The 68,454-nt window shown below is 38.6% G+C and overlaps 2 protein-coding genes across 2 annotated transcripts; both read left to right on the top strand.

Annotated features, from left to right (window-relative positions):
• Nucleotides 1-7,744: 7,744 nt before the first annotated feature.
• Nucleotides 7,745-23,051, top strand: LOC118807537 (granzyme A-like). The gene is made up of 5 exons (XM_036569559.1): nucleotides 7,745-7,820; nucleotides 12,212-12,389; nucleotides 21,435-21,673; nucleotides 21,940-22,109; nucleotides 22,850-23,051. The coding sequence occupies exons 1-5, from the start codon at nucleotides 7,772-7,774 to the stop codon at nucleotides 22,994-22,996; spliced, it is 783 nt and encodes a 260-aa protein (XP_036425452.1). The 5' UTR covers nucleotides 7,745-7,771; the 3' UTR covers nucleotides 22,997-23,051.
• Nucleotides 23,052-36,583: 13,532 nt separating this feature from the next.
• On the top strand, nucleotides 36,584-37,375 carry LOC118807455 (G-protein coupled receptor 4-like). The gene has a single exon (XM_036569466.1). The coding sequence runs from the start codon at nucleotides 36,584-36,586 to the stop codon at nucleotides 37,373-37,375; it is 792 nt and encodes a 263-aa protein (XP_036425359.1).
• The last annotated feature ends 31,079 nt before the right edge of the window (nucleotides 37,376-68,454 follow it).

Below are 68,454 nucleotides of genomic sequence, written 5' to 3'. Positions count from 1 at the left end.
CTCCCCTTCTCCACCTCTTTAGCCACGCTTGCGCATGATCTCCAATGTACAGAGTACTGTTCTCGTTTCCTGTCCTGGTTTGGCGCCGGCCTCTCAGCATCATGCTCCCCTGCCGACCTCCCAGCGACCCCCTCCTATGCCAACCTTTCAGCATCCAGTGACGGCCTCCCAGCGTCCTGCTCCAGTGCCGTCCTTCCAATGTCCTGCTTTTCCAACGTTTCCCCAGCTCCCTGTTCAGGTACCATTCTCACCTTTCCAGTTCCCTGCTCAGTCGGCCACCCAGTCTCTTCATCTACATGAACATCTTAATTCTGTGTTTTCCCCCAAGTCTGTCCAGTCTCCAGTCCACAGTTTTGTTTTTGTCCCTGCAACCATGTATATATCTGTACCCATCTCTGCGTTCCTGTTTCTGTGTTTGGTCTTATTGTACCCATTCCTGTTTCTGTGTTTGGTCTTCTTGTACCCGTTCCTGTCCATGTTTCTGCCCCTGTCCCAGTAACCATGTCTGTTCCTGTCCCCGTATCTATGTTAATTCCATCTCCTGTTCTGCAGTCTTTCCAGCCTCCTGCGCAGTCTTTTGTCCAGCCCACTGTCTGTTCCTCTGTCCAGCCTTCCCTCCTGTATCTCCGCTCCAGTCTCCTGTTCTATCTCCACTTTTGTCTTCAGTATCATCTCCTGTCTTGTCTCCTGTCTGGTCTCATGTTCCGTCTCATGTCCTGCCTCCTGCTGTCTCATGTGTCTCATCCTTTGTCCCATCTCCTGTCCAATCCCATTTAGCCATGTCCTGTCTCTTGACAAGTTTCCTGTTTGTTCCTATGTATTTTCTCGGTCCCTCCTCCTACCCGGCTCCCACTTTGGATGGCTTTTGTTTTTCATGCCTTGGGAGCTGCGCGTTAGGAGTGGGGTTCTGTCACAGATTCTCCTTTTGTCCCTCAGAGTGTCTGTTTTCTTCCCCTCTGTTGTAGCCATGTGCCTTTTTGTTTTCTTGTACCATGTGCTTTTGTTGTTGTTCTGTATCTCCTCCCTGGTCCTGCCCCCTTGTTATGTGTTCCACCTGTCTGTGCTCTGCCCCTCATTACTCCCAGGTGTTTCTCGTTTCCCCTCTGTGTATTTATACCCCAGTGTTTGTTCAGTCTCTGGCTTGCATTGTGGATGTACTTGTTGATGTTACCTTTTCTCGTTTTCTTTCATCTTATAGTTTGGTTTTGTTTTTGTCATGGACTTGTCATTTCTTCAAACCTCTGTTACTCCAGACTCTAATTTCGATAAAAGCAACTCGCATTTGCATCCTGTCTCCACCGTTACAAAAGCAAATCTGACATCTGTGTCTCTCTCTATCTCTCCAGCTGGTTACATTGTAAAATATTAAATTTTCTAAACTCTTCAGGGTTATATTAAAATGCTGTAGTGTATACTGTAATAACACTGACAGAATGAAACTTCATTATTTATTCCAAAGTAAAGACAACAAAAATCAACAGTGCAAATTGAGTACATTTATTAGACAAAAAACATTTAAAACATTTTAAAATGACAGTTTACAAGACTTACAATAAACGTATGAACCTGAATATTATGAGTTTACAAGTGTGCTATTGAATACAGTTGAATATATGATATGGCGAAAAGTATGTGGACACCTGAACATCACACCTATATGAGTTTGCTGGACATCCTATTCTAAAACCATGAGCATTGATATAGAGTTTATGTACCTGATCGATATCTGTAGTAAAAGCATACTGTAATGATATGAGGTGCACTTTGTCAAAATAGAATTGTTCTTAAAAAAGCACTGTATCTTGCTGTATCTGTCGAAGGCAGCTCGCTGTTCCAGGCTTGCAAAGTTATCACATTAAGGCCCAATCCCATTTCACCCCTTGCCCCTACCACTTGGCCCTTAGCCCTCTGTTTTGCGTGTTCACGTCTAGGGTTAGGGTGTCCCAATTCTTGTTGAGATAGAGGGGTAGGGCAAAGTGTTAGGGCTACATGGCCCTCCAAACGGAGATTTTTCAGAGCCACACTCCAAACAGAGTGTTATGAGAAAAAAAGAAAAAACGGCAAGATGGCTGCGCGAGCGACCAAAGAAACCCACAAATATAATATAACAAGCATAAAAAATCGCTAATAGCATGCTAATGTTTCAGTAGCTGTCTAACTAACTTTCCCATTCCACCTTAAATAGTCTAGCAGTACTGACACCTGAAGCGCCAGAATGTAACTGCTGCACCATTTAAGGTGGAACAGGAAAATCTGAACAAGAAGCTGGAGACTTCAGCTTCATATCACTAAAGAATTAGCGGTGCAGACTGGCAGGGTCGCCAACAGAGCAGCGCTAGTATCTGTTAATGAAGCAATGTTGTTTTTTTTTTTATTTATTTGAGGGTTGTCCCATTTCGTAGGGCAAGATTTCAACCACTTAGGGTGACACTCGATAAACAAGGGGTAGGGGTAAAAAGAAGAAATGGGATTCAGCCTAAGTTTACTTCCCACCCGCTGGATGGGTTTTACAAGCTGATTAGTTCTTCGTCATACTCAGCAGTCATGTTTAATCCAACAGAGTAAAAACTAAAACCTTCACAATCTAAAAATCAGTGTGAGCACCATGTTGCATGGCTGGCAAAATGGAATGTCTTTGTGATGCTTCATGCACGTGGGGTGTGGCCAACAATACACTCACTTTGTGCACACATGGCCTGATTAACCTAGGAGTGACTGCAAGTGGCACTTGTTTTGTCTAAAATACCGTTTTGTTGAGTTTATAGGAGTTATTTAAGCTGTTTTGTTGAGTTTATAGGAGTTATTTAAGCTGTTACGTTCTGTGGAATTCAAGTGTGAAGTTGTCATTGTTATTGTTAAGCAAGGTACTAAACATGGTGGCAGTCATGACAAAACAATGTGACCGCGAGGCATGAATAGCTGAGGAAAGTTCCATCAGTGTGTTTATGGTAGAGAAATGAATTAAAATGAATTAAAAGTAGTGACCACAAGCCACTTGAGAGTGTGCACCTCAGGGTTAAAGGAACAATCCTAAAGTTAAGTATAAGCCAGGCAAAGAAATGCACTTCAATGCACTGGGCCATGCATACTCAGTGAACAGACTGAAGACCTATATGGTGAAAAGCTAGAAGTCACCTGAGTCACACCTCGGCTGCCCATATCTCAAATGCAAATGCTGGCCATTGTCAAATGCAAAGAAAGGGCAAGAGATATTTTATATTGCCCGGGCATGTCAGCTGAGATCAAGAACTGTGTTACGATGCAAAAGGAACAAAAAGAGCAATCCAAAAGAACCCTCACTACCACATCTACTGAAATGCTCAAAAATCAGAATGGATCCATTCTATCACAGTGGATACTTTCTGTGTATAGATTATTACTACATTTCCTGAGAACTGCCATTTTTCAGGCATCACCACTCACAGCAACATTACTGCTTTAAAACTCAGCAGCAAAATGGCGCAGAGGACCAAGCACAGCCGGGAACTGCAAGTAGGAGCCGTGTAGTGAAGATGGGCGGCTATCGAGACATCACAACTAGAATTGCCAGTAGAGCGCCGGAGGATGGTGGCGGGCCGAGAGAACCCTGCCGCCAAAAGACGATTGGATGGCAACCAGTGAGAGGAAGCCTGATGGCAATGCCAGCAATGCAAGACTGGAGGCCAGAACCAGCACAATGAGGCTTGACGGTGAGGCTGTTGTGGCTGGATGTTGCACGATGGTGGAGAGGTTGGTCAAGGCAGAGCACCAGCGCTCCAGCATACACAAACTGCAGTCTCACTTGTGTCTACAGCCAAGTCATCACAATAGAAATCACTTAACTAACTCTAAAACAAAGGCTTTTATTTCACTTATACCCTTTATTATTGTCAGTCTCATATTATTGTATCCGCAAGGGTTAAAGGCATAGATACTTCATTCTTTAAATGAAAGGGCAATCAGGAAAATTCTTATTTCATCTCTTCTGAAAGAGATGTACTTCTGAAAGTACAAGAATATCTCAATAAACTTGCTCATGTATAATAATCTTGTTAATAATCCTGTAGTTCAGGGTTTCTCAACCACTGGGCCAAGGACCACAACTGGGCTGCAAAGCACTCCTTGGTCCCCTTGTCCACTCGCACCAATATTCTGCTGATATTTCCTGTTTCAGTGATACTCATCACATTGCAAGTGTAGACCCCCCCCCACCCACATATCACCATGTTGAAAAATTTCCCGAAAATGACATTTTGAAGCATAAAACATTGAGTTTTGGTTTCTTGTGGGCCTTCATGCTTTCTAGTGATAAAAAGTTGGACCTTGAGGTAGAAAAGGTTGAGAAGCCCTGCTGTAGTCGATGCTGCACCGTTTAAGGTGGAACAAAAAAAATTCAAACAAGAAGCTGGTCAATAAGAAGCCAATATCAGTCTTGCTGTTAATCAAAATTTCAAGCTACCTGTCAACAGATAAGCTGCTGTATTTAGCTAACCAATCTTAAGATTTTGTAATTGTAAGTTTCAATAAAATAATCTGTAAAATAATAAAAAGTGATTCTCCGTAAGACGTCTGATTGGGCCACGTCTTGCTAGAGTCTAACACTTTAGCTTTAGCCTTTAGAAATGGAAACTAGATTTTCTTTGGTGTCTTTATTTAACCCCTTAAAATTCTAGGTTTATTACACACCAGGTCTTGTTATTTGGTAACTTCAGGGTCTTTCATGCAAACTAGCTGAGCTGAGGCTATAGAAGTGTGTGACAAAACTTGGGGCCCCCCTGGTGGGCCCTGACCATTTAAAGGGTTAAATATTAACTACATGACTGTCCTGTACAACATGACAGTATGTCCTTTCCATGAACACTCTTTTTGCTTACATTAAAAGCAGGGCATTATTTGTTTTCCATACAGCATCCATACAGCAGTCTCTCAACTTCCTTACACAGCATACATCTTTCTTCAGTTCTCTATTCCTCCTGCCGTTACTCTCTCTCCCTCTCTCTCTCTCTCTCTCTCTCTCACTCTTTCACTCACACACACACACACACACACACACACACACTACTATGGTTTATATCCATGTTGTCCTTTTTCTTTTATGTCAGTTAGATAGTTGGCATTGCCTCTCAGTGGCCTTGTTCCCTGTATACATACATACATACATACATACATACATACATACATACATACATGAACGAACGAATGAATGAATGAAACAACATTGATGTAATACCACTGAATCTGCTGACTTCCAAACATAGTCCACGTTTTAGTGTTAGTTACACACTAGGTGGTATTTAAAGTATGTGGTTGCTTGATAATCAGTAACTACACACTTCTGCTGTGTACTTTATCAGACACAGCAGGGAAGAAGCTCTCATTACTGCTGAATTGGGCTTTGCATGAATGTTGGAGACACTGATAAGCTCAGGAGAGTTAAAGATTACAGAAGACCATAATCATGACCATAAAGATCAGCTCTCCTCCTTATTTCCTTTTGAAAAATCCTTTACAAATGTACAACAGCACATTTTAGTTACAATGCAAGAGAGATTTATATATGACCAAAAGCATAAAGGTACAGTGCTGAATAAGGTAACTTAGGAACACACCTGTTTTAAAACACTTGTCTTGAAACCCTCCCAAGAACAATGCCCACTTACAGTAAAGTTAAACCACATCAGTGCATGAGTTTTGCATGAACAGGACGTGCACACAGTTAGCATACAACTTTGAAACCTGGGGAGCATAAAGGCAAATACAGGCATATACACTACCAGAGGTACGAAGCCCCCCTAGATGAATCTTGCATTAGTGCTTATAAACAGAACGTATAATTAAGGTCAAATCATTTGTCAAAAAACGTCATTAATCAAAGTATATAATTAAATGTAGTGTTAACACTTTACAATATCAGTATATTCATTTACAGTACTTAAGGGCATAGTACAGTTCCCTGCTCCACTGTGTATGGTACAGTTTTGACCTGCATTTGTGGATGCAGTGATGAAATGTGTTTATTGACATTGTTTTTTCCAAGTATTTCCAAGCCCATGTGGTGATATCCATCACAGAAACATGCTGGCTATTAATGTCCTGCCATCTGAGGGATCAAATGTTTTTGTCATCTATGCCCTTTATTGACAGAGATTTCTCCAGATTTCCTGAAACATTTGTTAATGTTCTGCACTGTAGATGGTGAAGTTCGTAACACCCTTGTAATCTCAGGCCGAGGAATGACATTGTTAAACTGTTGGAATTTTTCCTAAAGCATTTTTGCGAGTCTCGACTCATCCTCACTCATTAAGGACTTGGCTATTCTTGGATACTTCTTTTGCCCAAGCACAATTGTTAATTTTTTGAACAATTTACAATGTTTCTAGTCCTAAATTGCCCGTCACAACTTTTTTGGAATGTTCTGCAAGCATCAATCTCAGAATGGTTTCAAATTAAAAAAAGACAATGAAGTTGAGAAGATAAAACATGAAATATCTTTTGAATTTTTTTCATTTAAATGCAGGTCTCAGTAGATTTATAAATCACTGTTTTCTGTTTTTACTTGCGTTTTACCTACTCTCCCAGCTTTTTTGGAATTGGGTCTATACTAACTCACATCCAGACTTATATACAGATTCACCAGCACTCATGTTTCAACTTGTAATGGTTACCTCGTACGGAAGCGCATTTTCAGAAAATAAACCAAGGTGGATGCCACCTTTTGTGACTGTTTTTACTGAATTTCACAAATAAATCATAATGGTATCAAACATCAGTAACATCCCCTCTCCCAAAACAGTCCATATACAGCCGTATTACAACCCTTTCAGTATTTCAAAGTACACTTATAACTGTGCAAAACAAGGGCTAATTGGATGTGTTTTACAGTAATGATAATTTTCAATGGTGTTACAAAGTCCATGTAGTAGCCAATAAGTCCTGTGTTGAGTCCTGGCTTTGGAAAAAGTTTCAAGAGTCATTTCCTGCTGCTGACGTAGAATTTCAACCCAGCAATGAATCAACCTCTGTTTTCATGTGTGTGTTATTCAAAGATGGATAACTTTGAAGAATGGAACACGTACTGACAGCTTTATCATTCATTGATGAAAGATTAGACACTAATGATTGAGATTTATTTATTATTATTATTATTCTATAATTAAAAAAAAATAGATCAACTGAACTCAAAACTTTGCTGGGGGGATAAATCACAGAAATGTGGTGACCCAGATGAAATTTCATAATCAGTTAAATAAATGTGTCGAAATTAGATTTGGCCCCATTAAAGTGGGTGGGGACATCTCACCCTGGGGGGCTTCTTCTCCCAAGTTACCCTACTTTTGGTTTATGTATTCCCTCCATCCTTTTCCTTTCATTACAGGTAAATGTAAGGGTAAGTAGGGCCCTAGAGGTAGAGTAAAGTAAATGAGAGCTTAGCCTCAGTGGGCATGTCCCTGTGTAAATGTATGTAAATGTAGTTAATGAACTACAAGATGTTAGCGTACTGTATCTGCTCGCAGCTGACAGAGTCTGCAACTTTATTGCCCTGGTGACATGATGCGGTTAAATGATGCGGTTTACCGATGTGCAGGAACTGTTGACTTTTCTTGTATTTCTAGTGTGCTTCTAATGTGCTGCGTTTTAGAACTTCAGTTAAGAAGCTCTCATTATGAGCAACAGCTCAAGTGCAGGTTTTTGCATAAGCGATGGAGGCACTAATAAAGTGAGTTTAAAAATGAAGCTGCTTGCCATCACCGTAGCGTCTCAGTATCAGACTGGTTGTCTCTGACGGAGGATCATGATGAGCTGTTCAGGTCTTTCGGGCCTTCTTCTCCTAATGCTGACAGGTGAGTTACACTTTTTTCTAATTATGATAATTGTCTTTTGACCTCTTGTATTACTTTATTTCTAAGAGACGGTTTTGAGTGCAACATTAAGTATTTACTGTAACTGTACATTATAAAATGTAATATAAGCAGGAAAGTGTAGTATTCACATAAGTCAGGAACAAAATAGACCAGATCCACAAAACTCAGTGGTAACAGGTCTACGCCATGCAAAATGTTCAACGTGGTAATGAAGTCCTATTCAGAAAGTCATCATGTCACCGCTGTGTTTTTACCACAGCAGTATTTTTGGCCTTGGTAAAAGCCATTCACATGTGACCAAACGTGTCTGAAGACATTATAGAAAAGATCATTAAATCCATATTAGTTCCTCACCAGGAAATTTACTGTCAGACTAGTTCATGCAGTGTTTTTGAATTGCTAATGGCACATCAGAAAAGGGCATATGCGTACTTAAATAAGATGATTTTATTTAGAACCATGTGTTTCATAGAACCATTTGCATGTTTAAAGGGTTCTCTGCATGGTGAAATGGTTCTTCAGACTGATGGAGAATGTATTGTTTTTGAATGTGTTGTATATGGTTCTATGTAGAACCTTTTTGGAAATGGTGCCATATAGCACCAAAAAGGGTTCGGCTATTGTGACAATGTCAAGCTTGTAGCAATAGCAGAGCCCTTTTTGGTGCCATGAAGAGGCATTTTCAAAAAGGCTCTATATAGAACCATATGCAACACATTCTGAAGAACCATTTCACCATGCAAAAAATCCAGTTAAGCATACAAAAGGATTTATATAGAACTCATGATCTAAATAGAACTACTCCCTTTACTAAAGAACCCTTGAAGAATCATCTTTTTTAAGTGTGTACCACACAGTAAAACACACCGGTACTCCTTGTTTATGAATAAGAGAATGTGTTACTGTGAAATTGGTCTTAACGTCATGGTAAATCTGGCTGTGTGTTTAATGAATTTGGCTGCTGGTGTTTTGAACACTTTGCTTTTACGTTATTTGTATCACTTAAAAACAAACACTTTAGCATTTTGCCTATATTTTAAGGGTTAATGTTACAGGTGTTTATTCAGTGGAGGAAACAAGACTGAATGAGAGATTATCACGTTTTTTTCTCCACATTTCAAAGTAAAACAATAATCCCATTAAACTACAAGTCTACCATTTATAATAATCACACAATGAATTCATCCCATTGCTCATAATAAAGAGGACCGGTCATGTCAGATAATCTTTATCAACTGTGCAGCCTGCAAAACAAATGTCACGACATCTTGCTGTACAGTAACTTTGATAAAGCACACTATTAGACGTTCTGAGAAACATTTGCGTATTTAAACATTTCAAGATTTCAAGAAGGTCTTAAAATTCAGACTTTTTTCATAGGCCTGTCATGATCATCAAACTTTAGCTGAAGATATATAAATACGAAAAACTTCATTGCCATTTTTTGTTCTTTGTAAGCCACCGCTAAGGTCCAGATGTAAAGAGGCTGACTTGGCAGATTATGTAATTGGCTTACTAGCTGTCAATACTTAGTAGCTGTTAACTAACAACTGATACAGGTTAAGCTCAAATAAACCAATATTACTCACCACCAGATGTAGATGCATTCTATTCCCTTCTGTTTGTTGTGAGGTAAATATACGATTGTGAAAGGTAACCACTGTGGGAAAATAACTGCGGTCAGCTCAAAATAACTGTGTTCAGGTGATAACGTACTAACTGTGACAGGCCTGTTAGGACATCTGTAACAGCTCTAGCACTGCTTCACATTACAAAATGTTTGTCTCAGCAAAGCTGCTTAAATGTACTGGGGTAAATTCAGTACATTTTGCGTTCATAAATGACCTCAAATACTGTATTTTCCATACATAAAGCTCAGTGTGTGTGTGAGTCTTTTTCTCTGTTCTATCACTTCCAACAACTTCAGTTACAATTGTTTTAACAATCACATATTCACCTCTACCAAATGTATCACTAGACTCAGCCTCGGAACTGTATTCCCAGTTTGTTAAGCTGCTTAGTTTGAGTCAACTGAAGCTGAAGTATCAATACTTCTGAGTGTGATATTTTATTTTAAGAACAGTTCCTTACATTAAATATCAACAATAAGCAGCAGTGGATCTAGAACATTTACCAGAGGAGGCAAAGGGGTGGCAGGTAGTTTTGGCAAGGTGGCATATTTTTGTGGGTACATATAACACAGATTTAACGCAGATTTAAATAGTGAACTATCCAAAGAACCCCCTGAAAACTAAGCAAACTTTAAAAACATGCAAAACAGCAGCAACCAACATTGATAATTTGCCATGGACAATAACAGCTTTGTACTTCATTTGCACCAAAGGTATCACTGGGTCATATTCCCCAGTGTGTCTAATGAGGCAGAAAAATATACACAATTTATTTTACAGATTACAACCAAAAGCCATTTTATACTCTAGCCCAGTGGCTCAGACAGAAACAACTTTTGAGGAGGCCTGTGAAAAAGTGGCCACATTGGAGGATACATTTTCTACATATATGGTAGCTGTTGGCTAGCTAGCCAACTGCACATTAGGCTATTCAGCTTAAATAAAGTTGTTTGGTTTATTTCAACATTGTCTTGATCAGTATTTGAATTTCTAAGCTGCACCCTGAAAGCTGCAGAAACGATGACTGATGGCTTTGAAAAACTGACTTTGGTGATAAGTCAATATTTGTCATCTTGTTCAGGGCCAAAAACAGCCAACAGTGCTGCTAGCAGTACAGACGTTGGACATAATGAGGGGGAGCTAACAACAGAGGAGGCTAATATAAGCTTTGAGAATTTTTAAAGCAGTTTTCTAACTGATATGGTTATTAATTAAGGAATTACAAAAATGTAGACATTATACTGAATATACTGAAAGAATGGAAGATGACAGAGCAAGCTGAGATATTGGAATTTTGCTAAATAGCTCCTGATTAGCTATTTTGTGTAACGCGACAGAATGATGCAGATAAAAGGTGAATGAGAGGCTTTACTAGTATAAACAGAATCCACAATCGTAGTCAGGTCACAGGCAATGGTCAAATCCAGAAAAGACAATATAGACAAAAACACAAACATAACCAGGCAAAAGAGTCCAAAAGGGATCAGGCAGGTCAAAAACAAGGCAAAATGGGTCAGAACAGGAATAAACAGTCAGAAATAACACTCAGTAGTTCTATGAAAAGAAGCAAAACCTCGCAACGAATCTATCTACAAGCCCGGACTTTAAACTAAACTAATCAAGGAAGAACAGGTGTTACTGATTAGTACTCTGGGAAACTGGAGCGTGAGAGTGAGGCTGGAGTCACGTGATCTCCCAGGGGATTCTGGGAGATTGAGTCCAAAGAGAGTTCAGAGCCGAGGGAAGTCGTGACATTTTGACACTAGCTGCTAATAAAGCAGATTGATAGTACAGTATTTATACAAAACTGTACTGAAGCTTTTTAACTCTCCATTGTCTTACTGAGTTCTCGTCCTTTATGCTGTTCATTGCTGTGGGCCAGGTTAATATGTGTCAGGGAGCCAATCAGAAAATAAAGAGAAAAATTTAGCTGTGACTGGTTGAGAGAAAATAGCACAAAGAACATTAAGGAAACAAAAAATACAGAGCTCATAATTAGCAAAAATTAGGGAATACAGCACCCTCTCCAGCCCCTATTTACCGGCAGCGTTGCATATGATTGGCTTGTTGTGTGAATGAATAGCATAATACTTCAATAATAGACTTATTAAACTTATTAGATGTGTGATGAGTCAATGTCGTCTTGTTTCACTTTTTATTCAAGTTGCAAACAGACGCCGTTAGCAGAGGCACTAACTTAGCTCTACACTCTAACTAGCTTCACTCTCCGTTTGTTTACTTCCTGGCGTCATCTGGCCTATCCAATAAGAATGCACATAATGTGTATGCCTGGCAGAAAGCTAGTTTTCACTCAAACCTTAAAATTGCATGACAGTAAGACAGATAAAAGTATCAGTATTGGTGCTGATATTGGGATATTAGCCTTCGCATTATATTTCAGTCTGCACTGTGGTATCAGATCAAAAAGAAATTTGGGGCATCACATATCCCTAACCGCTGCAGTTTCTATTGTGTGAGTTTGAAGAAGATGGGCTAGTGGATAAAAGTGGAAAGTCCACAACTTCTGACGTTAGAAATAGCCAAATGTGACCATAATAACTGCCCTGCTATGGACAACTTTGTAACTATGAAAGTGCTGTGTTATGTTTTCTTTATTATTGTTGTTATTTTTTGTTACTCCTGTTCTTGTTTGTTAAACCTGTTCAATTTAAACACAGTTAATTAAACTAATCAGAGATCTTTGTAAATTTGCAGCACATTGTTTCTCTTCACTGCTAGGTGTCACAGTGGCTGAAGTTCAGAAAAGAGTCATCAATGGATGGACCTGTGGGAAAAATGAAGGCCCCCACCACGTGATCCTGGGTCTTCAAGACAACCAAAATTCTTTCCGTCCTATCTGTGGAGGGTCTCTCATTAGTGATCAGTGGGTTCTGACTGCTGCTCACTGTATTATGTCGTAAGTATGAAAGTAGTGCTGTCTCTTATAATGAACTCACAATAAATTCTTGATCCTAGGGGTTCAATTCTGGGTTGTTGAATTTAAGCTTGGTTTTAGTGGGAAGCAAAAGTTTTCATTCCACACTGACCACCCAAGGGCTACAAATTACACTATATGGACAAAAGTATTTGGAGCTTTTTATGAATCCCATTCTAAATCCGTAGGCATTAATACGGAGTTGGTCCCCCTTTGCAGCTATAACAGCTTCTACTCTTCTGGGAAGCTTTCTACAAGATTTTGGAGTGTGTCCGTGAGAATTTTTACCCATTTATCCAGAAGAGCTCTATTCTAATTCATCCCATTCATCGATGGGGTTTAGGTCAGTGCTCTGTGAGCGTCAGTCAAGTTCTTCCACATCCAGAGCCACATGTGGCCCTTTTACTGCCCTGTTGCAGCTCTAAAGCAGAATTAGATTTTTAGGTAAAAATAAAATAATCATCGTTTGCAGTAACAAAAAGCTTTGCTGTGCCTTCTAACATACAGTTCCAACAATTAATGCTCTTAAACACTAACAAGCTAACAAAAAAGGCAAATAAGAGAAAGATTTAAGACAAACATTGACAATTTGGAGACAAATGGACTTTGCATTTAAAAGCACTCTTGCTGGTTTTCCAATATGTTTAATCTGCAATGAGAAACTGTCAACTGCTATAAAGTCATGAAGCTGAAGTCAGCTTCTTAGTCACCAGCTTCTTGTTCGAATTTAACCCTTCCACCTTAAATCGTGCAGCGGTTACATTCTTGCGCCTCAGGCACCATTTAAGGTGGAGGAGGAAAATTCGAGCAAGAAGCTGGAGAATGAGAAGCTGACCTTAGCCTCATGAAAACTTGAACGCTGAGTGACGTTTTACAAGAAACTGTTCACTTTTGCAGAAAAGATTCCTGCCGGAGATGTGAGAAAAGCAGCTATAGATCAGCTAAAGCTTAAAGCGGAGCAAAGCAAGTCTATATTTTTGTTTATATTTTTTAGCCTATACTAGTACATTAGCACATACTGATACATATTTGCAGCCAAGATAGTAAAATGTTACTTCAATAAAATGTATATAAAAATGCTGTAGCTAGCAAGGTGAATTTATTTTTGTTGAAAGGACACAATGACTCTTCTTAACATTTGGGTTGCGTCACTCCACAGAATACGTTTCCACTGCTCCAGAGTCTAGTGGCTGCGTGCTTTACACCACTCAATCCGACGCTTAGCATTGTGCTTGGTGATGTATAGCTTGCATGCAGCTGCGCAGCCATGGAAGATCCCAGTGCAGTTTTTGTGCTGATGTTGAAGTCAAAGGAGGTTTGAACTCTGCAGTTATTGAGTCAGCAGAGCGTTGGTGACTTTTATGCACTATGCTCCTCAGCACTCGGCAACCCGCTCTGTAACTTTACCTGGTTTGACACTTTGTGTCTCAGTTGCTGTGGTTCCTAAACATTTCTACCTTAATAACACACACATCATCTAAACCGCTTATCCTACTGGGTCACGGTGGGGTGCTGGAGCCTATCCCAGCTGTCATTGGGCGGAAGGCAGGATACACCCTGGACAGGTCGCCAGTCCATCGCAGGGCAATGTGGTTCCTAAACATTTCTACCTTAATAACACCACTCACAATTGATCGTGGAATATCTAGGAGGGAAGAAATTTCACAAACTGACTTGTTGCAACAGTATCCCACTAAGGTACCACACTCAAATTCAGTGAGCTCTTTAAAATGACCCCTTCTTTCACTAATGGTTGTGACTGCATGACTAAGTGTTTGATTTTATACATCTGTGGCAAAAAGACTGAATGAAACATCTGAGTCCTGGTTTTCTTGCGCAAATGACCTCAGGCTTAGCGCTGATGCACAAAATCCTTCTGTTTTCGTCTTATTAGACCTTAGTGCAGCTTTTGATATCGTTGATCACAAGATTCTAATCCACCGTCTTAAATGCTGGGTAGGCCTCTCAGGCACATTGTTTAAAATAGTTTAAATCATATTTAATGAACAGGCAGATCTTAGTTTCACTGTGAAATCATTAAAACTTTTAAAACTTCATTTTTATTTGTAATACATTCATGATTGAGGACATAAGCATGACCAAACATTTACATTTGCAGCATTTAGCAGATGCTCTTATCCAGAGCAACTTACAAAAAGATCTTTGTCGTCTACCTAGAGAAGGTATCTTTGCTAGTTACAAATAGGTTAGAGAGAAAGCCAGTCCTGAGCGCAGATACTGCCAGAAACAAAAGCCCATATTGATACCTAGAGAAAAGAAACAGAATTAAACACAGCACAATACACACTAAACTCAGTTCTGACTCAAGTGCTGTAAAAAAGTCTGCGTTTGAAGACCGCAAGAGACTCTGCTGTTCGGACAGTCAGTGGGAGTTCGTTCCACCACCTGGGTGCCAGGACAGAGAAAAGTCTTGATGCTTGTCTTCCATGCATTTTGAAGGATGGGGGGTCAAGCCGAGCTGTAGCCTCAAAGGGCTTGAGCTCCAATTGAAGTTTTGACCATTGCCATTAAGTTGGGAGGAGCCGGTCTGTTTTTGTCTTTGTAGGCAAATATCAGGGTTTTAAATCTGATGTGTGCAGCTACAGGAAGCTAGTAAAGGGAGCACAGCAGTGGAGTGACGTAACTGAACTTGAAGACAAGCTGTGCTGCATTCTGGATGAGTTGCAGGGGCTTGATGGCCTGCATAGGACGACCATTCAAGAGCGAGTTGCAGTAGCCAAGCCTTAAGATGACAAGAGACTGAATCCACTATGTGGATGATTTCATATTGTATTAGCTGTAGATTAGTACTTGTAATCACATATATATTATTTTTGCATATTACCAGAAACTGGCACTGGGAGGGATGAATAGATCTTCTTTCCATTGTATAGTCTGTAAAGTTAGTTTTGCATCTGATTCAGAAACTATTTTGTATATTTTTGATAGAAGTGTGTTTGGAGACGTTTCATCAAAAAATTTTACATTTCTTATGGAGTCCCACAAGGTTCAGTTTTAGGGTCCTTGCTTTTCTCTTTGTACATGTTACCTCTAGGTGATGTCATTAGGAAACATGATATTAATTTTCATAGCTATGCTGATGACACAAAATTATACATTTCACTTCCTTCTGAAAATCAAGACTGCACACAGGCTGACAGCTGTGTGTCATATTTCTCAGTGGATGTCACAAAATTTTCTACAACTAAATACTAAACTGAAATACTGATTGTTGGTACTAAAACTCAGAGAAACCTGCTTTAAAGAATCTTGGCTCTTTAGCTTCAAAGCTGCAGTAGGGAACCTGGGTGTGATCTTAGACTCTGTCTTTGAGCTCTGTTTAATCTGCATGTAAACACACTAACGTAGCTTTTTATCATGTGAGAAATATCACTAAAGTTCAGCCTTTCCTCTCTCAGAACGACGAATTTTACTTTGTGGATTTGTTTAAATTTGCCAATAGTGTGTGTTTGTTTCTCTCAGATATGCTGTAATGTGGTGCATTCTTATCAGATTGGTTGTGTTTTTCTTGTCCTGAATCTGTTGAGTATTAGTGCGTGTTAGTGAATGTTAGTGCATAGTTCAGGACCAGCTGAGTGAGGGGACTGTTCCTGGTATTGCAGAGCTTCCTAATGATATGAGTGGGTCTCGCTTTTTCTTAGGTGCTTCTGAAATTTGATTGCCTTTTCTTATATTTTTATGATTAATTTGAAGTTGAAAACTACACAGGATCTGCCCCAGACTACTGTTCACTCAAATGTCACAGTCAAATTTATCTCCATTTATAAAGACTGGTCTTATTAGTCCATGGTTCCAGATTTTAGGGAAGTAACCTGCACTCAGAACTAAGTTGATCAGCGTTACAATGGCCAACTGAAATTTTAGCATCTGTGCATATTTGCATCCTATGTAGGATGCCATCGGGTTCTGATGCCTTATTTGGTATTAGTCTTTTAATTTTATCTTTAAAGTATGATGATTTCTCTGTAGACTTGGGGACACTGAGTGGCTGTCTCAGTCCTACACCTTGTCTCCTATAAGAATATGAATGTCTTTGATATCGTTTTGAAAATTTTTTGATCCATGGTCGATGAGTTCAGGCCTTAAATGTTCAAAATGCTGGCTGAGTGTGAAGCCATGTTTATAGGAAATTTTGTTTAAAATTTATTTTGAAATAAGATAAACAAGGAAAACTAAGAACACCTCATATTTCTTAAAAATAACAATGATTCGTATGTATAATAAACATGTCTGTAATAATGATGTAATAAAAACTGAAATGACTTTAAATCTATGGAACCACAGTGTAACAAAACCAACAACTTCACAAACTGATACTGTTGTTACTATTTCATACCCACATTCATTTTATTTTTACTATATAGTTACAGATTATAAAAATGCATAAAGGCTTAATATAAAATCTATATTCAATATATGACTACATCTTTATTTAGGTGCACATATGGTCATAGAGGTGGTGGGGGTGATGGTAGAGTGGAGGGCCAGGTGTAAATTACGCTGGAGAGCACATCCTCTACAGATGCCTGTGTTGGCCCTCAGGATAGGGCCAGTCTTTGCAGTGCAGGAAGGTGGAGACAATAATTTTACCGTCAAGAAAGGTGTTCTGCACACTAGTCCTCCAACTCAATCTTGCTCTGTTCTGAGGTGATTGACGCCAGTGTGGATAATGATGTATTTGGGAGTGCTGAGGTTGAGGACAGACAGTATTCTGTGGGCGTCTCTCATTCTGTGGCACTATATTTTTGATTTTGTTTGACCTGGAAAGAGCTTATTCTCTTGTAGGAATTTCTCACTGGTCATTCAGATTAGCAGCATCAGTGTCATTTCCTGTAAATGCTGTTTTGCTGCTGTGCTGTTTTCTCTGTCTATGGTTTCTTCACCTTTTAGACAGAGCTTTGCTTCATTTGTATTGTCAACAATAATAAATAAACCAAGAAAAGGTTGTGGTTTGGTGGTCAATCACTGTCCCGGAGTATATGACGCTCATACACATTTCTGGGTGCAGTGGACACTGATGGACCACCTCCTAATATAATCATTAATTGACCACAATCTCCCAATGTCCTGAAACTATTTATATGTTTTTCAAATTGGTTCAAATATTTATTCTTGGCAAATTCATATTTTGTTTAGTTTAGTAGGAAGTGCACCTCTGTCTATAACTCACCTGTCCTGCAGTGACCACACACTCTCTCCTCTGTCTCACTTCTCCTGCAGTGACCTCACACTCTCTCCTCTGCCTCTACCTCACCTGTCCTGCAGTGAGCACACACACACCCAGGACTTTTTAAACCTGCCATTCTCAGTGACCAGACTGTGAGTCTGTATTTGATAAGGATTCATCTCTGCTTCATATCTTGGACAGTAACAAGATATTCAGCCAGTTTGTCTTCCTGTTTTAGAACCAGAAATCAATTCAGTCTGTTTTGGGAGTTTGGTTTTTCCGTTGTTCCAGGTAAGTGTTTTTGCTTAGTTTAAAAATTGGTTTACTCTAATTGGTGTTTGGGAAGCAGTGCTGGTCAGAGAGTTTGGGGTGCTGGGGGTCAGTGAGGTGGTCAGTTTCTTTATTATCTGACACGGGGGCCTTTTTCAGGGTTCTGCTCCTGGATCACAGTGCCTGAAATTGTAGTGTTGTTTTGGAACTTGATTTAAGATGCATCCAAAATTTCAGTGTTGTATTTTCAATTCTCATTATGAGTGGAAATCTGCCCAATTCAGCCCTGCATGCATTTGCCGATGTTTTTCTTTGGACATTTAAAGTCATTTTGCAGAATTCTGCATGCAGGGCTTGTCCTATCTAGTGTAGTCATGATGACTGAGTGGCCCCCGACTTCACTACTGTACAGTGCAATGGGCAGGATTGTGCGGTCAAAGATCTTTGCACAGATTCTAACTGGGATATCAATCTTGAATTATTGTTAGCTGATTGAGAAGAGGCCTCTGCAGCCCTTTTCCTTCAGGGCATTCACTGCCAGTCCAAAGCCTCCTGAGGTGCTAATCTTTAGTCCCAGGCATTTCCTAAATTGAACATATATCTGCTTTCCAGAGATATGACTTTAGATTCATTTGGTTTTACTGTCAGAGTCCAGTTCTGACAGTACTTATCCAGCAGATCCAAATGCTGCTGTAGCCTCTTTTCTGTGTTTGACAGCAGCACCACATCATCTGCACAGAGGAGAAATTTTGCTTTCATTTTGTTTAGTGTCAGGCCAGATTGCAGATTGCTCCAATAACACAGCTAATTCATTAGTGTATATATTAAAGAGTGGGTGACAAATTTCAACCCCGCCTAACCCCGCACCCTTAAGTGAAGAGATCTGTCATTTTATTACCAATCTTTCCTCCACATTTATTATTTAATGTTGTAGACTTTACCTCCTACATTATTTTGAGAATTTTGTAATATTTTGCAATATAAACCTTCTGGCCAAATAGAATCAATTGTTTTTTTTATTAAATCTATAAAACATGTAAAAACATTTATTTTGTTGATGAATATGTTGGTTGATTAGGATGTGTAGGGTGTAAATACGGTCAGTCGTGCAATGATTTCGTAGAAAGCCAATTTGTCCTTTACTCAAGGCACTGTGGTTGGTGGGGAAGGCCTGTATTCAGGCGTTGATAAAACAGCAGAAAACCTTCCCCAGGTTACTGCTCACACAGATGCCTCAGTTGTTATTAGGGTCCAGTTTGTCTCCACTCTTGTAGATCGGGGAAATAAGCTGCCAGCACCAGATCTCAGGAAAACAGCTGGACTGGAGAACAAAACTGAACAACGTGAGCAGAGCCTGCAGCAGCTCGGGGCTGCTACTCTTCAATATCTCTGTCCTGATGCTGTCAGGCCTGCAGACTTTTCAAGGTTTAAGTTTTTGATTTGGTAATCAAGTGGATCTTGATAGTGGATTCTAGTGTTTTCAGTTTTTCTTAGATTTTCTGTTGTTCTAAGTTGAGGCTATCCGGTGGTAATGAATATATAATGGATCATATAATTTCTCTGTAATTTCATATCATTTTTCTATTTTTGTGGAGATTTGTTGCTCGGATTGTTCCACTGCTCCTAGATTTGATTTTGGTCAATGGAGTTTCCTATTTTGTTTAGATTTTGAACTCAATGATAGTTTTTTGTGTCTTAAAATCTTTTTATCTTCTCTTAGTGTTTCAGCATAATTTGAATAAATTTGAGTATCGTGTGGTTTTCTGTGTTTTTTGTTTGATACAGTTGCAAGAAAAAGTGCATGAACCCTTTGGAATTACCTGCATTTCTGCAATGATTATTATTAAAATGTGGTCTGATGATTATCTAAGTCGTAATTATAGACAAACACAATCTAACTAAACTAATGACATACACAGTTGTACTTTCATGTCTTTTATTGAGCACATTGAGTAAATATCCACAGTGCAGTCTAGAAAAAGTAAGTGAACTTCTCTGAGAGCGGATTTGCAAAAGGTGTTTCAATTAAGGAGATGAGGTGGAAATGTGGGCTTCACAGGTGCTTCGCCTATTTAATAAAGGCAGCACACAAAGCCTCGTTACTGGTAAATCTGTTCTTCTCAAGAAAAGTTAGTGTGAACCATGCCTTGATGCAAACAACGCTCAGAAGACCTCAAAAGACATGTCCATGGTTAGACAAACTGTCTACAACTAGAGAAAATTCAGGACTGTTGCTACTTTCCCTAGGAAGGGTGTCCTGTTAAGACCTCTCCAAGAGCACAGCGGGCAATCCTGAAAGAGATAAGGAAGTACCCAAGGGTAACAGCAAAAGTCTGTTAGCTAATATTAGTCCAGTATTAGTAAGACACTGAACAAGAATGGAAGGACACCACAAAGGAAGCCGCTGCATCCAAAAACATCAGGGCGGCCCATCTCAACTTTGCCCAAGATCACCTGGATGTTTTACAGTGCTTCTGGGAAAATGTCCTATGAACAGATGAGACAAAAGTGAAACACAAACGCAGGAAAAAGGACAATCCGGTTCCTTCCAGTGGGTATTTTTTTATGCCACTGCAGATGTCTGTATCTTAATTCTTCTGATTCTTTTAGTCTTCATTAACAACCTAGTTTAAAATGTTTTTTTTTTTAATTATTATTTCATTTGATCTTGTTCATTCTGTGTGCTTTTTAGCTTATGATTCAAAAATTCATTGTGAACAAGCTTTTCTTGGATTTTGTATTTATTTCATAAGTTATTATTGCTGGTTATTATTGTTTCCCGCTGCAGAGGAGAAGGACTGGTATGTGCTGGGGTGGGTAGACCAGTGGGATGTCTATTTAAAGAGCTCACTGCATTTCTGTAGAGAGAGAAGAGATGATTGGTTGATTGTTGAGCCAACACATTTTGAAGGAAATTGTTGCTTCCTCAAAATTTATAAATATACTCTGTAAATAGTTTTTTTGCTTATTTGTTTATTTTTTTAACATTTTGCTACATTTTCGACACATTTCACTAAATAAACACTGAATGTGCTATTGTGTCATCGAATCACAACCTTGTCAGAGCATATCTACCCTCACCTGCAAGCAAGGTGTGACACTCTCTCTCTTTCTCTTCCTCTCTTTTTATTTAAATTCCAATTTGTGTCTTCCCTTTTTACTTTTTAGGGGATTGTCATCCATTGACTGCCATTTGCTCATAGTGTGTCAAAAAATTGACCTGTCTGATTGTCCTTCTAACTCAAATCCAGCTCTGGCAATTTCAACTTTGGAAGCTTTGTTATTTTTTATTTAAACTTGTATGATTTATATATCTTTATTGCTATTTATATACATTCTGACTTTGGAGCCTGAGTGAACTCTGCATTTGAGTTCAATTATTTTCTTTATGTTTATATTTAAAGTAAAACTTTAAAGTAAAGTAAAAATTTATGTGGTAATATTTTCGGATTCATGCAGAGCCTGATCTCCCCACTTTTCCCAAAATACTTTTATAGACACACCAAGCTCACATTCAGTGTGTCTGTTTGAACCATGTCCTAAAATTATTATTATTATTTTTTTTTTAGGAATTTGAAGGCATTTTTGAAAACCAGTTCAACTGTGACAGAGTTTACTGAGAGTCACCTGTATGTAGACTACAATGGAGCACATGACATCGCTCTGCTGAAACTAAAGACTTCTCAGCCCACTCAGGTTCAGATCAAATTACCTGAGTACATTGACTGCAGAACCCCTGATTTCAGAACTAAGGTTAAATTTTATGGCATGTTTACTGTGAAAAATCCATCCCAATCAGCAGTTAAAGGTGAGTTTTACTCAGATATGAAGAGTAAACGCATTAAATCAGCTTTTCAAAAATACTTCAATACATTTTACAAAGCATAATTGTCTGCAGGCTGTTTCACATAAATAAAATTGCAAAACATTTAAAGTATTTTATTTTGTACACAACCGCAAATGTTTTGTGCTGACTGTTTTGAGTTGCCAACAGTTGTGCAAAGTTCACTCCCTTTAAAGTTACTTAAATTGTGGACAGTGGCATATTCCTCACTTATTCTTTAATGACCACAGAGAAATCAATATTACATCCTGATGGGAAATTACACTGTGGAGAGCTGGAGGTAGTAAAGTGTGACGACATGTCAAGATACAGAAATGGCCTGGACCTCGGTTTACATTCAATAGCCTCCAGTAGCCTTCTTTGTGCTAAGGATCCTAACAAGAATGTTGATAGCTGTGGGGTGAGTCTGTATTTTTAAATAAATCCTTTGGCCCTGATTAAACACAACCCAGACACTGCGAATTCACCACCATACCAAGGTTTTTATTGTTGATGAAAACTATTACTAAATCTAAAACGAGCAGTGAAGACATTTACTTGTTCATTGCAATAAAAATAAAATGACAAATTTCAAAGGCACGAAAACTCAATCAAGACTAACATCCAGTATATGTATATATGTATATAATGTATAAAAACCAGGACTAGATTTAAGGCAGGTGAAATGGGGATGTCATACTTCCAAAAAGATGAAATGAAAATCTTTATTAAATGATTATTAGCTTACACTTTGTCCTGTATAAAAATGAGTATAATAATTACAGTATAAGGCAAGAGATATGCAGCGGCTCATCATCATTCACCAAACCTTTGTAATGATTTTATTATTTTGAATTTGAATTGAATTTATTTTTTACTATTATTAATTGAAGGATTTTTAATAAACAAATCATTACTTTGTGTCTTTGTGACTTTATATGATGTTAGTATATGCCAGGTCTCAGTTAGTGCAAATTTACAGAGCTTCACAGCCTGAAAAGACTCTTTCTGTACTTGTTGTGCATTTTGTTTTTAACCTGAAAGAGCTGTGATCAGCAAGGACTGTGTAGTTTAGTCAGATTACTGACAGCTTAAGTGTAAAAATTAATTCTCTACTCTCCCTTCTATATCTCTGTGTCTCTCACCCACTCACACCCACAGGGCAATTCTGGTGGCAGCCTGACCACATCTGATGGAGTTCTGCGTGGAGTGGTTTCAGCTGGCGATGAGACATTTTGTACCGGTCCTATAATGTTCATGGATGTCTGCCGCTACAGAAAGTCGATCAATCAAGTTACTAAATTGTAACAGATTGTGAGAGAGATGATAAAATTCTGCTAATACAAGATAAAACCAATAAAGAGAGCACAAACATGCTCATCTGTCCTGTTTGACAAACATTAATGTACCTGACAAGTATTTTGGTATCCATAACATAAAAAACTAAAATGTGTATGTGGTTTTTTTAAGAAAGTGTGTGTGTGTGTGCGCGCACACACGTATGTGTTTGCTTAGGACAGAATGGCTGGGCAGTGAAAATGGGAGAGAGATGGGGAGGTGGGCAAAGGGTCTTTCTCCACATAACATAATCTGGGACAATAAACTCACAATTTATCTGAACTAAAAGCTGACACTATGCTTTAAAGGAAAATGCCATTTCAGAGCAAAACTAATGAGAAGCTTTGAAGTCGTCGTACAGAGTCCTGACCTCAACCCCACTGAACACCTTTCAGAGAAACTGCAAGTCAGGCCTTCTCATTGAACATCAGTGCACACACCACAGATGCTGTTTTGATTATCTTTTTGTTTTGTTTCTGTTTGGAAGTAGTAGTTAGTAATCATCTTCCTCACTCATCACCCACACCCTCATGTCAGAATCCCAAATACCTTAAACTCAAGAACCAGATCATCTACATAAAAATACATTTTTTACATACTTTTTCCAGTCCAGGGGCTGCATTACAGAAACTTCTCCAGTCTGAAACCTTATCTTATCTGCTTAGTGACCATGACAACTTCAGTCAGGACTGAATTTAAGACTGAAGCTACTACAGAACAACAGTTCTTATCATTAATCCCAGATAAGAAAACAGTATTACACAAACATCCTTACTAGACTAAATCTCCTAAATACTGTCCTTACTTTAGGATAAACGCCAACAGAGTCCTAACGTCTGTTTAAGCGTCCGTTGCTAACACTTTTAGGCAGCTGTGTCAGGCAGCATAGTTCAGTAGTAGAATAATGACGCTACATTTATTTATACTGTAGAACTCTGCTTTCACTGTGAGATGTTTTTCTTTTCTAACTTTCTAATCTCTCTTACTACCTTCATGTGTTAATGTGATAAAATATTACAGTGATGGTGGTGAATAATGAGGAGACAGAGCTGAACGTGTGTCTGTTTATTAGGAAGAATAACGTTAGCGTGCTCGGCTAAAGCGTCTGGGAAATGGAGACTGAAACTGGGGGGCTCTGATAAACAGCAGGGGGCGCTCTCACAATATTCACAACTTACAGTTTATCACACTTTCGTTTTGTTTGACCTTTTATGTACATCAATAATGGTAGTTAGCTGTCAGGCTAAGTAGCTTCATTATTTTGATGACGTGTTTACGTTTCAGCTGTGCGCATATGATCGGTTGCTAATGAACAGACATGGCAATTGATTGTCGACTTCGATCGAGTAAGTTAAAATTTCCTAACTGGGGATAAGCTGCTGTAAGATAACAAAACATTTCTAAAAAAGATCAGATTTGCTTCTGTAATATGAATTTGTGAAAAATCTTATCTTGACTTGTCGGATCTTAAGTTAAGACAAAAAGAAAGGAACTTTCTGTAATACAGCCCCTGGATGATTACATCAACAACAAAAAAAAAAATCTCCTCTCCACTTTCGACACAGACAGAAAGCTGTGAAGACTCATCAAAATCTCAGATTCAGCTGGGAGGTTGGACATTTTTCAAACAGTAAAGCCTTTGTGAAAGCTGCAGCTTACTGATCTGATAAAAATATTTTTACTGCAATACACGAAATAATGCACTGGCTCACAGTTCATGTTACTACACTATGTGAATTTAATAAAAGTCAGTTTGAATGTTTCTAACTACTACTTTGCTACTGCACATTTTTAAGATGCATGTTGATAGCATGGCGTGAAAGGTAGTGGCCTAGTTGCATTTTGTCACTCAGCCAGCCTTGTTTTATTTTATTTTTTTTAAGAGGTGTGTTACCACCCCTGGCTCCAGGCGGCTGAGCTCAAAAAACGTTAAATCAGAACAATCAAGCAGCATGCCAGGCTTTGGTAGCACTTTATTTTATAGAATGTTAAGTAACCATTACTTAACAGGTAAATATGTGGTACTTACCAAAATCTACCAAGTACATACAGCTGCACTTTTTAAAACTTTTTTTTACTACCAAGTACATACAGCTGCACTTTTTAAACTTTTTTACTACCAAGTACATACAGCTGCACTTTTTTTAACTCTTTTTACTACCAAGTACATACAACTGTGCTTTTTAAACTCTTTTTACTACCAAGTACATACAACTGTACTTTTTTTTAACTCTTTTTACTACCAAGTACATACAACTGCACTTTTTTAACTCTTTTTACTACCAAGTACATACAACTGTACTTTTTTAACTCTTTTTACTACCAAGTACATACAACTGCACTTTTTTAACTCTTTTTACTACCAAGTACATACAACTGTACTTTTTTAACTCTTTTTACTACCAAGTACATACAACTGCACTTTTTAAATTTTTTTACTACCACGTACATACAGCTGCACTTTTTAAACTCTTTTTACTACCAAGTACATACAGCGGCACTTTTTTAACTCTTTTTACTACCAAGTACATACAGCTGCACTTTTTAAATTTTTTTACTACCACGTACATACAGCTGCACTTTTTAAACTCTTTTTACTACCAAGTACATACAGCTGCACTTTTTAAACTTTTTTTGCTACCAAGTACATACAGCTGCACTTTTTTAACTCTTTTTACTACCAAGTACATACAGCGGCACTTTTTTAACTCTTTTTACTACCAAGTACATACAGCTGCACTTTTTAAACTTTTTTTGCTACCAAGTACATACAGCTGCACTTTTTACCTCTTTTTACTACCAAGTACATACAACTGCACTTTTTACCTCTTTTTACTACCAAGTACATACAACTGCACTTTTTACCTCTTTTTACTACCAAGTACATACAGCTGCACATTTTAAACTCTTTTTACTACCAAGTACATACAGCTGCACTTTTTTACAGCTGCAGATTTTAATAGGTAGAAATATAAAATACTTACAAGTAATTTTCTGGTGCATACTTTGCATGTACATGTGAGTAAGTTCCCTGTAATATAATGGAAAAAGGACTGTAAAATAAAGTATAACTTTGTACATAGTATTTATACAGCAAATATTGTTTTTCTTGTCTTTGTGACATGCAGAGCAAAAATCATACACGGTGTTCATAACCATACATAATGTTCACATAATCACACATAGTGTTATAGCTCTGATCTAGGTTAAAGAACAACAGTGGTAAGTGGTGTTTGTGTTTTATGTAAGTGTGAAATAGGGATGAATGGAGCATAAACACAATGAAAAAGTATTTTTGTAGAATGCTGTTTATAGATTGCAGCTCGGCATTCAACAAAATCATCGCGGCCATACTCATCCCTAAGCTCACAGACTTGGGTTTGAACTCACATCTCTGCAACTGGATATTGGACTTCCTGACGAGCAGATCCCCAGGTGGTGAAAGCTGGGAACAACTTCTCTACCACACTGACTCTGAGCACCGGGGCCGCAGGGATGTAGGCTTCATCACTGATGGAAATGAAACAGAGATGAGGTCAGTGCTCTGTCAGAGTAGTGCCATGACAGCAATCTCTGTCTCAACATCAACAAAACAAAGGAGATGATTGTGGTCACTCTCCACTGTACATCAATGGAGCTGAAGTGGAGAGAGTTAGCAGTGTGAAGTTCCTCGGTGTACAACTCACGGATGACCTCACCTGGACCCTCCACATCAACACAATTGTGAGATCTGCCTGTCAGCATCTCTTCTTCCTGCGTAGCCTCAGGAAGTTTGGTCTGCCTCCTCAGATCCTCACCAGCTTCTACAGATGCACCATAGAGAGCAGCTGCACTGCCTGTGACCGTAAGGCCTTTAAGGGAGTGGTGAGGACGCCATCATAGGCAACAAACTACCAGCCTTACAGAACATCTATCAGTCCTGCTGCCTATGGAAAATCAAAGAGAGTCACCCAGCTCATGACCTGTTCACCGTACTGCCATCATGAAGGAGATACCGCAGTATCCAGGCTTAGTCAACTCAGCTAAAGAACAGTTTCTACCCACTGGCTATTAGGCTCCTGAACAAGCTGTAAAGCTGTGGGTCCCTTCCCCAATTACAATTTCACTCTGTCACTTTGTTAGTATTATTTATTAAATCATATCACTGATATGGACAATATCACTGTCACTTTAAAATGCAGATATATTCTTCTCAGATTATCCCTTGTTTAATATAGACTATATTGCCAAAAGTATTCGCTCGTCTGCCTTCACACGCATATGAACTTGAGTGAGATCCCATGCTTAATCTATAGGGTTTAATATGATGTCAGCCCACCCTTTGCAGCTATAACAGCTTCAACTGTTCTGGGAAGGCTTTCCACAAGGTTTAGGAGTGTGTTTATGGGAATTTTTGACCATTCTTCCAGAAGTGTATTTGTGAGGTCAGACACTGATGTTGGACGAGAAGGCCTGGCTTGCAGTCTCCGCTCTCATTCACCCCAAAGGTGTTCTATCGGTTTGAGGTCAGGACTCTGTGCAGGCCAGTCAAGTTCTTCCACACCAAACTCGCTCATCCATGTCTTTATGGACATTGCTTTATGCACTGGTGCGCAGTCATGTTGGAACAGGAAGGGGCCTTGGTCTGCTGAAACATTAAGAGTCCCTTAAACTGGAACTAAGGGGTCGAGCCCAACTCCTGAAAAACAACCACACCATAATCCCCCTCCACCGAACTTTACACTTGGCACAATGCAGTCAGACAAGTACCGTTCTCCTGGCAACCGCCAAACCCAGACTTGGATTGCCAGATGGAGAAGCGTGATTCGTCACTCCAGAGAACACGTCTCCACTGCTCTAGTGGCGGCGCTTCACACCACTGCATTCGACGCTTTGCATTGCACTTGGTGATGTAAGGCTTGGATGCAGCTGCTCAGCCATGGAAACCCATTCCATGAAGCTCTCTATGCTGTTCTTGAGCTAATCTGAAGGCCACATGAAGTTTGGAGGTCTGTAGCGATTGACTCTGCAGAAAGTTGGTGACCTCTGCACGCTATGCGCCTCAGCATCCGCTGACCCTGCTCTATCATTTTACGTGGCCGACCACTTCGTGGCTGAGTTGCTGTTGCTTCCAATCGCTTCCACTTTGTTATGATACCACTGACAGTTGACTGTGGAATATTTAGTAGTGAGGAAATTTCACGACTGGACTTGTTGCACAGGTGGCATCCTATCACGGTACCATGCTGAAATTCGCAAGTGGCGCAAGCGTCGAGTGAGAACCCTATGTGTGTGACTGAAATTATGCCTGAACATAAATACTCTTTGGGCTGTGTAGCCTCAGCAACGTGAATCGCGCTGGGAAAATCAGAATAATACTTAAGGATAGACAGTATTAAAACACTCTGACCACCTGTTTCATCTAAAAAAATTCAGACTAATTTTACTCTATGATTGTCCAGCACAATTTTGGATCCTCCTGTCTCATGTGTGCTCCAGTGGTACAGAAAGGGTGGAAGAACAACAACAGTGGAAGCTCATTTCTGAGCCTGATCTAGCTAGTATGCGCCTGGAATCACTTGAGATTAAACCACAACAAAATGGTGGCCATACATTTAGAAGAAAAACGTGATATCTTTTTGAACACATTCACAAAGACAGCGCTGAGTAAACTTCATGGAAATTATTAAAAAGTATTGTGGTATATTTTTGCCATATCACATACCCCTATCAGAAATTTTTTTTAAAAAAGTGGTGCAATGTACAGCTCTGTTACAGCATGAGCAGCTCATGTCTAGCATTGAAGTATAAAAGCTACTTTAATAAATTAAAAAAAAATCCTGGCTGCTAATTGTACATATTAAAATACTTGTGGAGGTTTACATTTTTTAACCTTCACTCCAATATATTTTTGGCTCCATACTTCCATCTTTATTTGACAAGATCTAATCTCTGAAGAAGTCTGAAATAAAAAGCCTACATTTAAAATTGGAATTTCATCAGAAAAGAGTTTGATCATGCTTGATTCTCTCTCTCTCTCTTAAAGCTGCAAAGAGCTGCAAAAATCTTTTACCTGCTCTGTGATTGTTCATGGGCCCCCATTACAAATCAGTGCAAAATGAATGAGTGAGTGAATGAATGAATGAATGAATGAATCTCCTGATTACCTGCCATTCAAAAATGCAAGCTTGTATGCATGTATGAATATCACATTCAGAGAAAGCTGATCTGGTTTGTCCATTTGAATATGGCTATGGTACTGAAAGAATTTGCATGAAAGTTTTTGTGTGTTTACTTTGATCATGACAGCATGAAAACAAGCATGAGATTTTCCAGTATCACTGCAGACACAGCAAGACTTGTGGTTTCTGCAATTAATGCTGAGCAAGAGCAGTGACAGCGCAGAGCATTAAAGAAATAATGTAAAACTGTGTTACATTTATTATTTATTACTAATTATTTTCTGTAATGAAATGTTTTAGGTTCATACTGTTTTGCATCGAAATAATCTGACACAAATATTAAAAGAGTAATTGAATACCACAGCATATTAAATCGTTATAGTCCTGTGTTTCCAACTGGGTGTTTTGCAAAATCCAGAGAAGAAAGCAAAACTGACACCTCTGTCTTTCTCTCTCTCTCCAGCCTTAAAGTGGATAGTGTAAAAAATTAAATGGGGCCGTACAATACCAAACATCATTGTTTGAATCAGGCATCCAGAAAAGATGGAATGAAAAAAATAAAACAAGACAGAAATGTGATAAAACACTGCTCAAAACTAAATAAATTTGCTAATCAGATCTATCTGAGAACTGCTCCTAAAATTCTAACAAGAAAGCTTGATTGATAATCCCTCTGTCCAAGCCTCCCAAGCCTACTGCTTAGCCACTGTAGAAGAACTATACACAACACTACAAGCTAAGATTCAAGACTGTTCAGTCCGGCAGGTTTAATATGGGAAATATAATATGGAAATGCAGAATATGCGTCAAAACTAAAATCAAAATGCCATGTTTGCTTTCTTATTTATTTTTCATAGCAGTTGGCTGTATATCTCACAAATTTAAAATGAAAATGCAAAATGGATAAATCAACAGCAAAGTGACAGTTTGTGGTTCAGTTTTCGACGTGGACACGCTTTAAGTGTCAGAATGAAAAGGCAAAAGCAAACGAACATCGGCGCCACCTGCTGGAGATTTACTTTACATTTCCGACTTTTCGTTTTCAAACTGACCAACATGCAAATATATGTTAATTAGCACTAGGCGGGGCTACAGGGTACATTTTAGGACATCCTCAGACCTCCGAGTCAGAACGGCATCATTCCTCAAGCTAAATGACGAGAAAAACAGCATCATGTCTTAGATCTGGAGAAACTGAACATCAGACTGAACGGCGTCAGACCAGATGGCCTCAGAAAAAAGGTATCAGACCAAACACAAGCCTGGTCGAGCATATACTGGTTCGTATAACTGAGACAAAGACACAGCAATGTGTGTTGCCTTCTCTGCCCTTATTAAGCCCTCTGCCCAGGTGTAGGACTTTGGGCTTGATTGGCCCTGGGAAGTGTACGTCGTCTCCCTCTGGTGGGTTGGTGACGTTGTGTCGCATGGTGTTCCAGAACTCAGAGCTTATGTGAGTAACTTATTCATCAGAGGACTTGTGATAGATCACAGTTGCACCTTTCTGTCCTACCCCATAAACTGGTGAGCAAAGTAGCAAGGAGCTTGTTGTTGACACCACCAGTTTCCTTTCACCCTGTTTTTTTCTGCTTCGGCGTCTCTCACTCTCTCTCTCTCTCGCTGTCTCTCTCTCTCTCTTTTTCTCTCTCTTCTTCAAGCCACTGCAACTTATTTGTGTACTCTGGTTTAAATCAACATGTCTCTATGACATTTTGGAAACAGACCTTGTCGAAAATCCTCCACATGCTTTGTCATCTTACAAAAATAGGTATGCAAACTGTAAAAATGAACAAAAAAGCTGCTGCCTGTGTTGTATCCGATTCAGTTCCCCCTCGAATTAACGTTACCTTTGACAAATCAGGTTCTTGGGCGCATGCATTCATGGGTGCAAAGCAACACTGGAACTACGGAAAGTGAAAAGCTTCAAAAAAAGATTGAATGCCTGCATGCTTTCACCCAATATAAATTCACCTAAGGTAACATGGCATAATTGATATTCCATGATAAATATTATTATCAATTCAAGTAAACAGTGAACAATTGTACTTTTTGTACTGTTTGTCACAGTTGAGAATGCGGTTTGGACAGGAATCATGGAAGTGATACTGCAGTAATAGTTTATATTAAAAATACATTTACACCAAAACTTTATGACAAAACTAGGGGTGGGAATCTCCTGGCACCTCACAATTCGATTACGTTTGAGAGGCTGTAATGCGATTATAAAACTTTTTTTCCTATACAGGATTTCTTTTTTCTCTCTGTGTGAGGACTTTGTACTTTTAAAGCAAAGTATTTGTAATGATCCATAATGAATTTACTTCCAATATCTTTTATTAATAAAACAAATGGTAGTGATGTGGCAAGCGAACTGGAAGGCTCTCATTCACTGCTTTTGTTTGGAGCACATGAGACGCTGCTGCCACTCATCTGCAATAAAATGCGCAGTTACGGTGAAATAAGATCCAGTGGCAGTCCACGCATCACGTTACGGCCGTCCTACCCATTTTCTTTAGTGATTTTATAAATAAATATAAATTTATAAATTAAAATTTAGAAAATCGTTTTTTGACATTTGCGAATCGATTCAGAATCGTTCACGTCCGCATTGCGATGCATCTAAAAATCGATTTTTTTCCCGCACCCCTAGACAAAACAATCACAAAACAATGTATCAAGCAACGCATTCATAATAAATTAAGTTTTGTGTAATAAATTAACGGGATGTAGCTTTTAGAGCCATTTAACGTGTCGGACGTCTAGTTCCTAGCACTATGATGGTTAACAATTTGCACTTCTCTGAGTTTCTCCAGAAAGGTGCATTTCACACCAAATCACCCAGAATGGTTTTGTTTACATCTGAACCATTGAATGATTAAGTAATTTTGCAAAATCGATGGAGTTCCCTATTAACCGTCATTAACCTTTCATTCAAGTTTATTTATGTTTATTCCTACAACATCCGTGGCACATACCTGATGCAGGCCATAAAGGACTTAATAATCAGCTGATGATCTGTATGAAGTGTGCTAGAGCAGGGGCTCTGACCCTTGGGGAGACCATTTTGGAGAAACATGAATAAAGGTTTAAGAGTATAACTTGTCCAATAATCTTCTCCCACCCCAATTTCATGTTGTAAATATACATTAAAACAGAAAACTAACTGTGTGTGTAAAGCTGTTCAAAATGTGGGCTAGAACTGTTCAGATGCTACTTATTACACAGAAAACAGCATGTCTTATGGCAGAGCATATGCTCCAGTCTAAAGAATATAGACCGTGGAATTGTCAATATTGGGACCCCTATTGTTTGTTTAATATTTGTTAATGCTCTTTACTTGGCAGCAAAGAATGTATTCTTGATTTTTTTGGCTGATGAGACCAATATTTTGTATAATATTTATAACAGTTTATAATTAATAGGCCAGTTTATTTTCTCTTTCACACACAATCTTTTTCCTGGTGGCTTCTTTAGCACACCACTAGACACTGGACACCACTGGACACCACTTTCAATTTTGAACTGTCTGCAACCTTATCTAAACTCTCATCAGCTTCAAAAAACAGGTTACAACTTAAATATGAAATCTAACTATGTGTTTGTGTTTTCTGTGATTGATTGTCTTTTTTTTATTTAATTCAGTTAAAAAAAAAGTACTTTGTACAACACTTTCTGTGCTTTTTTATGATGTCTCTGCACATTTTGTGTTTTTTTTTTCTTCCTTTTGTTTGTATTTATTAGACCTTCTTGTAACTGCTTACAACAGAACTGGAACCGCTGTGGTAGTGCAGACAACCACCAAAACTGTGAACATCTAGTTCTGGGGCTGATAACAAGAGCATGAGCTGCAGTCATGGAGGGTCACACAACACTTCACAATTCCTGATTCAGTTCTTCAGCTTCTTATCTAGTCCTTCATGAGCTGAAACACTGCACTGTGTAGAGCAGGATGCTCCCAGCGCTACAACACTGTCTGAATACACACGTCAAAAAAGCCCAAACATTTAACTGTGTGTTTAGTTTTGATATGTTCAACGTTGTAAAATATTATTATTCATTTGCTGCATATGCTCAAATGTTTTATGGAAACTGATTGCCTTGATTCATCTGATTTCTCATTTCTTAAATGTTGCCATGAAACAAATATAAAAATACAACCTCAAATGAACAAGAAGTAATAAACTACCATAAATCATCTGAATGAACTTTGCAGATTTCACGTTATGCCAATGATGCCACATCTCAACATCTCATCATCTGATGTGCCTCAACATATTTAGGTAATAATTACTGCTGGACTGTGTTTAACTGTAAACCACAATTTACCTGATTATTAGTCGACTTTGCTGTGATAGGCAGGTCCGTACATTCTTCTGAAGGACGTGAGATCAGCTGCCACTACTTTTTAAGCAATTTAGCATCATCTACAGGGAGTAAAAAATATTGTTACCTATTAACACATTTTAAAAATAATAGTCAATTATAGTAATTACAGTTAAATTACCTAATAATTAAACAATTACCTACAATATTTTACTACCGAGTACCTAATAAAGAGCAGTGCCACCTTTTGCTGTCAGAACATCTTCAATCCTGCTTGTAACGCTGTCATGCCCTGAAATGTGTGTGATGGAATAGGAAGAAAAGCCTCCAGTCCTCTGGGAGATGTAAGAAGAAATCTATTTTATTTAAGGCACAGAGACCACAATCTTTTTTAAAAATGCAGTGGATAAGAACAGAGTGGAAAAAATATCAATGAGAGACAAGTTCACAGCAAATTTACACAGTATAATAACCATTTAAAAGGTATTTGATATGATTATTTTCATTGTTTATTTAATATTTATTTTTTTTATCAGTCTAGGCCACTTCACTAAAGTATCCCTCTAGTGGAGCCCCTGTCCTCTTAGCCATGGTCCCAAGAACTGCTTAGGTTTCTTTTACTGGAAACAACTGATCAACATCCTATGCTATTTTCAGCTTTTATTTTTTTTTCACATTAACTGATTTAATAAAATTAATTAATGAAATAATATATTGCTCAGTAGTGTAACTTTTTTTTTTTTAATTATGTTGACTGCAAGCACATCATGTACACAAAAACTAGTGAGCTAACAGCGCCCCTATTGGAGAAACAACAGATCACATGTGTCACTTCTAAAGCAATGTCCCCTTAACTTACATGTTTAAAAAAATAAAGAAAAAATGTTTTTCTTCATTAGAGTGGAGGATCTCTAAAATTCAGCTATAGGTGCCTGTGGGAAACCATGAAGTACTGTAATCTGATAATTTTACAACTCATCTGAAGCTGGAACACTTCAAGCTGTAGGAAAATGCTGATCACTCTAGGAAACTCCAGCAGAGCAGCAAATTTATTCTACTGTAGCCTATTAGCTTATTAATAATAACAATAATACATTGTTTTAACAACGGTCAATAAGACGTTACAAGTACATATTACTTATTATTTAGTAAGCTGTTTAAAAACAAATTATTTCTCGCTACTTTTCTGCCAATTCTCTTTCTCATTTAGTAATTCACTTCCTCACACTATACTGTAAATCTCTCAGTAATAAGAAGATTAAAACAAACACCACTAACTTACCAAATTGTGATTTGGAAATGTTTTTTCTCTGTACTTTTGAGATTAAATTCTTCTAAATCACAGATTTCAGGATTACTGAAATGCTTCCATTACAAATGCTTCCATTTGTCATTTTTTCATCCCTCGATCCTCCCATAGAGTCCCATTCATTTTCTAACCCAACAAAGCCTCAATCTCTCTTTTTCCCCGACAGCCACCAAAGAACATGTACTCATTCAGGGCATTTCCCCAAGCTCCAATGCACAGTCATATGGACCTGCACTCCTCTTTGTGTCATTTTTTCATCCCTCGATCCTTTCATTGAGTCCCATTCATTTTCGCCACCACTCAAACTCCATTACTTCTTTGCCCGACAGCAACCAAATGCATGTACTCACTCAGGGCACATCCCCAAGCTCTAAACCACAGCCATACTGACCCATACTCCTCTCTCTTTTCGTTTTTTCATCCCTCGTTCCTCCCATACTGTCCCATTTATTTTCTAACCCAACAAAGCCTCAATCTGTTTTCTTCCCGACAGCCACCAAAGTACATGTGCTTACCCGGGGCAGGACCCCAAGCTCCAATCCACAGCCATACTGACCTGCACTCCTCTATATGTCGTTTTTTCATCCCTCATTCCTCCTATAGAATCCATTAATTTTCGCCCTCACCCAAGCCGTAATATTTCCTTTGTCCAACAGAAACCAAAATGCATGTACTCTTTCAGAACAGGTTCTTAAGCTCTAATCCACAGCCATATTGGCCCACGCTCCTCTGTGTCGTTTTTTCATCCCTCGTTCCTCCTATAGACTTTCATAGTATGCGCTGCGCAACCATTACGCGTTTCCTTCAGGAAATTGACTTTTCTAGTTTTAAAGTCCTTTAAAAAAAGTAGCATTTTCGTTATTATGTCCAACCTCTAGAGTTTAAATGGGCGCCCATTTTTATATAAATAAATATCTAAATGTATTAATCTGTGGTTGAGGGCTGTTCCACTCAAAGGAGGATGCGCTTACAAATGCATCAGATTTGCATGAAATATGACCTTGAACATGACATGACAAGATAAAAACAGCCACAGGCAGTGGAATCTGCTTTTGAGCTAAAAACAGTTTAATACAGTTTACAAACACACACCTTTCTCTGAGAGGAGGCAAGAACAGCACTACTTCAGGTTTGTTGTTGGTTGATTTTAACTTAAATTTGAACTAGAGTTTACACGTGCTACTGTCACCATACCAATGCACCTTATTTTTTTATTTTTATCGAAAAATAAAACACTATGGATGTGCATTTGATGTAAATGAATAATGTAATGAACATTTTCTTTATGCACTACAAAAAATGGTATCAAGTGAAATGATTTTGAACCGCTAATATCTCTAACATTTCTAATGTTTAATGTTGAGGTTGTTGTAAGCTTGTTATAAGATTATTTAACTGTTTTTCAGACATTTTTACTTGTTTTACATCATTTTATGTAAAGTAAGTAAAATTCTCTCTATATTGGCAGATAATTTGTGTTTTAAAAATGATGCTTGAATAAAGCAAATTTATAGCCAACATGGTGAGACTATTTTACTTGATAAATGTACTTAAAATAAGTAAAAATGTCTTGTAATAAGTTATAAAAATAAACAATTTCAACATGAGAAATGTACAAAATATCAACTAATTTTAAGATCATTTCACTTGTCAAGATACCAGAGTGGACTGTTTGCTTGGAATATCTGAACATACACTTTTCCTGTAGGTCATTCTTTCCCCAAGAAGATGAATACATCTCTCACAAACTCAAGCGTTTATGCTATGGACAGCAGGCTAATGAATGCTGCGATTGGCTGTATCGTAACGATCCAGATCATTAACTTCTCCGTAGGCCTGCCTCTGAACTGCTACATCATTAAACTGCTTCTCTCCAAAGGTGGAGGAGTGGACGTTTCTGTGGTTTTTGTGCTGAACCACACTGCAGCCGAAATCATCTACTGTCTTGTTGCACCTTTGTACATAGTGTGCATTATTAGCTTAGAACTCTGTGTTGGCCCATTGCTGGGTCTCTGGATTGGTACCTGCATGCCTGCCAGATACCTGTTCCAGTGCTGGGTGTGCGTGGAGCGTTACATGGCGGTGATCCACCCTGTGACCTTCCTGAGGTTCAAACCAATCAGGTATAGGGTGGCGTGCGCCGCCGTGGCCTGGATATGGGCTCTGGCAATGGGCACTACCTCAATGTGCACATTTCCACTTCTGCCCTACACTGCCTTCGGAGTTCTATATCTCATCATTTTTCTTCTCGACTCCTTTTGTTGTGTCATGATTCTGAAAGGTCTGCTGCGTCCTGGGCCAGGAGACAGGGAGAGGGAGGACAGGGAGATGAATGCTGCCAAAAAGAAGGCCTTTAAAGTAGTCTGCATGAACCTTCTGACATTTTTGATTCAGACCATCCCAATCGTTTTTTCCTTTGGCCTTCAAGACATTTTGCTCCCAGATCACTTTCACTTGGCAGTAGCCATCGGCATGACGATCAATATCGCTGCAGGGTTTGTCCATCCGATCTTTGTTCTCCACAAAGCTGGTAAACTCTCATTTATTAAGTGCTAAACTACAGAGACAGTCTGGGAATTTGTGATAATTGGAAGTGAGGTCATTGTTGTTGCAATTCAAACAGTCTTAAAATGATCGTTCTTCAAGGGTTCTTTACTAAAGGCAATGGTTCTATTTAAACCCCAAGTTTCTCTGTAGAACCATTTCATTTAAGCATGAAAGGGTTCTATATAGAATCATTCTCATGACTGAAGGACCCTTGAAGAACCATTCTTTTTAAGAGTCTATGACCGCTCAAGCTGATAGCGTAAGCAGTCTTAGCTTTAACTTAAACCTGTTATTGTGATAGGCAATAGATTAACATGTTGACTAGTAAAAGTTCCTTGGCTTTTTTGTTTGCTTTTGGAAATGTGTCTGCATACATTTAATTGCATGAGTAGGAAATTCTCCATTGGAATTTCACACAGAGCTACGTTAAATAAGTTTTTGGAGTTATCATTAGTTAAAGGAGTTAGCACTTGTAGTTGTACAGTTTTACTGTTTTTTTATTTTAAAGACTACTGGTTCACCTTTTTCTGTAATGGAGTGATGAATGAATGAATAAAAAAAATAATAAAATGCTACTGTGAGTTTGGCTGGAAATTGTATGTATCAAATGTATATGATACAATTCAGCTGCCATTGTTTAATAGTAGGAATGTGCATTCAGACTAATTTTGTTTTAATTTAAGTTAGTGTTCGTGAATGGACATCCGATTAGTCAAGGAGAAGGAAAACAAAAAAAAAAAACAATGCCAAAACAAGAAAGAAAAAAGAGATTTTAGCTGTAATGAAAGTAGAGCTGCTTACCTTCTTCGGTGACAAAATTGGAATTGCACAATAATTTAGCATCGTACAGAGAAATCCATTTCAAAACATGTTTTATTATTCAAAAAAGGGAAATCAGTAGGTAAGTCACAACTAAAGCTAATAGGTAAAACAGTAGTTATAATGGAGACCGTCTATAGGACATGACTCAGTTTATATCACAATACCTACATTTAGAGCCAGTTGTTCATTTTAAATTATATTTATTTTGTATGTGGATAAAAGGCCACACTGATAGGCTAGTTTTTGTTATTATGTAATCAAGTTAATATTAATATGGTGTCCATCTCAGTAATATTGCATTCTAAACTAAAAAATCCATGTCATCTAGAAATTCTAAAACCTTACCTAAATATATTAGGCTGAATGAGATTTTTGCAAGCATTCACTAAAGCTTGTCCTCTTGACATTTGCTATGAAACAAGATGCTTGTGGGTGGTACATAGTGAGGTCAATTGTGACATTTAGTACAAATACACTATAGAATTGTTTGTAACCATCTGAGTCACCCAAAATAGTTCAGTGACCACCCTTACATTGTTCGGAAGCATAATGCCATTGGTCATTTTCTACTGAAGCCTTATGATGCTCCCATTGGATCAAACATACAACTGAGCTGCCTACTGCCCAAGGAAAATACAGTACATTCATATTTAAAGATTGCAGAAAATACATTTAAGTAGACAGTAAAAAGGTATCAATTTCCTTAAATTGCAAAAATGTCTAGGTTTATTAGTTTGTAATTAAAGGCTGTCCAAGAAATATGCTACATGTCCAAAAGTTTGTAGACACCAGCGTTTCTTCTGAAATTAAGGGTATTAATAGTGAGTTTGGCTTTATACCCCTCTAGGCCACAGTTTGGGCATGGTGACCTTAGGCTCATGTGTAGCTGCTCCAGAACATCCCATTCTACTGGACCATGCTTTTTCTATGGAGATTATACCAGCTGTGGGTGCAATTGAGCACCTGGTTCAACAATGAGTGCACCTTGAATTAGCTGAATTCATTAATTCCAAGCTGTACAAAGAAGATTTGCACGTGATCACATGTGGAACTCAACTAATCCCATGACAGAGAAAGGATAAGAAGGTGGGGCTGGGTTTAGGTTGGTAAAGCAAGGGCTTAAACAGTATATATTTGCATGGGGAGCCAATCAATTTGGATTAAGTAAATCTGAAGCACTTCAAATGCCTCTGACTGTGTGCTGCCTCACATGAATTGCGTAAACTGGAGCATTACAGTGACTGGTCAAAAGATGCAGAATAAACCTGATCTTGAACTTCTGCTCTGACATTCAAAATGTAACCTGATATTAATGGATATCATTTTTCTGTGAGAAATGATCTGGCTTGCCCATTTAAATATCGTTGACATTGCAAGCATTTGCATAAAATATATGCATTTGTTTTGACAGTGGCAACTTAAAAAATCGTCTTTTTGTCCTCTACCTTTTCTGTTTGCATGGTTGCTGTCCACAGTGTATTAAACATTCATTCAGCTTTTCAAACGTGGAAGGGACGGCATTAAAAACTCAAGTATCAGAGCTCCCAAGTGGTGTAACCATCTAATTGTTGGCTTCATCATTCAATGCAAGTTTGATACCTGGCAATGCCACAGCTATCCACAAGCAAGAATTCAAGACAGCATATTTGTCAATGTTCTCTCTGGGTAGACTTAGCAGATAGCATTCTCCTTTAAGTACGCTGAGTTGTCCAATGATGTTTTAAGCTAGCAATATACAAACATTGTTTCTCAAAAGACCAAATTCAGTGATCAGTCAGGGAGGGTCACACAATCCTTTGTTTTGCCCTATTCAAAATTTTGAAAACAACTAGTAATGATTCATACTGCATTGACGTTATGATGAAAAAAGATATTTCGGTGCTGTCGGAACAAAACCTTTTATCTCCAAAAAAGTGAAAAAAAAAAAAATGTAAAAACAAAAAAAGAGTCATTTCGGACCATTTACATTGTATTTCCAAAACTATTCACTCATCCATCCAATTCATTGAATTCAGGTGTTCCAATCACTTCCACGGCCACAGGTGTATAAAACCAAGCACCTAGGCATGCAGACTGCTTCTACAAACATTTGTGAAAGAATGGGTCGCTCTCAGGAGCTCAGTGAATTCCAGCGTGGTACCGTGATAGGATGCCACCTGTGCATCCAGTCGTGAAATTTCCTCGCTACTAAATATTCCACAGTCAACTGTCAGTGGTTTCACATAAAGTGGAAGCAATTGGGAATTACAGCAGCTCAGCCACGAAGTGGTAGGCCATGTAAAATGGCAGAGCGGGGTCAGCGGATGCTGAGGCGCATAGCGTGCAGAGGTCGCCAACTTTCTGCAGAGTCAATCACTACAGACCTCCAAACTTCATGTGGTCTTCAGATTAGCTCAAGAACAGCGTAGAGAGCTTCATGGAATGGGTTTCCAAGGCCGAGCAGCTGCATCCAAGCCTTACATCACCAAGCGCAATGCAAAGCGTCGAATGCAGTGGTGTAAAGCTCCGCCACTGGACTCTAGAGCAGTGGAGACGTGTTCTCTGGATTGATGAATCACGCTTCTCCATCTGTCAATCCAATGGATGACTCTGGGTTTGGCAGTTGCCAGGAGAACAGCAACTGTCTGACTCCATTGTGTCAAGTGTAAAGTTTGGTGGAGGGGGATTATGGTGTGGGGTTGTTTTTCAGGAGTTGGGCTCGGCCTCTTAGTTCCAGTGAAAGGAACTCTTAATGCTTCAGCAGACCAAGAGATTTTGGACAATTTCATGCTCCCAACTTTGTGGGAACAGTTTGGGGATGGCCCCTTCCTGTTCCAACATGACACAAAGCAAGGTCCATAAAGACATGAGTGAGGGAGTTTAGTGTAGAAGAACTTGACTAGACAGAGTCCTGACCTCAACCCGATTCACACATTCATCATGAAATTTTGGTATAACATAAAGGGCAACTGCCTTCTTCAAGTTATGTCAAAAAAATAGAAAACAACAGAAATGGAGATATAAGGTTTTGTCCAGACAGCAACAATACATATATATAAATTATATATATATATATATATATATATATATATATATATATATATATATATATATAATTAAATATTTACTAAGCAAGACTTTAATTACAGACTGATTTCACAGGAAATTACCTGTAAATGTAAATGCAGCATAGCATGCCTAACATCCTCTAACCAGATGTCATCTGGTCTAACCAGATGTCATTGGTGGTCTTATTTTGGTCTCTTTACATTGATGGGTGGGGTAGAAGGGGGCCGGAGTGCACCTGTATGGTATGATAAAATGGCTAATAAATGCAGATATAAGGTAGGTCTATCTAATGAGTTTGTTGCATAATTCTTGAGCCCTGCCTGGTAGAGCGTCTATCTTATTTTACCACAGGTCTGAGCATGTGAGTGTGCCTTTTAACCACAAACTTGGGTTATCTGAATGAAAGCCTCGGCGACAGGATAGGTTACACTGCAATCAAATTTGCATGATTCTCTACATGTGATTTGCAAGGAAAGCTAGATATAAGCAGAGTGGAACCCATACTGAGAGAGCATACTGCTGATTTTTGAGGAGAGAGTTTTTCTCTCTGCATTGTCACATCCTTCTTTCAAAGTTCACAGAAAAAAAAACCCTGAAAACAGTTGTTAATCCACCTGTGCAAAGAGTAAAATCTCCAGTGTTGACCCTCTAAAGTAAAAAGTAAATTTACTATAGATTTGAAGTTGGTTGACAGATTTAGCCATATGTTTGGTGAATCTTTAAAGGTTCCACAAGATTCACTGTAAATGTGCTAGCCTGCTATAAAGGATACTATCATCAAATTATCAGTTATGTCAAGATGTTTTACATTACAAAATAAAAATGGACATAAAAATGCAAGATATGGTGTCTTGGCAGGTAAAATCATCCTAAATCTAGACAAAACATCTAATATTCCTAGTTTTGAGATCATAAGGTTATTATCAGATTATTTAACTTATTTCTAGACATCTTGTGTGCTTTCTATTGGTGATTTTATTCAATGAAATTCTCACTATATCGGCAGATACATTTGATTGTTTTAAAAATTATGCTTGAATAAAGATAAATTAGTTACCAATGAAGTGAAAATTTCATCAATTAATTATAACACTTTCACACAATGTCAAGGGCAGTTGGTGTTTACATATTATGTAAAAAAAAACAGCAAAAATGGAGATGCAAGGTTTGGTCTCGACAGCGACTATATGTTCAGACTTATAGCCCAATAGCACAGCCCTTAGTCTTAAAAAAAGATGGTTCTTCAAGGGTTCTTTAGTAAAGAAAATGGTTCTATAAAGCACCAAAAAGGATTCTGCTATTGATATGATAGAGAACCTATTTCAAAAAGATTCTATATAGAACCATATGCACCTCATTCTCCATCAATCTGAAGAACCCTTTCACAATGCAAAGAACCCTTTAATCATTACATGGTGATTGATTTAATAAGCTGGATAAAAGCCCTGAGGTAATTATAATGTATAAACAATTGATATTGTGCAGAGAGTGCAAAGCCACGTGAGCAGAGGAGAAGCACAGTAGGCTGGGGTCGGGTTACTGATGCATTCAACCTGTATTCGGAATGGAGGCTTTTATTATCCTTAGTGCCTTATTTTTGTGAATAGATGGGTTTGATGATGTTGATTCAGTTAAGCTCATGTATCGTCGCTGACGTGACAAATTATTGTATCTTCAAAACAGTAACTTGACTTTTAACAGGATGAGGAAAAACATCCTTAACTTTTGCTGAAGTGAATGACATACAGACTTTTACTCCATAGCTTTTTCAATTTTCAATTTAGTGTAATACCTGCTCTTATCTAAATATCTTACTAGATATATTTTTTGCATATTCTCTCATATCGTACCACAATTTATGTCCCCATATGGAAAAAAAGAATATTCTGAATGTATTTATCAAATAAATTTTCCAATGTATGAAAATGGCCAAAATGCCTTTGTTTTTAAATGCCTTTATTTGTATTAGTTATTACATTTTATCAATTGTATGCAGCTTTAACAAAGTTACAGTACTGACTTTTCATTAATCTCTGTTCCTATTTGGTAAGGCACTCACCCAAAATTCATTCAAATCAAATCAAATCAAATCACATTTATTGTCACATCGCATTTACACAGGTGGAAAGTGAATGAAAATCTTAGGTGCATAGCCCCCTTATAGAATTTAGATACAAAAAAATATATAAATATCTAAGAAGAAAAAGAAATATATATATACACCGTCTCTGAATATACACATAAACACAATATACACTAGTATTGCACTATTCCAATGTACAGCTGTACAGTAATAAGTTATGAAATAAACCTGTGAAATGTACTGTTGTACACATTCCGTATGTGCAGTTAGTCTGAAGTAGATAAATAAATAAGATGCAGGTACACAGGGGATAGATTACTGATATAGAAATCTTCCAGATTATACAAGATATGGATATAAGATGTACAAGATGTCAATCTATGTGTAAGTACAGATTTGCTAGATTGAAGGTGCAGAGGATCAGACTGAGTCTGATGAAATGTGGATGACGTGTCCCTGGATATCAAATCATATCTTTATAAGATATCAAATCATAACTGCATTTTCAGTATCAATACTGGCAACAACACTTGCTCTCGTCATATTAAAGGTTCATTTGCTAATATTTAAAATGAAGATACCAGAACACAAATTCATTTCAAAAGGTATCAAACAGTGAAGTGCATTAAAGAAGATTTTGGCTGTTTTCATACATTTTCAAACGGATTTGATAAACACTAAACATTTACTTATATTTATTTTTGCATGGCACATTTGTATGTGTAATATTTCCTCATTCATTTTAAAATAAATGTATTTTAAATATATTTGGTTAATATGGCAGCATATTCTGAAATATATTTATATATTTATTTAACATATCTATCTATCTATCTATCTATTGTACATCAGCAGTGATGTATGTTGTTCCCCTGCCTTTCCTGAATCCTCTTTGCACTTCTTTATTGAATGATATTGAACATAAATGAAATCATTACTAGATGATCCTCTTCTGATTATGACATATAATCTAATAATATTCAAAACATTTATGCTAAGCTACTATTTTGAATTTTTTGGTATACTTAGACAGTCATATTAATGAGATCTGTTGAAGTGCAGAGAAACTAAATTGTTTTTCCAACTGGAAAAGTTCCTTTAAATGGATAAATGGAAGACAAGACAAATAAATGAACACACAAATGTATCACATTTGCATGAAATGTGAGGGAAAACATGGTGATTGATTTTACAATCTGGATATAAGATCTGAGGTAATTACCACATATGACCACACCTGATACTGCAGTGAGAGAGCAGAGCAGACCTGCAGTGCGGTGTGTATGTGTGGGATTGTGTCTTCAAATAGTTCTGTAAATATGTTTTGAAATACTACACTATTTGTTTTGAGAGTCTAGCTAAATATTGTTGTGCATGATTTCTCCTACTTTACACATTTAGCCTTAATCTTCATGTTTGTATTCTTTTTCCATAGGCCACTGTTTTACAGAGAGATGAATTCAACTCTCACTAATTCATCCTATATTGGATATAGTGAAAACGCTTTTGTTTCCATAACTCTTATAAGATGCATCCTCGTCATGTATTTCATGCTGGGTTTTTCTCTGAACTGCTACATTATTTTCCTCCTTCTCTTCAAAGGTGGAGCCGTAGGCGTATCTGTTTTTTTTGTGCTGAATAACGCTGCTGCTGAAATTCTCTTCTGCATCTTGTCACTTCTGTCTGGTGTCTTTTATGAACATATTTTTTCCACTTTGTTTAAACCGTTCATGTTTCTCTTTGGGACCAGCATGTCCGCTCGTCTCCTGTTCCAGTGCTGTGTGTGTGTGGAGCGTTACCTGGCCGTGGTCCACCCTGTGACTTTCTTGAGGTTTAAGCCACTCAGGTATCGGGTAGCTTGTTCAGTTTCAGCCTGGATATGTGCACTAGTACTGGGTGTTAGCGCATGTACTTTACTTTCTGCTTATACACTTTTGGTAGCGGAGAACATCATTGTTCTTGTGGTCGAGTTCTTCTGTTGTGTGTCAATTCTGAAACAGCTGAAGCATCCAGGTCCGAGAGATACAGAACGTGACCACAGAGAGATGAGTGCCATCAAAAAGAAGGCCTTTCAGATAGTCTCCATCAACCTGCTGACATGTTTGACTCAGAGTGCCCCAGTGGCTGTCACATATAGTCTTGAATACATTGTCTCCTCTTATGACTTCACTATGGCGGCCGCCGCTTGTACAGCAATCAATGTTTTTGTTGGGTTTGTCCAGCCCGTCTTCATTCTCCACAAAGTTGGTAAATTGTTGTTCAAGTGTTCATGAATGGACTCTTTGCTTCAAAGTTTGATAAAGTACCTCTGTAATTTATCCTTGTAACTCTATAACTTTTGCAGAAAAACAAAATCTCCAGCTAACATGTGCAGAGATTTCAGCTTCATTTGTTGCCATTAATTTTACTGTGTGGAAAATGACAGCACCTTGTTTTTTCAAAATTGTTTTTTTTTCATTAGCTTCATTTCCACTGGTCAATAATGTTTCTGATTTTAACAAAGAACCCCTTTCTTGTCAGTTTTTGTAAGTTCCTTGGTGATTATGGCATAGGAACTGTAAGAACTAGTATTTGTACAAGAGCCCACTTGTGGACTGAACTGACACTTTTACAGAAACTAAAATAAACGATTTTACAAACAGATAAGTGTAAGTTTCATTTGATTTTTTTGTTGGAAAAACAAAAACACAGATCCAGTCCAGGTAAATCCTGACAGAACACACCAAAAAACCTAAACGCAGCTCCTGAGATGTGAAATTAGTCTAAGTAAGAGTGAGAGTTGAGAAAGTCAGTGGACCCAAGAGCAGGGTCCAAGACAGAAACCGGAACAGTAGTAGGGACCAGGTATGAGTACAGAGACAAGAAGAGATATATGTTCAAGGCCCAGAACTGGGACAGGGACCAGAGCAGGGAACTGGGACAGGGACCAGAACTGGGAGGTTAGCTGGCAGGCTGGAAAACTTGGAGGTCAACCAGGAGTGGGAGATACTCAGAGCCTGAGCAAGAGAGAGGGAGACTTAAAGGGTTAGAGGCTCATAGGCTGGCCAGGAGGGTGGGAGACTTGAAGGTTTGGAGACTCATAGGCTGGCCAGGAGGATGGGAGACTTGGAGGCAGACTGGAAGGGTGGAGACTCATAGGCTGACCAGGTGGAAAACACTAATGAAATGGCAGCACCAGAGTGGAGACATAAAAGCAGAGAGCAGAGAGGGGAGAGGAGAGGGAAACCATATGACTTAATTTGCATATGTTGGAATATTCCTGATATGCAGGAATCCTTAGTCAGTATTAATAATTATGAGCTTGTTATTAAAATGACAAGATTACGTATTAAATGTCTTACCTGTTATTACATCTCTTATCATTCTGATAAGAGCGTCTTAGTAACAAAGAAAAATTTCATATTAATTTTTTTTCTCTTGGAAAAAAGTAACTTGTTTTAAAATAGTCTTTATTGTTGTAAGTTACAAAGTTATTAGTGAGCTTCTTTCTCAAAATGGAGAGATGCTAGATTTCTTCTTTAGATTGGAAAAACTGAGTAGAAGCATAAATATGATAACAAATGTATCAGATTCACATGAAATGTGACTCACTGCATGGTTATGTAACTGCATATATTTTGATACTAAGTCATTGTTTTTATATTTAATCAGCTTGTTTGTCCACATGTGAAGACATTAAAAAAAAATTAGAAAAGTATTATGTTTAGAATAAGTTAATGTTTTTCTCCCTGTAACAGTGGCAGATGGAACCAGACACTCGCAGCAGAGGCTTAGGTTAAGATCCTTAATGCAGAAGGAGTTGTCCATAATCACAGTCAATAAACCAAAGCAGAAAGTCGAAAACCAGAAAATCAACACAGAACTACATGGTACAGAGAGAATCAAGGTCAGAAATAGAAAACGGGTCATACACGCGAAATCAGTCAGGAACACAGGAGAAACGCTCGGTATGCACACAGTGCGACGATACTTCGCAAGAAACCTAGGCTAAAGCTCAGGCTTGTATACTAAACTAACAGGTGAAACAAGGAACAGGTGTGAGTGATCAGTACTCTGAAGCTGAGTGATGATAGGTGGATTGGTTAGAGTCCTAAGTCACATGATGGAACGAGGAGTTCTGGGAACTGTAGACTGAGGCGACCATGTTGGCTGTAGTCTCAGCTGGGCCAGAGGGATACATGACAGTACCCTCCCCAAGAAATCTAGGACGGCCGAGGAATGAGGGCGCCTGTCACGACCACCACCAACCCGACCGGAGGTGTTGGAGGGCGAAATCCTGGATCTGTCCCTGTGCTGGAGGAGGGCAGGGTTGCTGAGTCAACCCGGACACAAAATAGAGAGGTTCTTACGAGGATGTCCTCTAGGATGGGGAGCTGGCTTCTCAGGATTTCGAGCGTGGAAATCCTCCACCAACCCAGGGTCCAGGAAGTCCACAGCTTCTCTCCTCTTGTCCGTATCCCTCCCAGTTTTTGAGGTACTGGAGATTCTTTCCTTGTTGTCGGGAGTCCTGGGAGGTTCTGGACCAGTGTGCCCTCCACCTCCAGCTGTTCCAGTGGAACCCCCTCAGGCAACACCTCGTCCAGAGGACCTGGGACCACAGGCTTAAGGAAGGAAACATGGAAAGAAGGTGAGATGCGAAGATTCATGCAAACGTGAGATGGTAGGTTAAGGCTGGTATGTTAAGTCTGTAAGTGACATCATTGATCTTTTTAATAATCTGAAACAGACCGATGTACTTTGGCTCTAATTTACAACAACCCTCCCCAATCCTGAGGTCCCAGGTGGAAAGCTAGACCTGGTCTCCAAGCTGAAAGGAGGGCGTCTTCCCTCAATGCCTGTCTGCCTGCTCCTTCACACGCTGAAGGGGCGCCTCGATATTGCAGTGGGGTCTGTTCCCAGACCTCCACGCTGCATTTCATCCAGTCATTGACGGCAGGGATGTTCAAAGGTGTGGCAGTCCAGGGAGCGAGAGGAGTTATCATAACCAAGAATGCACTGAAAAGGTGTCATATGTATTGCAGAGCATATTAAGGAGTTTTGTACAATTTCAGTCCAGATTAGAAATTTAGACCAGTCTGTATGGTTACTACTACTACCTAGTTTACTCGTTCACATTGCTCTTTAGATTGTGGGTGCTATCCTGAGGTGAGACTGACATTTATTCCTAAATGCTCACAGAAGCCTGACCACACGCTAGATGTAAATTGTGAACCTCTATCAGGTACTACATTCTCTGGCATGCCAAAATTACAGAAAATGTGCTCATACAGAGCTAGAGCTGTATCTAAGGCATTGGGGAGGGACTTGAATGGAATGAGTTTAACACCTCTGGAAAAATGATCCACAACTGTGAGAATTACCATTACCATTACCAACCTTCTGATGGGGGTAAAACTGTAAGTCCATAGCTATATGAGACCAAGGGTGTTCAGGCACAGGTAAAGGCTTAAGTTTGCCAGCTGTGAGTGTTTTAGGTGTTTTACTTTGAGCACATACAGAGCAAGATGACACAAACCTATTAACGTCTTGTTTAAGTATTTCCCACCAATACCAGTTTAATAACAGTTGTAGTGTGCGGAAGTCACCAGGATGACCGGAGCTAAAAGAGGAATGAGCCCAAGTAATCAAACAATCATGAAATTGGTCTGGTACGTACAGCTTATTCTGTGGGCAACTGTCAGGAACGTTAACTTGTTCTAGTGCTTTAGTAATTTCTTCATTGACCTCCCAACGAATGGAGGCTAGTTGCACAGACAGGGGAAGAATAGATAGCTTGTTGAGGATTCCACCGTTTTGTGGAGGAGAACAGGTTGAGCAGCTCTATCCAGCCAGTGATGCCACTCCTGTAGTGTGAGCTTAACTGCTAGGAGTTTGCAATCTCCTATACCATAGTTCTGTTTCAGAAGCATTTTGCTCCACTACAAATGGTCTGGATGGATCTGGGTGTTTGAGGATGGGTGCCAAAGTGAACACTGTTTTGAGATCATGGAATGCAGTTTCTGCAGCTGAGTTCCAAACTAGCTTTTTGGATGTTCCCTTAAGAAGGGTTGTGAAAGTTGCTGCTATAGCGATGAAGTTACGAATGAAATGTCAATAAAAATGAGCAAAACCTAGAAATCTCTGTCAGTCCTTTACAGTTGTGTGGATAGGCCAATTAACTATGGCCTCAACTTTTTGGTCATCCATTAAGACTCCCTGAGAGCTAATTATATACCCTAAGATGGTGACTCTTTGAAGATGAAATTCACATTTCTCTCGCTGGACAAATAAATAATTTTTCTAGCAGACAGTGTAAGACTTGGTGGACTTGTTGTATGTGGGTGTCATAGTCTGGTGAATAAAACAGGATGTCATCAATGTATGCTATACAAATTGCCCTATCATCTCCCAGAGAGCATCATCAATGAATGATTGGAAGACTTGAAAAAAACAAAAAACCAAAAGGCATGACAGAGTGCTCATTGTGCCCCCTAGTGGTAATGAATGCAGTCTTCCACTCATTCTCTTCTTTAATATGTATCCAATTGTATGCACTGCAAAGGTCTAATTTTGTGAAATACTGGCAACCCGAAGTTGTTCTAGAGCAACAGGTATTAAAAGCAAAGGATAGGCAAATTTCTTAGCAATGTTATTGAGAGCAGGATAATCAGTAGAAAGTCTAAGACTGCCATCCTTCTTTTTAACGAAGACAAATCCAGATGTGGAGCGCGATGTGGATGGGTGAATAAAACCTTAAGTCAATGCCTTGCCAAAGTACTCCCCCCATGGCTTTCTCTTCCTCTTGGGTTAAAGGGTACACGCGTGATTTAGGCAAAGAGGCACCCTCTATAATATCAATGGAACAATCGTAGGAACAGTGGCGAGTACGCTTAGTTGCATTCTTTTTGCTGAAACCCTTCACCAAATCAGAATACATTGTGTGAGTGGGTTCTGGGCTCTTACTGTGGTAGACCTAACCCTAAGTTCTGGTGATGAGAGACAATTAGAAATGCAATAATCTGACCAAGCTGTGATCTCTCTGCTAGACCAAGAGATTTAAGGATGGTGTCTTTGTAGCCAGGAACGACCTAAAATCATAGAGAATTCAGAGGAGTCAATGAATAGAAAGGGCAATTGTTCCTTGTGAAGAAAGCTGCCTCTAGCTGAATAAGTTCTGTGACAAAGGTAACTGGGTCCATTTCAACGGTTCCTCTATCCCGCATGGCGACTTTCAGGGGTATCTGGAAATCCTATACTGAAATGTGTCATTGAGCCACCGCATCAGCATGGATGAAAATTCCTTTGGCTCCAGACTTTATTAATGCTGAAATGACAAGAGAAGGTTCTTGGTAGCAAACAGTAACATGAAGGAGACTTCAAAACCAACAACTTTGTGGGAATACTCATTAGAATGACCGGTTGGCGCCTGAGGTCTGTGCAAATGAGCCTCACAGTCACGTAGTCACCAGCTGTGCCACAATACATGCACAGACCTCTATAAAGACGACAAAGTCTCTTCTCTCTGGGCAGTCTAAGAGTCACACTGCAATCTTAGCCTGATCAGTACTAGTGGGGGAATTACTGAAGTACACAGGACATTGTAACAAAAACCCTCTACATATATAAGGAGATCCATCAAACTTTTCTGGTTTCTTCACGGGCAATGTAGGGGCCTGACTCTCACGAACTGGGTTGTTAACAAAGGAAACCTGAGTAGTTGTAAGAGATGCTGTGGAAACAATGAGATCCTGCAGATGAGCAGCGATATCTTTAATGCCAATCAGGAGCTGAGAAAGCTGGACCTTCTGCTAGGCTTGTTGCTGGCTCAGGTTGCTGACTGACTGAGTAACATCTGCCAGTACTTGCTGATGATGACCGAGGAGCTGTCCTTTGCTGCTCAGCACCTTCTGCACAGCCTCCATGTCTGCCGTCTGCATTAGGGTGACGTATCCTGTAATGGTGGTAGATGGAACCAAATGCTCGCAGCAGAGACTTGGGTTAAGGCCGTAAATGCCAAAGGGGTTGTCCAAAACCAATAAACCAAAACAGAAAGCTGAAAACCAGGAAACCAACACAGAACTAAAGGGTACAGACAAAATTCTAAGTCTAAGAAAGTCTGGTAACACTTTATAATAAGGGTACATGAACTGGCAGTAATTAAGGCATTTACTAATGAATAACTAATCAGAAAATAATGAGTCATTAATCAGGAACAAATGAATAAGTCATATATTAATAACCACAAAACTAAATTACTAATGCATGTACTAATGAATGAAGATGAAGGTAATAAAGGCTTTATTCAGTGCCTGAATTAATTAGGAATTCATGTGTTAATTAAGCATACAAAAAGAATATTAGTACACATTGGTGAACTGCTAGAAGCTCTGTTAGTTTCATTCTATTCATGCAATGTATGATTACCTATGTCATACTGCAATGTCATACTGTTACAACAGAAACATAAACTGTTGTATGTTTAATAAACTGTAAACTAGTTTATTTACTGAAAATAGGCATTTGATTTAATTAAAACTGTGAATTATCTTAATATATGCCATAGTTATTCTGAGAAATACCACCTTCAGAAAATGAAAATGTGTTTCCCATTATACATCTATTATCCTTTTTAAAAATCTGCTATATCTAAATGTTTTATTAATGGAAACACAGCATTTTGCAATGTAACACTTCAACTGTTTCCGCAGCTGGAAATTACTGCTATTTTTCTTCGCCAGTAAATGGCAGTAATTGCATTAAATGCTATATGTCAAGCGGCCATAGAGTCTTGAGTGAATATCTCTAGTACAACGTTTAAGAGCAGCGAATGAAAATAATTGAAATAATAAAAAAAAATTAAATATTTCTCTTTTCGCCTTTTTGCAATATTTCACATTTTTCTTACTTTTAAAGGTGAGTTATGCATATGTATACTTTATTATATACGTAATTTACATCGCAGATATAATATTTACACGTGGTATTGTTGTCTGAGTGTTGTGAGTGCTAGTATGTATGTTCGTGCCTCACCTCTTTTTAGACTAATGTGTAAAACATGCAGCTATTATCTGTGGTGAAACAGAACGGATTTGCAGGAACTATTATTTCTAAATTCGTTATAAAGTAGCTTAAATATTTGGTTTGGTGCTTAGTTATTTGCAATAAACCTTTTTGGATTTAATAGTAAGGTGTTTGTGTTTCTCACGAGCGTCGTGTGATTGTAGTAGTAATATGTGGCGTCAGGCTCGTCTATTCTGTCTGGTTAAAATCACGTGTTAATTTTATGCTGCTTGGTTCATTTGTTATTCCTCCTTTGACAGGGACTCTTATTGTGAAGGGCTATGTGTGCGGTGGCAGTGCTTCACAGGGCCTAGTAGTAAACAGACTGAGCCGAGACAGCGAGGGGGCGCGCTAACTGCCGAGTGCTGACCTAGCGCCGTATTCTCCCCGTTCTTTTGTACTCCGTTCTGAGTTTTTCAGTAAAGCTGAGTCACAGACTCGATCTTCAGCTTGTGTGAGTTATTTGGAAACACCGCTGCAGTATGAATATCTTTGTGACTTTAATTAGCCAGCAGTTCTGTCCGTTTTACAGATGTTTGTGGAACTACAGAACCAGTATGTATTGGTTTCTCTTCATTTTCCGTGTTACAGTGACAGATTCACGTGCTCTAGTTCTGTGTATTGTGTAGAAGTCATAAGATGATAATAAAATATGCTTTTTTATTCCTGTGAATTTCGTCAATGTCATGTTTTCATATGAGCCATATTGTAGCTACTTATCCTTCATCACTGTTCTTGAGAGGGCAAAAGAATGACTGTCATTCTGGTAAGTAAAATGATTAACCCCTGCTATTTTATTAGCTCATGAAGAATTAGTATATAATCAGTAATAAATTGTGATTCGCTCATCACTTTCAGGGGCACAAACAAGAATTTATTATGAAGAATCAGTATTTAATGAGTAATAAAGTGTGACTGGTTCATCACTTTACTTTAGGGGGCACAAACATTATGAATTCATCATGAGTTATCAGAGTAATCAAAAACAATAAACTCAAGACCTGACAGATAGAAACAGGCAAATACAAGGGCTGCTTACACAACATGATGAAGAAGAACAAGATGATGAGAGGATGGAGCTATATATATAAAAAAAAAAACAGTTGACTTTGATAGGCATAATATTCCAGAGCACTGTGTCTCAGGGGGATCTTGTGACAACATTAATTAACACATGAATTCCTAATTAATTCAGGCACTGAATAAAGCCTTTATTACCTTCATCTTCATTCATTAGTACATGGGTTAGTAATTTAGTCTTGTGGTTGTTAATATATGACTTATTCATTTGTTCCTGATTAATGACTCATTACTTTCTGATTAGTTATTCATTAGTAAATGCCTTAATTACTGCCAGTTCATGTACCCTTATTATAAAGTGTTACCGAAAGTCTAAATCTAAGAAACAGAAAACAGGTCATACATAGGAAATTAGTCAGGCAAATAGGAGAAACACTCAGTATGCACATAGTGTGACGATACTTAGCAAGAAACCAAAGGTAAAGCCTGGGCTTATATACTAAACCAACAAACAGGAGAAACAAGGAACAGGTTCAAATGATCAGTAGTCTGGAGAAGCTGAGCGATGATAGGTGGAGTCCTGAGTCATATGACGGAGTGAGGAGTTCTGGGAAATGTAGCCTGAGGCGGACATGTTCGCTGTACTCTCAGCCGGGCCGCAGCGGGCGTGACACTTCCAGTAAACAGAGAAGGAAGGATAAATGAACAGCTTTGCATGAAACGTGGCTCACCAAATGTGATTGATTTTTATACAAACCCTTAGGTAATTACCACATCAGATCCTACACCTGTTACTGTAGAGAGAGAGCAAAGGCACCTGCTGTTTTGAGATAGTATAGTTGCATTTCTTCATGAATTACTTTCCTTTTGCATGATCTCGCCTGCTTTGCATATTTGCACTTAATCTGCATGTATATATTTTCCTTCTGTAGCTCTGTAGTCTTTTCTAGAAGAAAATGAATTCAACTTTGACTTTAACTACATTTGGATTTTTGGACAATTTCTTTATAACCCATATAAAATCCATCCTGGCTGTCCAGTTCTTAATGGTCTTTTCTCTGAACTGCTACATCATTTTCCTCCTTCTCTTCAAAGCCAGAGGAGTGGACGTATCTGTTGTTTTTGTCTCTACTTCATCACTTCTGGATGCTGTGTTAATGGAAAACCTCAATTATTTTGTTTTTAAACTGCTGATGTTCCTCTTTGGGACCAGCATGTTTGCTCGTCTCCTGTTTCTGTGCTGTGTGTGTTTGGAACGTTACCTGGCCGTGGTCCACCCTGTGACTTTCTTGAGGTTTAAACCTCTCAAGTATCGGATTGCTTGTTCAGTTTCAGCCTGGATATGTGCATTTGGGCTGGGCATTAGCATATGTACATGTAAGATTTCCTTATACAGTTTTGGCAGTCGTGTTCTCAGTATTTTGGCGGTCGACTTTTTCTATTGTGTGTCAATTCTGAAAAAGCTGAGGCATCCAGGTCTGGGATATACGGAGCATGGGCAGAGTGAAATGAATGCTGTGAAGTGACTAATGGTGATTGATTTAATAAGCTGGATAAAAGCCTTGAGGTAATTACCACGTATAAATACCTGATAGTGTGCAGAGAGCTCAAAGCTAAATGAACAGAGGAGGAGCATATAGACTGGGGTCGGGTTACTGATGCAGTTAGCCTGTATTTGGAATGGAGGTTTTTTTATTATCTTTAGTCCCTTATTTCTGCATTTGATGTTGATGCAATTAAATTCACATATTGTTGCCGTTGTGACAAATTACTGTATCCTCAAAACAGTAACTTTGCAAGAGAAATAAAAAGACTTTCATTCTTAGGCTTTTAAAATTTTCAATTTAGTGCAATTTCTGCTCTCATGTAAATGCAACAAATCTGTCTTATATGCTTTTGTCAATATGTTAATAGATATAAATATATTCTTATCCAGTCATAATTTCTGTCCCTATATAGAAAACAATATATTCCAAATGTATTTATTAAAGGTATTTTGCAATGTCTGAACATGGCCAAAAAATGTATGTTAAATATATTTTTAAAATACATTTTTCAGGGGCTCCCGAGTGGTGCAACCGTCTAAGCGTTGGCTCTATCATCAATCCCTGGTGATGCTACAGCCATTCGTAGTCGGGAGTCCGAGAGAGCACAATCGGCCTCGCTCTCTCTGGGTGGGTGGGATGGCTGCCTTTCTCCCCCCATCACTCACTCAGACCGATGCTAGTCAGCGCAGGCGTCTGTTAGCTGACGTAACAGATCTGGCGGTTGGCGCTTTCCTCCGAGCGCGTTCAGCTGTCCAATGTCGTTGCGTGAGCGGCAGCTCGAAAAGAAGCGGTGGCTGGTTTCACAGGTCTCGGAGGAAGCCCGTGTTTTAACCGGGTTAAAATTGAAAACATTTCAAATGTATTGATCAAATATATTTTTGCAATGTGCAAAGGTGGCCAAAAATGTATTTCTTCATATATTTTTCTAAAATCCATTTATTTGTATGTTACTATATGTGTTCGGTTGTTCTGAATCCTATGATCTGCACTGTACTTTACATTAACCATTTACGTATGCAGTAAGACACTCACACACAATGTATTAAAAATAAACAAGATATCAAAACATAACTGCATTTTCACAGAGTATCAGCACCTACAACTCTCACTTTTGTCATGGTAAAGGTTCATTTGATCATATTTAAAATTAAGATTTCAAAAGGTATCAAACAGTAGAGTGCACTAGACAGGATTTTGGCTGTTTTCATACATTTTCAAATAGATTAGATAAACACACTTACGTACATTTATTTTTGTATGGAACGTTTCTATGTGTAATATTTCCACATACATTTTAAAATAAATGCATTTTAGTATTTCAGCATGGACTGCAATGTCTTTGAAATGTATTTCATATGGCTCTATTTTTATTTCTTCCTATGTAAGTTTATGTGCAATTATATGTCTATGTCTATCAGTTATCTATCTATCTATCTATCTATCTATCTATCGTATGGTATTGTATAATGTATGATATTGAGCATAAATTAGATCATTACTACATGATCCTCTTCTGATTATGACATATAATCTAATAATATTCAAAACATTTATGCCCATTTAACTTTGTGACATTTTTGCTATGATGAAATACACAGTCGTATTAATGAGCGTTGTCAAAGTGCAGACACTAAATTGTTTTTCCTGGAAAAGTTCCTGTAAATGGATAAATGGAAGATAAGACAAATAAATGAACACACAAATGTATCACATTTGCATGAAATGTGAGGGAAAACATGATGATTGATTTTACAATCTGGATATAAGCTCTGAGGTAATTACCACATGTGACCACACCTGATACTGCAGTGAGAAAGCAGAGCAGACCTGCAGTGCGGTGTGTATGTGTGGGATTGTGTCTTCAAATAGTTCTGTAAATATGTTTTGAAATACTACACTATTTGTTTTGAGAGTCTAGCTAAATATTTTTGTGCATGATTTCTCCTACTTTACACATTTAGCCTTAATCTTCATGTTTGTATTCTTTTTCCATAGGCCACTGTTTTACAGAAAGATGAATTCAACTCTCACTAATTCATCTTATATTGGATATAGTGAAAATGCTTTTGTTTCCATAACCCTTATAAGATGCATCCTCGTCATGTATTTCATGCTGGATTTTTCTCTGAACTGCTACATTATTTTCCTCCTTCTCTTCAAAGGTGGAGCCGTAGGCGTATCTGTTTTTTTTGTGCTGAATAACGCTGCTGCTGAAATTCTCTTCTGCATCTTGTCACTTCTGTCTTTTGTCTTTTATGAACATATTTTTTCCACTTTGTTTAAACCGTTCATGTTTCTCTTTGGGACCAGCATGTCCGCTCGTCTCCTGTTCCAGTGCTGTGTGTGTGTGGAGCGTTACCTGGCCGTGGTCCACCCTGTGACTTTCTTGAGGTTTAAGCCACTCAGGTATCGGGTAGCTTGTTCAGTTTCAGCCTGGATATGTGCGCTAGTACTGGGTGTTAGCGCATGTACTTTACTTTCTGCTTATACACTTTTGGTAGCGGAGAACATCATTGTTCTTGTGGTCGAGTTCTTCTGTTGTGTGTCAATTCTGAAACAGCTGAAACATCCAGGTCCGAGAGATACAGAACGTGACCACAGAGAGATGAGTGCCATCAAAAAGAAGGCCTTTCAGATAGTCTCCATCAACCTGCTGACATGTTTGACTCAGAGCGCCCCAGTGGCTGTCACATATAGTCTTGAATACACTGTCTCCTCTTATGACTTCACTATGGCGGCCGCCGCTTGTACAGCAATCAATGTTTTTGTTGGGTTTGTCCAGCCCGTCTTCATTCTCCACAAAGTTGGTAAATTGTTGTTCAAGTGTTCCTGAATGGACTCTTTGCTTCAGAGTTTGAAAAGCACCTCTATAATTTATCATTGTAACTTTATAACTTTATACAGAGAAAAACAAAATCTCCAGAGCTAACATATGCATAGTTTTCAACTTCATTTGTTGCCATTATTTTAATGTGTGAAATGTGTGAAAAATTACAGTGCTTTGCTTTTTAAAACTGATTTTCTTTCATTAGTTTCATTTCCACTGGTCAATAATATTCCTGATTTTAACAAAGAATCCTCTTCTTGTCAGTTTTTTTAAGTCTTACCTTGCTGATTATGGCATAGGAACTGTAGTAAGAACATGTATTTGTACAAGATCCCACTTGTGGACTGAACTGACACATTTATGGAAAGTGAAATAAACAATTTTACAAACAGATAAGTGTAAGTGTCTCTCTAATTTTAGTTGAAAAGAAACAACACACAGATCCAGCCCAGGCAAATCATGACAGACCACCCCACACCCAAATGCAGCTCCTGAGATGTAAAATTAAACTAAGTAACAGTGAGAGCTGAGATAGACAGGGGACCAGGTAGAGACAGAGACAAGAAAAGAAATATGTTTAAGACCTGGAACCGGGACAAGGAGCAGAGCAGGAAACTAGGAGGTTGGCTGGCAGGCTGTTAAACTTAGAGCTCAACCAGGAGGTGGAGATACTCAGAGGCTGAGCAGGAAGGCAGAAGACTCAGAGGCTGACCAGGAGGGTGGGAGACTTAAAGCGTTAGAGATTCATAGGCTGGCCAGAAGGATGGGAGACTTGGAGGCAGACTGGAAGGTGGGAGACTCATAGGCTGACCTGGAGGGTGGGAGACTCAAAGGGTGGGAGACTCAGAGGCTAGCCAGGAGGGTGGAAGACTTGCGGGCAGTATGAAAGGGTGGTACACTCAGAGGCTGGTCAGGAAGATGGGAGACTTGCAGGTAGACTTGAAGGGTTGGAGACTCATAGGCTGGCCAGGAGGGTGGGTGAGTTGAAGGGTAAGGTATTTCCAAACACAGGCCTAGTCTCCCAACTTGCCAGTTTGACAGAAACTCCATGCACTCTGTGTTGCCTCTGACCATCCCTGTTAGGGACATGGATTCTGGCTGCCCAACAACAGAAGGACTTGAGTTCAAACTATATAGTAAAGTAATTAAACATAAATGTGTAGAAAAACATAATGGCACAAAACCAGACACAGGAGGCAGAGAAACATGAGGGTTACATATAACCAAGACAAGACTAGAAACACCAGGGAATGACAATCTATAGACAGGTGGAAAACACTAATAAAATGGCAGCACTAAAGAGGAGACATTAGAGTAGACAGGAGAGGGAAACTACTGTATATGACTTAATTTGCAAACATTTGCATATTCCTGGTTATCTATCATTTCCATCCCTTTTCTAATAAAATTGTAATTTAGACATGTATTAATAATTGATCTGATTAACTGAAATGTCTTCGCTTTGACTACATTTCTGATCATTCTAATAAGGGTGTCTCTGAAACAAAGCAAAATCTCTCATATACTTTCATTTCTCTTAAATACAAAAGCAATAATTTCAAAATATTCTTTATTGTCTTTAATGAGCTTGTTTATCAAAATGGAGAGATGCTGGATTGTTTCCAATTGAATAAACTGAGTGGAGGCATAAATATGATCAGATTTACATGACATTTGGCTCACTGCATGGTTATATAACTGCATGTTTTTTGATACTAAATCATTGATTTAGCATTTGGTTAGAATGATGTAATGTTTTTCTTCCAGTGTTCCAGTAAACACGGACAAAGAAGGATAAATGAGCAGATTTGCATGAAGTGTGGCTCACCAAATGTGATTGATTTGAAAAGCTCCATATAAACCCTAAGGTAACTGCCACATTTGATCACACACCTGTTACTGTAGGGAGAGAGCAAATGTACATGCTGTTTTGAGATGCTATAGATCCTTTTCTTCATGAATTCCTTTTTACTGATCTCTCGCGCTTTCCATATTTGCACTTAATCTGTATGTGTATATTTTCTTTTTGTAGGTCAGTCTTTTACAGAAGAAAATGATGAATTCAACTTTCACAAATTTAACTGCATTTGGATTTTTGGACAATTCCTTTACAACCCTTATAAAATCCATTCTGGCTGTCCCGTTCTCATTGGTCTTTTCTCTGAACTGCTACATCATTTTCCTCGTTCTCTTCAAAGCCAGAGGAATGGACGTATCTGTCGTTTTCGCACTGAATACTGCTGCTGCTGAAATCCTCTACTCCACCTTGTCACTTCTGCATGCTGTGTTAATGGAAAACCTTCAATTATTTTGTTTTTGAACTGCTGATGTTCCTCTTTGGGACCAGCATGTCTGCTCGTCTCCTGTTTCCATGCTGTGTGTGTTTGGAACGTTACCTGGCCGTGGTCCACCCTGTGACTTTCTTGAGGTTTAAACTCCTCAAGTATCGGATTGCTTGTTCAGTTTCAGCCTGGATATGTGCACTTGGGCTGGGCATTAGCATATGTACATTAAGTGTTCCTTATACAGTTTTGGCAGTCGTGTACCTTAGCATTTTGGCGGTCGACTTTTTCTGTTGTGTGTCAATTCTGAAAAAGCTGAGGCATCCAGTCCCAGGAAATACGGAGCATGGACAGAGTGAGATGAATGCTGTCAAAAAGAAGGCATTTAAGATAGTCTGCATCAACTTGCTAACATCTTTGCTTCAAAATTTCCCAATTGCTCTTTCATTTCTTCTTGAAGATCTTCTGTCTGAACATGACGCCTATTTGGCAGTAAACATTTGTTTAGCAGTTAATGTTTGTTCAGGGTTTGTACAACCAGTCCTGATTCTCCACAAAGCTGGTAAACTGTCCTTCATAAAGTGTTCCTGAATGTACTTTTTGCTACTGAGTTGGGTAACATGGAGAACTTTAGAGGAGTGTGTCCATTGCTAATCTCCTCACTTGACTATAAATGACTATATCATATCTATAGTAAAGAAAAATCTTTAGAGTTAATGTCTGCAGAAATCATTCTCCTTCTCTCAAGATAACTCCAGTTAGACTAAACTTGAGTTCATTGGCAGCTACTGATTTCTGTGTACAGATTTCTGTACAAGTTTCAGTAAAAGTCTTGTGTTGGTTTCCTCTACTTAATGACACTCCTTACTTTGACAATGAACTATGTTAAAATATCCTGAATCTTATGACAAATTTCTTTCTCTGTAAAAAGTTGTTTTGTATGAGTGTAGAGTGGAGATTTTTTCTGAACCTGCTATATAGTAAGTCATATTTCTGGAAATTTTTGAAAATGTGCATAGCTACATTCATTTACTGAAAGATGCACAACACATTTACTTTATAATATTTTACAGAGGGGTGTGCAATATGAAAATTCGTTATATTACATCACTATGATTTTCTGAGTATGTCATGATATCGTAAGTGCTTAAATAACATTGACTGCACATTTTGTCACAAAGGGAGCATAATTAGGCCTGTTTAATTGGATTTAATGGTCTGCAGAGTTGAATAAAAACAGTGAATACAAAATTATGTTATAGGTATTATTATTATTATTATTATTAGTAGTAGTAGTAGTAGTAGTATTATAGTATTTTTAGAAATGGCACTTAATGTTCTATTTTGTTTGTTCCAGCCTATTAAATCTCAGAAAAACATAATATTGTGATGTGTATTGTGTAATGTCTTGAAGTACTGTGATATTATATTTTTGCCATATTGCCCACCTTTAATTTCACATGAACCAACAACAGCTACAGATTAACTATCAACACCTCTATGTTAAATGAGATGAACATCGTTTTAGTATTTTTACGGCCCTACAAAATAATACTGAAGACTGTTCATATGTATGGTTAGTGAAGCGTGAAGAAATGTGATTGATCAAAATCTTTTGACAACCACTTGTAGACTCAAATTATGACACAACTACAGCACACACTGGCTAGATACTAACGTGAATACCACTCATAATGGCAAAAGCTGGTGAAAGAATAGGCATCCTAATGTGTCACTGCATTTAGCTTGTGCTAGTCCACACAAAAACGTCATAATCTGTTCTGCTTTTTGACCAAAAGTATTGATGTGCTCCAAGACTAGCACTCCCCTGCACCACCCGACTCAACAATCTCTTTTGAGCTACTCTTTAACTCTTTAACTCTAACTATGTACCGATTTAGAACTGAGCTAGCCTGCAGTTGCTCTTGTTGCATGGTCAAATTCTCTCCAAACCTGTTTGGCTCTAGTGGTCAGGCCTGGATCATCATGTTATGCTGAGTTTATTCAGCTATTGTTCTCTACCGTCTCTGTATATGTAGCTTATACTGTACGAGGACACTCAACCTCAGTTTCAGTTTGTGCTCACTAATAACATAATCATGTTTGATTTTAAGAGTGACAATATGTGTTTATATTTCAATCCAAGATCAATATAATTCAATGAGCTGCTCCATCTCTGAGCTTAAGCAAAGCACAGCCTTTGAAAGCAAATGCAAACCGTTTGCATCATTTTTTTTTAAATCAGGGCCCTTAGCATCTCTGTAGTGTTGGCACGTCACAACTATGAGTGCATTTTTTTTTCCAATTGAAACAAAACAGAAGCAAGATTACGCACACATTAATACACATTAATACAAAATTTAGAACACAGATTAACATAAACCCAACAACCAGTGCAGCCCTTGCCTATAAAGTATGCATCGGTTTTTGACAATCAAAACATTGACCCCAATGAAGATGACACAAATTACATGATGGAAAAAGCTGCAAACTTAAAAACCCGAACTGTCAAGTTTCAGATCTCACTTTAACAGGTCCCTCAAGCACATCTTTTGAACTCCTGGAACATCATATTCAAGGTACGTTCATGGGAATGCTAGCTCAATGTTAAAGCCTAAATGAAGGATAGAGTAACAATTACTAAGCAGTGAGTGGAGAAGAAAAATAAACTGATGTTAAGGAAAGATGTGGAGAGTTTCAGGATTATGATCGGCCACCAAAAAATGACATCATGTCCTAATAGGAAGCTGGCATTCAAATATAGTATCGCATGGTGTTGCAAGGCCTGCAGGATGTCCACACTGGAAACGTGAAGTGCTTGTCACTTGAAAAAACACTTAAAAAACACAGACCTATCAAAAAATAGCTGCTTTACTGACAGAGATGTCCAGCTGTGGTTTGAGGCATTCATTTAATAGAGTTTGAAACAAGTTATCTTTTATCCTCACATTTAACATCAGTAGTTTAAATAACACAGTTTAAACAGCATTATCCTGCTGCGGTGTTGGGCTCAGTTATGCTAACTTCTGCTAACTTGTATCCACTTAGCTAACCTAACTAGTTAACTAAGACAAAACAAATGGTTTTCACCTCTTTTCACCTCTAACTTCCAGCACTTTGGCTCTTCCGCTATAAATTTCTTACTGGTAGGGTAGTAGAGATCTCTCTCTTCCTCACTTTGTGGAAGATTTTCTTCTTATCCATTTTAAGGTGGAATGGCAGAGCGACGTGATAGATGTCAGATGTGATAGTTGACAGATGGTGTAGGCCACTGTCTGGAAAGTGTGTTGATGTTCTTTGAGCACGGTTGAGAAAAAAAAAGAACAAAATTGAACCAACTGAAAAACAATGGCCACCTGCCTGATGGGGGTTAAGCCATCTGGCCTGTTGGATATAGGACAGGTTCTTGTGGTCCAGATCAGGAAGGGATGTCTGGCACCCTCCAGCCAGTGTCTCCACTCCTCCAGAGCCAACTTAACCGCAAGCAACTCACAATCCCTGACATTGTAGTTGTGCTTGGGTGGGGTCAGACAGTCAGAATAAAACATGCAGCCATGCGGTTTATGATCCTCCTTGGAGTGCAGAGACGAGACTGCCCCTATGCATACATCAGAAGCATCCACCTTTACTATAAATGGTATGGATGGGTCAGGGATTCACAGTACCGAAGCAGAGGTCAAAAAATGTTTGAATTTATTGAAAGCCTTCTGGGCTTCCGCGGTCCACTGAAAACAACCTGTGTCCTTCTCTTACTACCTTACTAGGTCATGGTACTCAGCGGGGACCTTGGTCAGGTCAGGGCAGGTAGAGAAAACCTTAGTAGGGTTGGGACTGGTGTGGGAACCTCGATGCACGAGCCCTTTCACTGGGACCCCCAGCCAGCCACAGATCGAGTCAGCCAATCCAGTATGTCGTTGCAGCCAGGGGAATGCTAAGACTAGCTGCAACTCTGGCACCCGAATAAGCAGAAAGGAAACTAGTTTATGGTGCTGTCCTACCCGAAGACCAGCCCGGCCCCCAAGGGATGACTGTCAATGGCATATGCAGAAATTGGTTTCTCCAAGTTAACCAGGGGCAGATTAAGGGTCTTGGCTGAGGAGATGTCGATAAAATTACTGGCTGCCCCTGAATCAACAAAAGCTTGGAGCTGCCTCTCGGGTTCCTGTCCCCTATGAGAAACAGTCTGGATGTGCTTTGGGATGAATTTAGGCCTGTCACAGATCCCCCTGTCTGCAACAGACCTTGGCTTTTTGATCATTAGATAGTAGTGCATGGATGCATGGCTCCGCTTCCATCTCTAGACCTTCCTCTTCTTAAACCTTAATTTCTGCTGTAGGCTCCTGATTGAAATTTTGAAGAATTGTACTCTCGCCTGGGATCATGTGGGCATGTGTCCGTCCAACTTCTGCTGGGCATTCAAAATTTGATCTTCAATTTTCTTCCCTCTATCTCTAACACAGCCACTTCATACTATATGAGTTTGTTTCTGGAAAGGTAGAGATAATGTAGTGTTTTGCAATGCCAGTATTAAGCTTGGAATTGAAATGTTCTTTTTCCAATGAAAGAAGAGAAGGACAAATGAGCTTACAAATATGTCAAATTTGCATGAAATGTGAGTTACTATTTAGTGATTGATTTGACTCTGAGATAATTGCCATATATAAACACATACATGATACTGTGCAAAGAGAGCAGAGGTACATGGAGCAACAAAGAAGTGTGTTTTTTACGATGCAGATAGGCTTTATTTGAACAGGATTTTTTAAACTGTCTTTTCCCGTTTTCTCTGTATGTCATGGTTGTGTGGGCTTGTTTCCTCAAACTATAATATGAAGTTTTGAAGTTCTACGCTGTTCGTTTTGATAGCTTTTGCTCTTAATCTTCATGTCTGTTCTCTTTTCACAGGTCATTTTCTATGGAAAAAGGAAGATGAATTCAACCTTCACAAATTCAACACTTCTTGAAAACAGTGAAAAACATTTTGTCTTGTCAACCCTTGTAAAATTCACCCTTACCATGCATTTCTGTCTGGGCTTTTCTCTGAACTGCTGCATCATTTTACTCCTTCTCTCCAAAGGTGGAGGAGGGTATGTCTCTGTGGTTTTTGCATTGAATAATGCTGTGGCTGAAATTCTCTTCTCCTACTTGTCACTTCTGTATTTTGTCTTTTATGAAAATCGCCCTTCCTTTCTTGATACCCTGCTAGACTTTATATTTGGGACCAGCATGTCTGCTCGTCTCCTGTTCCAGTGCTGTGTGTGTTTGGAGCGTTACCTGGCTGTGGTCCACCCTGTGACTTTCTTGAGGTTTAAGCCACTCAGGTATCGGGTAGCTTGTTCAGTCTCAGCCTGGATATGTGCACTAATATTAGGCACTAGTGCATGTTCACTACTTTCTGCTTATACGGTTTTGGTAATTGCGAACATCCTCATTTTGGTTGTCGAGTTCTTTTGCTGTGTTTCAATTCTGAAAAAGTTAAGGCATCCCGGACCGAGGGATACAGAGCGTGAGATGAATGCTGTCAAAAAGAATGCATTTCAAATCATCTCGATCAACCTGCTCACATGTTTGACTCAAAACATCCCAGTAGCTATCTCATATAGCCTTGAACACACTCTTTCCTATTATGACTTCAACATGGGAGCAATCATTTGTACAAACATCAGCAATTTTGTAGGGTTTGTCCAACCAGTCTTTGTTCTCCACAAAACAGGCAAACTGCCATTCATAAAGTGCTCTTGAATGGAGTTGGATAAAGTACCTCTGTAATGTATCTTTACAACTGTGTCTGCAGAAAAGCATAGTCTCCAAATTTAACTTCTTCAGTTTCAATTGTTGCTAGTTATTTTATGTACTGTGCTCAGTTGTGACTTCTATTGCAATTAATGTGTCCTTCATGAACAACTTCAGTTGTTTTTCTTCAGTTGAGTTTCTTCAACTCAATAAAATTCCTGATTTTATTGAAGAACTATGTTTTTCTTTGCTAACTATGACTAAAACAAGAACCCTTTTTGGGTATAGTAGCCCAAATGAAACCGATCATTATTGAGAGTATGTATAGATAAGTAAATTCAATGATTTTTAGAGACAGATCCTCTCCTTTAGGGAACCACAAAAATAATTGAGATCATGTTGTGTCAGTAGGGCTGGGCGATAAAACGATAACGATAATTATCGCAATATAACTTTTCCTCGATAGAGCGATACGACATGTTTGATACATGTTCGATATAATACACCATTCTCACACTTCCACATTCTAGCGAAAGAATTGGTGGTGTTTTCTACTGCAAGGAAAGCGACACTGCTCTGCTGTCGCCAGGAGAGGGCGCACTTCCGAGAGGAGGGGGCCACAAGTAAGATGAGTCTTTAGCAACGGCTGAAACGTGGAGTTATACATTCCCTGTTTGAGTGGAGCGACCGGCAATCTGTTCTCCTGTGACCGAGTGTGAGTGACAAGATCAGTGGTGTAACTGTACTGTCCTACAGCGAACTCACCTCTTTACTAACATCCTAACAAGCTTTAGCAGCGATAAATCACGTCCGCTCCTCTCAACTAAAGCGCTGTTGCAGCGCTCGGACAGTCATATTTAAGTATTAGTGCATTCCCAAGCAACGAAAGTGAAAGAAAGAAGTGGGTTCATGTAAATTACAGCCCTGATTTAAACGAAAGTAAACTGAGGAAGCTGTGAGGCATTGGAGAGTGGGAGAGCGCTAGCTTTCCAGGCTAGCTGTTTTTAGCAGCTGGCTAACTTGAAGCAGTGCTCTGTCAGTCGCACAACACAGAGAATTGATGATACTGTAGATCAAACAAGACACAAAAGCACTGCTTTCAGTTTAAACGTACCTAAAAGGAGAACTCTGTTTGTCTGGTGTTGATATTTTGCGGTTCACCACTTAAACTACTACGATAATATAGAAAAATCCAGTTGTTGCTAGCTGGTGTCTGAATACTGTGATACTGTCGTTTGTAATGGGATAGCCGAGCGCTCGTCACCAGCTAAATCTGTTTTCTTTCTTAAATTATGACTGTTACAAAATTAGCCATGCTTTTCCAGCTGGTAAAAACAGCTCACCAGGCACTTTCTCCCACTCTCCCAAGTCAGATGTTCCACTGTTTGGTGAGTGTTTGTCATGAGCCGACCATAAAGGATAGTTTAAAACAGCAATTAACCACCCAGGACCAAAAATCAGCCTTCAAACTTGAAAGAAATAATGATTTGACATTTATCGCGGTATGTATCAATATCGAATGATATGAATTTGGTTATCGTGATAACATTTTTGGCCATATCGCCCAGCTCTGTGTGTCAGAAATATCGTTTTTATGAAGTAAGCAGAGATAAACACTGTTAAACTTTTGTATTTGATGTATTCAGTAGCCACATAAATGAGCACTGTCAATCTACAAAGACAACTATGTTATGTGATGAATATCTGGATAAAAATATTACTCATAAGCAACTTCATCGCTTCACTTTATTGCAGCAATGTAAAATAAACATACTCTTTATAATGACAGAAAAACAAAAGGAAACTATGAAAATTATTTACATATTGTATATGTAACCAACGTGTCTATCTTGTATCTGACCAAAACCACTTGAACACAAATCAAGTCTTATTTACAACCTCCAAAGGCATAAGTAGAAACTTCCAAGGAAGACTTACAGGCAGCATAAATGGAATTGAATCAGAAATTGTACCAATTATTATTGTACAAAGGAAAACGTGTGCTATGATTCACAGATATCTTATTCAACACTATTATTACTAGGCATAAATGTGCCTGACATTATCACTTACATTTATGGCATTTGCCAGATGCTGTCATCCAGAGCGTACAATTTAATCATTTTACACAGATAGGCGAAGGTAATGTGAAGGTAGAGTCTTGCCCAAGAACTCTTATTGGTACAGTGTAGGGTGCTTGCCCAGGTGGGGGATCGAACACTAGTCTATAGCATAGAGTGTGTTACCCACTACACTATACCAACCACATAACCTCACAATCCCGCAACTGTAATTTATGCACTTTAGACTAAATTGCAACGATTAGATGGTGTACAAATATAAATGATGAATTAGAAATAACTACAAAAGTTCCTCACAATTATATAAAATGTAATAATAATCACAAATGTTTCTTATTACTTACATATACTAAGCAATAATTATGTTTATCATTGAAATAAGATTACTTATTAAAATGGAACAGTCTTAGCTATTAGTGCATGCCATACTTCTGAGAATTTGTAATTATTAAAGACCTAAATCATCATGTTAAGAGTTTTCTTTGTCTGTAGAAATCTATTTTTAATTCCATATCTCTTACATAATAAGACAATATTGTAAAAAAATGATTCCTTATTATTCATATTAATAAGCTTGTTTCTAAAAAAGTCCCTGTAAACAATGAA

This window comes from Colossoma macropomum, unplaced genomic scaffold (assembly GCF_904425465.1).
Source record: "Colossoma macropomum unplaced genomic scaffold, Colossoma_macropomum, whole genome shotgun sequence".
Taxonomy (NCBI): domain Eukaryota; kingdom Metazoa; phylum Chordata; class Actinopteri; order Characiformes; family Serrasalmidae; genus Colossoma; species Colossoma macropomum.
Note: the sequence above shows the minus strand (reverse complement) of the source record. Positions and strands in the feature narration are given on the sequence as shown.

Coding starts and splice junctions, on each gene's coding strand:
- LOC118807455 (XM_036569466.1), top strand. CDS start 36,584: ATGGACAGCAGGCTAATGAATGCTGCGATTGGCTGTATCGTAACGATC.
- LOC118807537 (XM_036569559.1), top strand. CDS start 7,772: ATGATGAGCTGTTCAGGTCTTTCGGGCCTTCTTCTCCTAATGCTGACA. Junction 7,821..12,211: donor TCTTCTCCTAATGCTGACAG/GTGAGTTACACT, acceptor CTTCACTGCTAG/GTGTCACAGTGGCTGAAGTT. Junction 21,674..21,939: donor ATCCCAATCAGCAGTTAAAG/GTGAGTTTTACT, acceptor TAATGACCACAG/AGAAATCAATATTACATCCT.